At 41.1% G+C, this 72089-nt stretch overlaps 1 protein-coding gene across 1 annotated transcript; it reads right to left on the reverse strand.

Moving 5' to 3' along the window:
- Positions 1–234: 234 nt before the first annotated feature.
- Positions 235–40181, reverse strand: COL1A2 (collagen type I alpha 2 chain; the record flags this gene model as incomplete). Its single annotated transcript, XM_082329581.1, has 52 exons — positions 235–1036; positions 1629–1871; positions 2994–3184; positions 3611–3857; positions 4283–4390; positions 4524–4577; positions 5251–5358; positions 5711–5764; positions 5950–6057; positions 6163–6216; positions 7959–8066; positions 8496–8603; positions 10026–10187; positions 11102–11155; positions 11249–11302; positions 12291–12398; positions 12501–12554; positions 12664–12717; positions 13293–13346; positions 13915–13968; positions 15338–15445; positions 16220–16318; positions 17955–17999; positions 18844–18897; positions 18997–19050; positions 19176–19229; positions 19920–19973; positions 20762–20860; positions 21255–21308; positions 22183–22281; positions 22387–22440; positions 23317–23424; positions 23525–23578; positions 24117–24215; positions 24322–24366; positions 24448–24546; positions 26072–26125; positions 28641–28685; positions 28797–28850; positions 29098–29142; positions 30826–30879; positions 31158–31211; positions 31741–31794; positions 32185–32238; positions 32567–32620; positions 32725–32769; positions 35053–35109; positions 36490–36573; positions 38325–38360; positions 39048–39065; positions 39685–39695; positions 40178–40181. The coding sequence occupies 52 exons, from the start codon at positions 40179–40181 to the stop codon at positions 890–892; spliced, it is 4026 nt and encodes a 1341-aa protein (XP_082185707.1). The 3' UTR covers positions 235–889.
- Between the last annotated feature and the right edge of the window lie 31908 nt (positions 40182–72089).

The raw sequence follows: 72089 nt of genomic DNA on the forward strand, positions 1-72089 counted from the left end.
CTAAGCAAATATTTTACAGCAATGGGCTAAGATAGTTGCAGTAATGCGAACGTATTGTAAATTCTGGGTATGAGTCTGCCAATGCACCTAAGCAAGTAACTTAACTCATTAGTTTCTTTTGGAACACTGGACATGCTTTATTTCATTTTTTCACAATTTATTTAAACATCTCACATATACAAAATACATTTTCTTTCTTTTTTTGAGAAATGATGATTTTTTTTTTTTTTTACCCATTGTAGAAGATGAAAATGAGATTTGAAAGCAGGAACACCTGATTTTGGAGGAAAAGGACAAAGATGAGGAAAAATGATCCACATGCTTAAGCTGCGGGTGAGACGGGACATTCTAAGTTTTGAGAGAGACTTCAAAGAAACAGAGAAGTGACACTTTAAATGCTACTAGCACCATCAGAGTTCAAGTATTGGAAAGATACTGTGTAATAATGCAATTAGCACCACTGTATTTTGAGTGGAACTGAAAAGTACCTCAGATCGTATGGAGAAGTACCTACATAAGATGTGGATCACACTTGATTTAGTGTATGAGGTAGTTTAAACCTTTGGAAGTCGTGGTTTTAAACTTCCTCTGTGGAAGATATTCAAAGGCCACAAGTGGTGCAAACTTTCATGATTTTTTATTTTGTTTTTTTTTCTTTACAAAGGTTGACATTTCCCAAAACAAGGTGTTAAATCTTGAGAGACTTCCAAGTCCTTTTGGGGCTGTATTAAATTTCATTGCACAATGCTCCAATCAATTCTTCTCCTTCTCTTTCGCCCAGAGTTTAAGCAAGTAGATGAACAGAAGAAATGGAAGGAGTCAGCTTTCATTACAATAAGAAATGACAAGAGAATAATTTGGGAGAGGCTTTAAGTTAATTTTAGTTCATTCATTTGAAACAGACTGGGCCAATGTCCAAACCGAATTCTTGGTCAGCGCCGCCAATATCCAAAGGTGCAATGTCAAGGATGGGCAAGCGAGATGGCTTATTTGTTCTGTATTCAATGATCGTTTTGCCCCATTCATTGTTCTTTCTCTGCAAGAGAAGATTCATTACAATTGTTATTGTATTGTTCATAGTATTGAGAATTGTTTCACCTGAATGGATAATTTCTGAAAGAATTTCATATTAATTTTGCTGCCACTGTTTGCAAATCAGATACCCGTATCCAACTATTTAGATCTCTGATACAGAGAAAATATTTACTTTAATCTTCTGAAGTCATATGTGTGATGCTTTACATGAAGTACCATATTGTTCACACTGATGTTAAATCCTCAGAGAACCCTGCCTGAGTTTTTCAGGACTTAAAGATCCTGCCCCTCCTACAGCTTGTGCACAATTTTCTCATCAATCTTCAGCTTACACAGAATTTGGGTCTGGTCCCTCTGAAAAGCTTTTTGTTTTTTGCCACACTGCACAGTACAAAGTAGGCTTTGTTTGTACCCAAGTCCTTCCCGCTTGTTAAAGATCTGGCATAGTTGGTTTTGTAGGCTATTTACCTTCACTGCGTACAATTTTGCTGGTCTGACTGATAATCTAATTCTGAATCAAAGCACAACTCTGTCCCTAATCAACGTACTTAAGCATGGGCAATCACAGCGCCCATGGTTTCTGTGTTACTTACAGAGCAGCCATCCTCAAGAACACTGAAAGTGAATCTGCTGTTGCCTTCAGCTCGTAGCTCAACATCGTTGGATCCCTGCAGTATAACAGCCTTTTTAAGGTTGCCGGTTTCCTCATCCATGTAGGCAATGCTGTTCTTGCAATGGTAGGTGATGTTCTGGGAGGCATGGTTGGCCAGCAGACGCATGAAGGCAAGTTGGGTGGCCATATCCTTTGAGGTCACTCCTTCATCATTGTATTCAAACTGAAAAACAGAAAGGAGCCCAGTCAATTGTATTGCTGGGGAAAGTTGGATGTTTGTAATGGAAGTATGTGATATTTGCTCTAGGAACATTAAAAAAAAATCACATAAGTCTGCAATCACTTGTCTATTGCAACTAAAGAGCATCAAATAAAACTAGAAGGAGGTAGGTTGAAAACCAGACATGAGTGGATGTAGTTAAATTGTAGAACTCTGTTCCAAGATAGGGTGTTAACTGTTTATGTGGATTCAAAGACAAGATCAGACAAGTTCAAGGGAGAGAAATCTATGGTTTCCATAGGTACACAGAAACAATGCCTGTCTCAAGAAAACCCTGAATTTTTTTTTTTTTAGTCTAATAGAATAGTGTCTGTGGATATTACAAATGTTTACTTCATTCTTGTATTCTTTTACCGCATCTACTTTTAGCCACTGTAAGAAACAGAGGACCCTAGACTACCCTGGACCCTTGTTCTGACCCAGCGTGATCAATCTGATGTTCTTATATTACAGATCTTGGACACTGTGATTTCATTGTAAGATAAATTCAATTTCATTTAAGAATTATGTAATTAGATCTCCTTAGCTGTACAAAAGTCATTTATTTGCAATTGGCTGGTACAGTGCCTAACGTGCAAGTACATCTATTTCTTGGTTTTACTTACACTGGCAATTCTGAATGTTACGGTAGCATACACTCAGGATCTGTGATGTATAATATAAGTATCTTTCCAGGAACAATGTCATATGTAAAAAATCTCAATTAAAAGAATAAGCAAAGATTTTTATTTTTTTTTTTTAACTTTTTCAGACAGTTTCTGAACTGTCTTTATACTAATGTACCATATTTCAGTCCAGGCTTCCCTTAGCAATAGCCATTAGTCATGCTGAATTGATCATTTGCAGACACCAAGAAAAATTAGAACAATACTGAGAAATCCTTTTAGCAAATTGTGATCCAAACCAGAACTGGAGCTCTGTTCCCTTGAGAGAAAAGGTAGTTCCCTTTTTCATATTTCTCCTCTAAGAGAGTTTAATTTATGTGTTTGCTTGCTGAGAGTCAGGGAATTGGGAATTCTTCAGATAGCACTGTAGGAAACAATCATCCTCCCATACATCACTTACCTGGCTGCCACCATTGATAGTTTCACCAAACCATACGTGCTTCTTGTCCTTGGGATTCTTGTTGACATACCAGTTCTTAGCAGGAATATTGTCAGGGTTGGCATGGATGCAAGTCTCACCAGTGGCAAAGTCACAGTACGCTCTAATGGCATCTGCAGAGCAGCCTTGGTTGGGATCAATCCAGTAGAAGCCTGCCATTGAGGAAAGAAATGTGAAAAATAATAGTTCACTGAGCCTAACATTTGCATTCAGTTTATATTCACTTGTTTGATGTAGGAACTCAGAGAGAGGTCATAAATATCACAACTAGGTACAATATTAAGGTGATAACTGGCATAAATATGTATTTTAGATTGTTAATGTATAAGAAACTGTATTTGAAAGCTAGGGTTAAATATTTTTGTATTATTTTGACAAAACATTGCAATAATCACACAACAATAGCTATAAAGAGCTTTTCAGAATGTCCATGTATCTCTTTCCAGTGGAGGCAGACAGAACTTCACTGGTCATGTAGTATCTTCACTGGGTGGCCAAGGATACCATTAATCAAAGAAAGCTAATAAGCTGGAAGTACTCCCTGAGTCAGAAAGGGCAAATATCTGGCACTAACATACCGCTGCTCCATTCTGGGTGGCTTAGTCTTAGGTCACGGCAGGTGCGAGCTGGGTTCTTTTTGGAGCCTTCTGGGGTCAGCAGGGTCTCAATTTGGTTGTTCAATGTTTTCAGAGTGGCATCAACTTCATAATCCTTGGGTCTGAGAGAAGGCTGATCAGCCCGGTAGTATTCTGCATCATAGCCAACTTCGTATCCACCACCATTGGGACCAGGGGGACCAGGGGGACCAGGAGGACCAGGAGGACCCTACAGTTTTTCGAAAGCAAAAGACAAGAAGCGTTTTATTAGACATATGGCTCTCTCAATTAAATGCTTCCACACACGCATAGTCCTGCTTAACTCCTAGCACCCTCAGCTCTAATCTGAGGCAGCACATATGGACCTGCCCTGTGGTGAGTACTATGGGCTCAAGCAGTAGGAGATGCACAGTGTAGGACTACCACATCTTTTGTGTATTTGCTGTCTGGCCATAAGGAATGAACAAGGACTTCAGGTTTAGGCCTACTAGGAAAATGTTTAATGTTGAATAACAACAGACCTCTGGAAGTCTTTTTTTTTTTTATTTTAATAAATAAAACCACATCTTTTCCTAAACTGCTAGGCTTTTGAAGTGATTTTCTTGTAACTGTGACATAAATATCTTACATCAACAAAAACTAAGTTATACTTACAGCAGGGCCTTGGCTACCATGAGAGCCACGCACACCAGCAGGGCCAATAGGTCCAGGGAGACCATTGCGACCATCTTTACCAGGAGGACCAGAAGGACCAGGTGGACCCTAAAAGGAAACTCGAACAGTTTAATGACAGTAGAAAACACTACAAATACAGATTCATATAAATGGGAGTGTGCATATATATTGCACAAAAGGAATGGGAGAGTTATTTGAGTATGTTCTTAAATTCACATACCCGTGGGCCAGCAGGGCCGTTGTTACCAGGAGGACCTTGATCACCATGTTGGCCCTATTGGGAAAGATACATGCATAGTCATTAGAAAAATGCAGTGGCACATATTTGTATTAGCATGATTCCAGAAGGAGCTATAGTCAGCATGTGTATTTGAGCTCAGAGAATGGGAATCTAGGGCTAATTGCATTTATTAGTGGAGCTGGGGTACGAAATGCCTGTTTTGGGGAGGGAAGAGAGAGAGCATAAAGAGGTATTTAAGGGGATAACATATAAAAGTCTCTATATTGTTTCTTCAGATTTTCAAAGGCTTTAAAATAAAAATCGGAATTCCTAAAGGGGATACCAGAATTTAAAGGGAAGAAAATCTACAAATTACTTCTGCTTCTCTGTGATCCAAAAGGCTTTACAATTTCTGGCCAAAATAAGAAACAATATTAAAACAAAGGCAGAACTTTTTGAATTCTGTGCTAGCCAAATGCAGTTGAGTTTCAGGGCAACTAATGGTACTCACAGTTCTAAAGCCAACTGTGAATGACAATAGCAAAAATGGCTATTTTATGTGAAGAGGGTTGAGTGTTAAAGAGAATCTTACGGCCTTTGAAAGATGATGCAGAATGGAGTAAGTGGTATCAACCTGCTGGGTTGTGCATATGTAATTCTACACCAGGGTGACCTTATTTCCTTTTTTTGCTCTTTATATTCAAAATACTGAAAATCATTTACTTACAGCAAGACCAGGAAGACCCTGCAATCCATTGTGTCCCTTCAAGCCAGGCAGACCTCTATGCCCCTTATCACCAGGTTCACCTTTCTCACCACGGGGACCTTGTGGGCCCTAGGAAGGAATATAGGTGTCAGAGGAATAAAATAGAAGGCTTCAAGTATATACTACTGTCAAAGCAAGAATTAAGCATGAGCATTCTACATTATTCCATAGATTGCCCCTGATACATATACATATGTACACCCTTTTAACACACCCAGGAAGAGTGTCAATCCCAAAAGCTTCAAAATGATAGGTCCCATAAGAGAAAATGCTGATTGAGATTCCATGTCTATAAATATTTACAGCTCCTTAAGCACTACTTTTTGGGCCCATATCTTGAGAACAGTCATGAGTCCTTATTAATAAAGCACGTTTTCTCTTCTTGCATCAATGTGGTAATGTATTTAGAAATCAGACTTACAGCAAGACCTCTTGGACCAAAAGCACCAGCAGGACCGACAACGCCAGCAGGACCCTGAAACAGGAATAGAAAATGCATGTCACTGCTGTATATTATACCTAATAAAGGTTCCATGCTCAACACATCTCTGCAGAAAGTAATTATCCACATACTGTAGGGGTTTGATATATAATGTATATATATGATGGACAAATGGTAGTCCCATGTTAATCAAAAAAATTAAGGTCTCATCAACTTACAGGATCACCACGGTTTCCAGGCTTTCCAGAAGGACCAACTTGGCCATGAGGACCAGGGGCACCCACAGCACCACTGGGACCAGGGTTACCAGGAGCACCACGCTCACCCTGGGAACAAAGGAATGCAAAGGGAGAGACAGTTTGTTACTACCGACTTACACATATTGCAGTATTTCTTCCATGATTATGAAATAAAAGAAAACAACAAGTTACCTTGAAACCAGGAGCACCATCACGGCCTGGAGGACCATCGTTTCCAGGATTGCCCTGTTAAAATACCATGAAAAAGCATTAAATTCCATCAACCTTAATCTCTCACAGAACTGTGTGTCAGTCTAATTGCTCCCAATGAGAGTAAGAAGACATTGAGATGGGATAGCATAAATCTTGATGATTTCAAGCAAACAAACTCTTCCTTATAGATGCCACTCTCAAATCCCTTAAATATATTAATGTTCTCAGAAAAATAAGATGGTCTTCAAATATTTTAGGTTTTACAAGTTCAGTATAGAAGAAAATTACTAGGTTTTGCTGTACTTCTCTAAATGAAAAGGTCAAGACAATAGTGGTCTTCATCTAGCTTGCACTCTTGTAAAACTGAGACCTACTTTTTAGATGAAAAATGCCAGTGGTGAGAAAAGGACTTCAGCAGTAATCACAGCTAAATTACTTTGTTGTGGTACTTCACAAGCTTAAATGGCTTCCTTTGTGAATGTTAATTTCACTTCAACTGTGTACAGTTCAACGCTGTGTACACTAGCAAACCTTTTCCTTCAGAAAATTCCCATGGAACAGAAAATTTATTTCTTTTTAATACTTACGAAATAAAATTACTATTCTCTGATCTCTTTGAAATCCTGTGTGTCTCAGGACTCGCAGGAGTCCCATATTAACAATGCTTCAGGTTACCAAATAAGCTTCCCTGATAAGGCCCAGAGAAAGCTTTATATAGTTACCCTTACAGGAGACCAGATAGCATGTTAATACTCTACTTTTTAACTGTTCTTATAGTGTAATTAAGTCATGTATAGCCACTGTATGGATACTCTTCTTCAAGGTGAACTACTAACTTGGATGGTTAAATTAGATGGATAAGTTTATTTACTGCTCTATGAAGAACTGGGAGCAGGGCCTTACCCTCCAAGTAATCACCCATAAGGCAGGGCATTAGAAGGAGCAATTTGTTCCACTCCAGTGTTCCCACATTCCCCCTTCTGCACAGGACTCAGGTCCTCCATTGTGTCTTAACCCGCACTGATCTCTGCAATTCAGCAGTACTTGCCACACAAGCTAGAGTTTGTTCCATCATGTTTTTAGCCTACAAACATACTTTACATTTTATGGTGAGGGAATGAACATTGGGAAATATTATGTAGCTCAGCCACAATGTTAAAGTGTATCTGTTTTGTTAGGACTCCAAAATAGTGCTGAGTGTTGCACAAGTCCAATAACTAAATTCTAACATTTTGTGTAATGTGCTTCATATGCCATCTGAGTGGGCCTTAAGTCAAAAAACACCTTGTCTTTAATACCACGGATCACTAGATCCCTCAAGGAAAAGTGACTGCAATTTTTTACTTCCCTGAAAGATATGTATATTACATCTAACATGGTGCTTAAAAAAATCTGCTGATAACAAGCTTTCCTGATATATTCTTCTCTATAGCCAAAACTTTATTCCCTGGGATGTACTATTTTTCCCAGCTCCGACAATGAAGTAATCTTTTTCCCACTCCATCTTTCTTGGCAATTAAGTAAAAAGTCAAAAGATTCTGATAGTGACTCCAGGATGTATTTCAGACACAACTTGTGCCTTGAAGAATCTGTCACCTAGTTGAGGGTGCGAATCCATGTCTATTTGAATCCTGCTATAGTTTTCCCTGAAGACACCAGAAGGCACAAGTTTGCTAGCAGAACAACCTCCAGTTGCATCCGTCTTTTCTGTGTATTTGTCTTTGGTTCAGCACAAAAGAAAAGCAATCCTGAAGAGGAAATAAGACATAGCTTACATCACGACCAGCTTCACCAGGAGCACCATTTGGACCAGGAGAACCCACAGGACCAGAGGGACCACGGGCACCAGGAGGACCAGAAACACCCAGGGGACCAGGTTCACCCTAATACAGGAACAGTGGTAACAAAATGTGACATTATAATACAACACAAACCAGCCTTACAGAACTTTTGGCCTATATCTAAGAGAAACATTTCTCTGCAATCAGTTCTGGAAGTGAAACAGATCCAGGACACAAGAAACATATCTAACTACACCAAATATTAGCTTCATTCTAAATTTTCTACCTCTTCTATCAGAAACCTCTGATGCCATTCAAAAATATGCTCACCTGCAGACACAAGTCTTGTTTGTCTGCAGCAAGCAATAATTTCTTCCGCTGCTCTGACTGTGTTATGTTCATATTCTCTGTTTGCAGCAGCAATGGAAACAGCAGGATCTACATCTCCTTTACCCTGGTTTCCCTTAAGAGGAGACCTCAACTTTTTTCTTTACACCTATCTGTTCAAAGCAGTTAAAGTCATATACTCACTGTTGCTCCAGAGATGCCTGGAAGACCACGTTCTCCCCGAGAGCCAGGCAGACCAAGGATACCAGGAGCACCAAGAATACCCTGAGGACCTGGGGTACCAGGAGGACCCTATGACATGAAAAGAGTATTATTTATATTAACAGAGAAACATCGATTTTTATGGCCCTCCACATTTCTCATTTGTTTTGCTCTACAACAGCACCAACTGCTTTCCAAGGATCTCAATGTGTGTCAGTGCTAGTTCCTGCATGGAGGAAGCTGTAACCAAGCCATGAGACTTTAAACTCCAAAGCTAAAGGTCTGTAATAATTAATAATGTAATGCCTGTTATACTTCCCTCACAACTGTTTTCCAGTGAAAATGCTGTTTCTGGACAACACTATACACATGCTTTTTCTCTTCCCATTCACTAACAGTGGGTGATGCATGAAAACTGGGGTATCTCTCAGTATGGAGAAGATGACTATGTGAGGGGATTCCATAGGGAAGAGACTGATCATCTGAGACTGATCCTGAGACAGCCTTAGAAGATCTCTAGGTGGTATCTGACATCTCTAAACAACCCTTAGAGCTCTCTACTGACCATCTGAAAGGTAAAGGTTGTTTAGTGACTCTTCCATTTTCTTAAAATTTGAGCATATGTGGCGCTAAACTTGGCATAAGTAATCATCCTGACCGACTACCCTAAATTATTATCCTAACTTACCGTCAGGCCTACTGGTTCAATTATGTTTTTCAGAATTGAAATTAAATTAGAATATAAAAATTAGAACATATATTGCTTTATACTGGACATTAAAGGGCAAATTTTCAATTGTCACTTTCAAAATCTTAACATACATGTCTGACAATGACACTGAAGATTTCATTCTTAGCTGTAACTTCTGTAGGTCACAGAAGAAATGTCTATAAATTTTTATTGGGAAACAACAGAGTGGTAATTCACACAAGTGCATACTTCCATAAGACAGAAATGTGTCTGACTTTAAAAACGCCAGTAATTCTGGATGTGCAAGCTTAAAGACACTCAAAATTAATTTATTCATTTGCATAATTCTAAGCCACCCTGGGGTCAGACAACTATAACCTTGTAATACTCCCAAATTTCCGATGCAGAAACGTATTGAGATTGTTCTAAATGGATGTTCGCATGTTCCTCCTTTTTCAATCCATGATGCTCAATTTCAGAGCAGGAGACTCTGCTTCCCTTTTGCAGACTAAGTAGCAATGTCTTCTGCAGTTAGCTGTGTTGCTTTCACTTGGGCTACTTGCAGAGAAAGATGCAACTCATCATAAGAAAAAAAGAGAGAGAAACCTGACCCAGAGATCAGGTTCACTTTTTATGGCATGTTTGTCAAACACGTCTATAAACAATTATTTCTTGAGTCTCAGTGGAGCTTCTACTTAAAAGCTTTGCTAAATTTGTGGATAAAGAGAAAAGCCCTTCACAAATACCAGAAGTATCTTAGAAGCCATAACATTTACATGAAGAGAAACATTTTTAACGAGATGTGACAGTCAATAACTTACAGCAGCGCCAGCCTCTCCAGATGGACCTTTCTCACCAGCAAAACCAGGTGGGCCAGCAATACCTTGTTCACCAGTACGGCCAACTGGACCAACATCACCACGTAGACCTCTAGCACCATCTTTGCCAGCTGGGCCAGGAGGACCAGGGGGACCAGTGATGCCCTAGGATTGAGTACAAATATGGTATCATTACAGTATAGACCCATTAACTGGGAAGAACAGAGACAAGTTTCATTTTATGTCCATGTACAAAAATTGTGCTTTGCAATAAACAGGTTATCAGCTGTTCTGAAGCAGCAGCTTCTATTGCTTTTGTTAGCAGTGGATAGCTGGAATCAGTAGAATTATTGAACTGAGAAATTTTATTTTTTTTTTACTCAGTGCAGGTGAAAGTGGCAAACTTTGGCAGGAAAATATTGATTTGGCTCTGGAGACATTAATTGCAACTACAAAATCTATGAGAAAAAAACCTCTTCCAATTCAACAGGATTATTTGCTTTGGATACTGGAATTTACAATATATTTAAGTGTAGGGTATCTAAGGAAAGAAGTGCCTTTTGGTAAAGGTTGGAAACACCTTTGAAAAGAAAACTACAAATGTCAATTTTAAATGAGAATTTTTGGCTGAAAAATAAAGAAGCAGGGATTCACATTCTTGAACACAATGAGAGGTTGCCCTACTTGAGACAGGGGCTGGAGCTGCAGATACTTTGGAAAGTGTGGACAGAAGATAACCTTAACATTCTTTTTCAAATAGGACATGACCTTCTTATTCCACTCAAAATCAATGGCCATGCAGTTGCTCATGGTGAACAAAAGCAAAAGAAACACAGACTTTTACAAATGGTTAGGCACCTCAAGATGCAGAGGGATGCTTGATGGATTGTAAAAAAAAAAAAACCAAAACCTAAATGCGTAACTCCCACGATGGAAGTTTAAACAGTTAAGAGACTCTTTCTTATCTCATCCAGTCCTATAAGGATCTGAGGTGATTCCAGTGACAAAAATGAGGATTATCCCTAACCAGTGCAACTTCTGACTTATCTCCCATTAGAACTTCTTCATTAGTTACTTACAGCAGGGCCAGGAGGACCAACTCTTCCAGCAGCACCAGGGAAACCAGTCATGCCCTAAAAATAAAAGTGAAAAAGAAGATTTGGTTTAAAGGAAACAATGACTTCATGAAAAGCAATAACGTCAGTGCCAAAAGCCTGAAGACTTACAGGAGGACCAGCATCACCACGAGGGCCAGCAGGACCAGCAGCACCAGCGGGACCCTATGTATGAAGGATTGAAAAAGACAGATGAATCAAGCAAAGACTGTTAATGTTCCTTATTTAGAATAAGGGCTCAGTCTCACTCTCATGAAAGTTAAGGGCAATTTTGCTTTTTACTTTAACAGGAGGAGGACTGGGCCCAAAATCACAATTCCTGTCCTGATCCTAGGGTAGTAAATACTCACAGACATTTTAAATCAGTATCGTAAGGACTGCGAAGAGTTGCATAAGGCATTTATGATGCAAATGAATTTGCCTTGCAAATGTTATGTGCATCTAAGTAAATCTGGAAGTCCAAATATGAAAGACATAGTAAGGCAATGAACAGCAAGTCCTCTGTGCTGTATGACTAATACAGCCACGTAGTGCAAGGGCCTGGTATTGCTCTGTTAGAAGCATACAGTAAGAACCCCAAGCCATGTTATCTTGCAACACTTTACAATATTTGAAATACCGAGGCCCGACTTTCTGCATCATTTCAACCAGTTCCCCAATAATGGGCTGCATGCATGTGAAGTAGTATATACCTTTGGGCTATAAAGGTGTTAGCACATGAAAGGCCTGTGTGCAAGTGGGTGCACAGACAAATTTGCACATATGCTTCCAGATGACTGGGTCTGAAAGTCAGACTGTGACAGCACATCCTGTCTTTGAAAGGAAGATACCATCATCCTCAGCTCAGAACTTACCCACAATCACCCCCTGAATGGTCCAAGATAGACTGATTTTGCTGATCTTCAGGGCAAGTTGAAAACTATTTTTTTTTCTCTTCATTTCAGTTCCAGACTCACGATCTGAGCCCACATAAATAGATTGACAAAGTTTATATAATGTGTGAAAATCAGTATGGTGACTTTCCTCACAGCCTAGTTTGAAGTCTTGTTTCTTTTTTTAATTACCTTTTCCAAATTCAAGGCCTTCAGGCTAGCATATTGCTTGCATAGCACAGTTAAGAACCATGCATTTTACAAAGACACAGCTCACTTACTGGTGGTCCAGAAGCACCAATTGGGCCAATAGCACCTGTTGGTCCACTTTCACCCTTGGGTCCTTTAGGCCCACGCTCGCCTTTAGCACCAGGCTGACCAGCTGCACCCTATGGGCAGAAAAACACACAGAACAAGGAGTTGGAAAAGCATGCAAAGGAAACAGAGGAATGGCATGGCATCAATAAGAGGAAAGCGCAAACAATACTCACAGGAGGTCCAGCAAATCCACTAGGACCTACGGGACCAGGCTCACCACGTTCACCCTAAAGAGAGGACAAAAAAGAGAGGATTGGTTGGAATGGGCCTTAAAATGGGTATTTTTCTGAACATCATGTCTTTGACACAGGAATAGTTGTAGGAATTGCTACTTACAGGGATACCACGGGCACCAGCAGGACCAGCAGGACCAGCAGGACCTCCTTCACCCTAAAACAGATTGCAGGAAACATTACGACACTGTGGGGGAAGGCCTCACTGCAGTCAGAACAGGGGTGATCTTGTGGTACAGACACATATAGCGAGTCACCCCGTGTCTCCAATGGAGAGGGTGTTACTGAAAATGCTTCGGTTTTGACCTGCCCTGTATCAGTAATTTCTAACAATACTCAGACAGGATAAAGAATCATTCTGAGCTAATGTGTGGTTGTTCATCACATCAAAACCTCTTCTCACAGTGCGAGGAGGATTGTGGCGATTAGCCTCAACTGGGAAGAATTCAGGCAAAGCCTAAATCAGAATCTTCTCCCCATATAACCCACTGCCATGTAGATGTGCATCCCTTCCCTGCCCTTTTAGGAAAAGGTTTGGGGTGTTATGGCAAACTTCACTGAATAGTTCTACAGTTCCAATACCGCTTGCCTCCCAAATCTGAAAAATTTGCAGAACTCGTGCACACTAGAAAAATGGAAGTGGTTTTTATGGAACTCCTCATCTTAAATATTCATGCATTGGTAAACTGCATAAACAAACGAGACACTCTTTCATTCAAAGAGCAGACTTACCCGATCACCAGCACCACCAGCAGGGCCAGGAGCACCAATAGCACCAGGGAGACCCTATAGGTAAAGAGACAGGACACCATTTCTAACAAAATGTAAGCAGGAGTGACTACTTTTAATATTTTTTCTCCTTCCTCCTGCAGACAGGTGTGTGACTTTCTTCCAGCTGTTTTCAATATAAAGGACACGTGATTTTATAAAACAAAATCTATTCTGTTATTTTCCTTCTTAAGTATGAATCCTAGGACAGGCAGCCAAAATTTCAAATTAATGATAATTTTGTGTGGCTTTGCAGGCTGCCTTTAGAATTAGCTGTCTGGGCGGAGCCCATAAATTTAAAACACGATGATGTCACACTGAACAACTGTCTATGAAATACAAGGTTCTTTGCCCATGTCATTTCTCTGCTTGTGTGCATGAAAAGTTACCATTTTTCTCTCTCTCCCCCCAAAATTCACACACCCCTGGACAAGCGGCAACAAAATCATATTGATTTGTATCAAAAGTGAGCAGGTATAAGAGGAAATGCAATACAGTGGGAAATGTAAGTCCTGAACATCTTTTTCAGTCACTTAAGTTCTGAGGTGTAGCAAGGTAAACTCAAATAGAACCAAAAGATACTTACACGAGCACCATCTCTTCCTGTTGCACCAGTATCACCTCTCAGACCTGGGGCACCCTAGAATACACACAGGGGAAAAAAAGCATTATATTGGTAATGAACACAATAGTTTGTATGAAAGAAGTCTTGAACTGGTTGCTGAGTATCCATGTATTACTTGCATATCATATGAGATGCTTATCATGCTAGTTTGTTTGGGGAATGGACTTTGATTATTATTTCATTCTTATTGCTGAGTATGTACTGATTTGCAAAGTGAGAATTTGCAGACAAAGGGGACTGACAGGCTTTTCAGAATTATGAGCCTGCCTCTTTCATGGGAAACCTATTTAGTTTCCCCCAGGCGGCAAAAATTTTGAATGGAATTAAAAATTCAAAACCAAATTGATGTATATTCCAAATGATGAATGTAAATCCCTGCTCAAAATACCTTTTCTTTTGGTCAAGAAATAACCATATGTAAAAATTCTTTTGGATATTCATGTTATACTTCCTATTTGAAGCAGGAAAAGAACTGTTAAAAACAATTACGTCATATGAGTGGTCACATAAAATGCCATATGTTTTGTATAACAAAAAGTTATATCCAGGACATCACTAGTGTCAAGAAATCAGACCAGCACTCTGTTCTATCTATTTCTTTTTAATACATCCTACTCTTCTGCCTTAATCTGCATGTCAGTACGTAGTGTTTGATAAAAAGTTGCAGGCAATTTTTGTCTTAATTTCCTTGCAACTCCATTTATGCTAAATGACTATGGATTTTTTTAGTCAAAACAAAGCAAGCTGTTCTAGAAATCTCAGTTTAGAGTTTAAATAATGAACAGAAGAGAATATGGAATGAGATGTACATAACAAGATAAAAATCAGTTTTATAGGCAATTATATGGATAAAGCAGAGGTAGCAACAGGACTTGCAGCCAGACTTCACAGCTTTATATAAGGGCTTACATTGGCTAAAATGTTTTCTGATTTTATAGACAACTATAAAATCACAAAATTTTTCTAACTGATTTACTTATATCATAGTCACTGCACCTACAGCAGTCAAGGATTTGATCAGAGACTCAGTCCTTTGTGATCAGTAGACCCATTCCTACTATAAAGCCTGTACTCAAAGACAGCTTCAGTATTTCTTCCGTAAAGATAAGCTCATTGTTAACCAACCCTGTGAAGCACCAACTGACACTTAAACGAATACCAAATGCTGAGCAAAGATCAAAATACAACCTTAGAAAAGACTGTCAGTCTGTTAGACCAACAAAACCTCTACTTAAGGACTACTAATGAGTCATCATGTAGTACAGTCTCACAGTAAATTAAAGTTGCAGTGGGGTAACCTGCAGGTTTTTTTAAGTTAATTAAACTCAAGCATCTCCCAGACCTGTGCATGCCGTAACAAAGCAGGTTAGACCATCCACCTTACCTTTTCACCCTTGCCTCCTGGAACACCAGCAACACCTCTCTCTCCTGGGATTCCACCAGGGCCAGCAGGACCAGGACCACCAGCAGCACCAACATTGCCAGGCTCACCCTAGCAGCAACAGCATACCATGTAAGACAGGTCAAATCATTCACATAATTTGGAACAAAATTTTGTCATTACTACTTTGCCCATCGTTCTGCTTGCTTGGAAATAGTGTGAGTAATACTATTTCATCTTAAGCTATTGTACTTATTTTACTTTTTTAGCGAGTGAAGATGCCAGATGTGAACACTCTCTCTGATTCTGTGGGCTCCCAAGGTTTTAGGAGGGCTATGTGGTTTAGGAGGGGTTGAGGAGGGTTATGTGGGCTCCCATATTCCAAACTAAACTTTTGTGGAAAGACTACCCACAAAATTATTGAAAACTAAGACCCACACTCAATTAGCATCAAGCCAACGTTATTTTGGTAGAAGGCGGCTCATTATTGTGCTAAAGTTTTGGCGAAAATATTGCTTACTAGACACAAGAACTTCCTGTGTAGAAGTAGAGGTGGGAATAAACAGAAGTCAGCATGAATTTTGGCCAAAATCTCGGACCCTATCTTAAAACAGAATAATAGTATACGCAGCTGACAAGCTGTATTCAAACTGATTCCAAACTGGAGTTCCCCTCCCATTGTCTATAGCACTAAACATAAAAACCTTTAATATTGCTCTGGACTAGCGGGGATGGAACTTTACCATTTGAAGAAATGACTCAGTGCCCATGGTGTATAGGTAACTACCTGTTACCAGTAATCACTTAGGCTCTTAGAAAAGAAGGTTTTGGATTGCCTTCATCAGGAATTCAACAGTGAGGCAATGGCAGCTGGAAAAGGCCTACCTTGTTACCATCAGGGCCTGGTGGGCCAGATGGACCACGGCTTCCAATGGGACCAGCAGGACCAACAGCACCGCTTTCACCAGGAGGACCGCGTTCACCCTGCAGGAGGCAGTCTGATTTGAGTTTTTCCTTGAATTGTTCTGTAGCTGAGAGGTTTAAAAGCACTGACTAGTAGCAATGACAATGCTACGCATTTTTAGCTGAACAAACCATTAAGAACTATATTAGAATTGTGCAGATATTAACAAAACTGGTCATAAGAATTGGATGTAGCTTTTGACACAAATATAGCAAAGTGAAGTACTGAAGTCTTGCATCATGATAACAGCTGACAATTAAAGTACAAGTATTTCTTGAACATGGATTTTGGCTAATGTGCTCATTCTGGTAACAGTATCTTGCATTCTATTGTCAAATGATCTTCTGATACCAATTTGTGGGCAGACAATGGATTCTAGTGAAATTAGAGCCACAGTAATTGACAAACAATTATTTTTACAGTGCCAAATGCCTGGTAAATATTGGAGAATAAAGGTGACAGCTAAAGCCTACTAATGCAACCTGTACGTTATAACAGGTATAAGGATAAATTCTGAAACAGAGGTCATCTGGAGACATGGAAGTAGCCAGAAACTGGGCTTAAATGCACAATAGATCTATCAAAGGTAGAAATATCAGTTTTACTAAAGGCATCTCAAATTATCCCAGTGTGATCAAGTTGGACATTAGTGAATAATCTGGTAAGGCATAATGGAGATTTTTAGTTAATCTGGGAGTTCGAATGAGAACTATAATGTCGTCAGAAAGGACTCAAGGAGAGGTATCACACTGCTGAAAAGCACCAATGATGCACCAACTTATATTGTAGTGATGTTCCCCAATTAATATATCTTTTCATTATTTTTACATATATTTTGTTAATGACAGAGAGGCAGAAAAGGAAGATAGATATTTATGAAATATGCAGATATCACAAAGGTGGAAGCTCTTGTCAACAGGAAGAAGGGTTGGCATATTACAGAGGAAGAAGTGAATAACCTGCTGGCTGGCTGTCACAGTAGGATTGGGACAAAATTCAAGAATGCAAAGTACCAGGCCATTTATTTAGGTACCAAAAATGAGTATTTGTGCTGTAAATGGGGAGTTCACCTGGTGAAAATGACAGAAGGGGAAAGGTGATAAACTATAGCCAACAATACGATGCAGACATGAAAAAGGCAAATGTGATCTGGCACAAGCGGTGAGGTATTTTTAGGGAGTGTTAATTTTGTTGTACAAAGCATCAGTAAGACCTACTTTGGAATACTGAATGAAACACACTCTGCCTGGGTACGAGATGCTTAAGGCAAGCTAGAGTAGAGACAGGTAACTGCTACTACAATGATAAAGGGAACTTGGCTTGCATAGATTAGCAAAATGAAAGTTTAAAGAGGACATGGTTACAAATACAGCCTCAGGGGACTAAATATAGGGAGGAAAAGTGCTATTTAAACTGATGGACGTGACTGATAAGAGTGAATGGAATATTTGTCATGAATACATTTAGTCTGGAAGTCACAACAAAAGAGGAAGCAGTAGAAGTAGTTTAAATATCAACCTGTTGTATATCAATATGTTGTATTCGGTAACTGAGAAGAGCCATTTGTCCTGAGAAACTTGGAAATGCATATAGTTACTATAATAATTGAACACATTATTAAGAAAGTCTGTACTAGATTTCAAATGGGTTACTCACTCTTGGGCCAGCAGGACCAGGGACACCAAAGTCACCATGAAGACCCTAGAAGAGAGTAGATGTATGGGTAAAGCTTATTTCTAAAGCACACTTGTTAGCTTAAATTGTGCTTTTGTTTCTTAGCGGTAAATAGAAATGCTTCTCAAATTGCAGCAGCTTATTGAAAATCTTCAGACTAAACCCAGCCTTTTAGATACACAGAAATAAACCCTTTTCATGTAGTTGCACAGTATCTCAAAGCACACATGAAATAATAATTTCTCATCTGAAGAAAGAGTTAGCTATTAAATTCCAAGCTCATTTTTCAGGTACATGCAATGTAAACTCTTTTACAGGGACACAGAGGGATGTAACTATAAACTTTAAAGGTGGTTATGACACATAGGACACGCAATTTGCAGATTACATCACATTCCTTAACTGCACAGAACCTAGAGCCTGAATTACCACTGAGCTACCTCAGTTGTATGCCATTGTAAATTCACTAAAATCAACTGAGGTGCAAAAGCATACAATTGGTGTAATACAGGTTTGATTGAACCTTGAAGATTTCAAAAGAAATTTGAAGTAAAATATTTTTCATGTACTGTCTTGTCTTTTGGGGAGGGGGCATATTTTATTGCTGCTTAAGGCCCAAAAAGCAAAGGATTGGCTTTGCTCCGTTTCATACAAAAACTTTGTAAAAAGAAGTATGTTGCAAATTCCAATGGACCTTCTTCATTTGTGGCTAGCTTTAACAAAAGGGACTATTAAACTTTGCATATAACACGGATTGCTTTGTTTTAGCAAATGTATCCAACAGGCTCTTGCTTCACCACATGTGCAATTGTAAACATAATGCTTATGCAATGCCTGCCCTGACTTGTGAAGTACTGTATCTGTCACTCACCCTTTCGCCTGGTTTACCAGCTTCACCAGCTGGACCTGAGGGACCTGGCAGACCCTAAGTGTAAAAAAACAAGAATACAAATAAAGTTAAGGCAGAAGCACTTCATGCTTTGTAAACCATAGATAAGATTGAGCAGAGCACATAGTTACTTACCTGGAAGCCAGGAGGGCCAGCAGGACCTTGTTCACCCTTTCCACCTTGGTTGCCCTAGGTAGAATGAAAAACAAGTGATTAACTTGGAAGCAGAAATACAGGAAAATGGACTTTAAAATGTGAAGTCCCATGATGAAAAGTAAATCACAAGTTGGATCTGTGTGGAGGCTGTTACTTACAGTGACTCCAGGAGGACCTTGAGCACCGTTGTTTCCCTCTGGACCAGGAGCACCCTAAATGTGTTCAAGTAGAAAGATGTTATCAAAGTTTTGATTTGTTTGAATAATATTTCTCTAAAGTACTTCCATGCCAAAAGTCAAAGGTCTCTGGTTGCATAGTTTTAACTCACACTGACACACTTAAGGTAAAGTTTGAGGTTTATTTGACTTAACCATTTGCTTCTAAGAGCTTCACTATCAAAAGGTACTAAAGATGCTTGCAATTTTAAATTCTGGTGATTGTTTTAGTTACTGCAGCTCATTCATCCTTAAGGAAACTTCTTTTGGAATTACAGGTATAGGAACTTGGCTGATAGACTGCATTTTTCCCATAAGAGACCAATTATTTGATCCCATAAACAGAAGATTTAGTAAGTTTCAACTATCAGTAAGAAGTTGGAAATATACAGGATAAATTAGAAACCATACAATGTACTGAAAAATTTGCACCAGAAGTGCTATTTTCTCCTCTTCACAGGATACTAATACCCCATAATTAATTACTCAATTAGTACCCAAGAAGAGTAATTTTCATTTATGCCTTAATAGTCCCCACTGACATAAGGCTAGATGAATGCATTTCAAAGTGCTTTTCTGTTTCATCATCTATTCATGCTTGCACAGGACAATGCAATCTTATTACAGAGGTTTTGAAAATCTACTTTTTTCTCTCTGAAGGCTGATAAAAAAAACATATCCACATACCCGTGGGCCAGCAAGACCAACATTGCCTTTTTCACCAGGTTTGCCAGGTTCACCCTGAAGTTGAAAGAAAAAGATACAAAAGTTAACCAAGACTTCGTATCAGATTCAGTTTAGACTACTGTACAGAGACTGATATTCTCCTCGCCAGAATATTTATTGTAATATTTCTTTAACCCTAATTAAAAAGCACACAAGCTCTGTCTGGCTTGTTGAACCAGTTAGAAAGAATAGCTACACAAATAAATGTCTTTTTTTTTCAAAATTCCATTCCTTTATTTATTGAGATCATAAACCATGACACTTTGCATAGTATCGTATGCACGCTATATATATGTGTGTGTTTGTGTGTATGTATAGCAACACCACAGATCCAGGAGATGATTATTGTTATCTGTGGCCTCTGTGTGACATGTCAAGAGCCCCACTGAAATCACTGGTAGCTTTTCTTCTAAAGTGAGTGAGCTTTGGATTGTGCTCCATAAATAACAGTACTCTGGAACTGCAACTTAGGCTTGGTGACCAACTTTTACAGAACTGTTACTGAAGTGTATACACAGAAATAATATAATGGACATATAGAAATTATAATATAGATATGTATTATTCTAATCACTTCAATGCCCAAATATTCCTGAAACAATTAAATTGTTTTTCATTTGTTTAATCATATTTTAGATAACTGGAAAATAATTTACAACAGAATTCTTGAATGTAAGTGGATGCCATCCACTAAGCAGTACAGGATGACCCAGGGAGATGTGTTTGATTGTGTAGATTGTTAGATCTACAGCTTAGTCTGGAAATACCTTCTCAGTCATGCAAAGTGTCTGTGCTGTACTTACAGTGGGACCTTTTGGTCCAGGGAATCCAATGTTGCCAGGCTCACCTCTGTTACCAGCTGGACCGATTGGCCCAACCCTACCATCTGCTCCAGGGAAACCCTAGAAAAAGAAATCATATTATTAAATGGCTGGGGTAATTTAACTGGTCCTTAGAGTTCAGTTTTAGAGGAAATGTGTACTGATAGGAAGCAAATGCCATTAAACTTTCAAATACAGTTTATACATTGCATGCTCATGCATTGCTCCATTTTTCTCCTTTTTGTAGAACTGTGTATTTCTTCTTCCCTTTCCAGGACATAGGCCTGATCTGAGATCCACAGAAATGAATGGGAAGTTTCTCACTGATCTTTTGACTAACACGGTAGTAAAATCTTGCTGGTTTTACACATAGTTGTGTTAGAGCTCAGTGCTGAGATGTCTGCTTTTTAAAATTTCAGTTTACATCTATGTTTCTCATGCACTGGGGAAACAGAATGAAAAGCAGGATACTTACAACAGGACCTTCCTTGCCAGCAGGGCCTGGGCTTCCAGGCTGACCTGGGAGACCCTGAGAAAGGAAAGATTTCATGTTTTTTGAAGGACCAACTCACCCAACAATTAATGAAATTTTTTTCTATATGCGCACGCACACACACACACAGATGCTAAGTTATCAATATACATTGTGGAAGCAGGACTGTATGTCCTATCAAGTTTAAATCTAAAACACACTGAGGTTTAATTTGGTGATGTGTACTCCCATGCCAGTTGAAAATCAGTATAGGTAAGCACCTGTTTCACTTGGATGAACTCCCTTAGGCTCTACTTTAGCAGAGAATGTGCTTAAATGTTTGCAGATGCCTAATAGTTCACACATGCATTGAAAACTCTTTCACTTCATGGCATGGGGTGAGAAGAGAAAGAGTAGATTAGAGAGGAAAAAAGACAATGACATGGACATAATCTGGCTGGAGCCAGCACCACTGAAGTGGATGGCTGTTTTCAGTGAAATAATTTGCAAAATAAAATTAAAATAATTAAGATCAGCCTTCTCACATCATTTTAGTAGGGTTTGCTTTTCTTTTAGTTAGTTACAGAGAGCACACACATTTCAGCTGTGATCTTAATGATCACATTCTGTAAATAATCACAAGTGGAACCCCCTCTCAGAAGTCAATGTAGTATCCAGTACGAGGGGGCACTGCTTCACAACAAGACAATCAGATGCTACAACATACAAAAGAAATTCATTTCAATAAACATTTCGATGCTTCTTAATCATTTCCTCATGGATTTTTTTTCTATGGAGTGGTGGAAGTGCCCTAATTGTGGTTGGCACAGGCTGAATTTTTGCAGTTGGATTTCTGACTAATTTTGTCTCTAAATTCTAAGTAATTTTCTTTTTGCATAGTTCAAACTTACACCACAGAGTTCAAACTTACTCTTGGACCCATAAGACCAGGCTCACCAGGACGGCCACCATCACCACTAGGACCCTTAGCACCAACAGGACCACTAGCACCACGGTTACCAGCAGGTCCCTACCAAAATAAATAAATAAAATTAGGCAGAGGTAGCAAAAAGCATCACATATCTGTATATAAAAGAAGATGGTTTAGAAATAGTGAGCCAGAAAAAAGTCTTACCATGACACCAGCTCTGCCATCAGCTCCAGGGAGACCACGAGATCCAGGCACACCCTGCAAGTGAACAGAAATCAAATCAAGAAAGGCAAAGAAATAATTCTGTTCCTGTAAGGTGGACAGCGCTTGATACATTTCAGCCTTCCAAGCAGGTCTGCTAAATTTGAGGTAAGTACAGCTCTAAGCACACACACCTCAGTGTAAATGTATATTGTGAAAGAAATCTCTCTCACTTCCTTTAGATTTCTTTAAGTTCTAATCTGCTTGTATCAGAGCATTTTCAGTGTTCATTGTAATCTAATAGTGTCTCTAGCCAGCATCTAGGATCCCACAACCTGGCCCACACTGTTTCACCTTCGCTTCTCTGTAGAGAGTTACTGGCTTCTCTATGACTCTGAACACCCTACCCAAGGTGCAAAACTGAATCCTTATCTCTACCAAAAAAGTCTGGTGGAAACACTGCCATTTTTCCTATTATTTTCCTGTGAATTCTTTTCCTTCATGAAGCCACATGCCTCCTGAAGTTCACGGAGTGGTTTCCTCACCCAGTGAAAAGCGTACTAGGCACCCTTGAAGACACAGAATTGAAACCTTTTGCCTCACATTATGTGTGAGCCAATTACCTGTTTTAAGCAGTTAAATCCCATCACAAAGCTTTAAGAGTAATCAAAGATAATTCACTAAATATTACACAATGGATAAATCAAAGCAACCTCTAATTACTTCAGGGATAAGATAGTAAACAGAACTAATACAAAGCAAAAATAGGTTTGGTCCCAACTAATCAAAAGGCTCAGAATTGCAAATGATCTTTGCTTAGCAGCATTAATGTAAATTTAATTACTCATAATTGCTTAATTTGCCTTTGTGAGTCTAGCTTTATTTCCTCTTTCCTTTTTGCTTCTACTTCTGGAACATGAAAAGAAAACCTACTCTTAGACCAGCAGGGCCCGGGGGACCAGCAGAGCCAGGTTCACCAGTGCTGCCTCTTTTGCCTTCCTCACCACTAGGACCAGGAGGGCCAGCGGGTCCAGCAGCACCCTATTTCAGTCAAACAGAGAAAAAGAAGAAATTAGATGCTGTGTTGCAGATACTATTAGGCTTTTTCATTGAAAAAACCTTCATATGTTGCCATACTTACAGGCTCACCCTTGTTACCACTTTCTCCCTTGGCACCAGCAGGGCCTGGTTCACCCTAGAGTCCAAAACAAAGAGATCATAGAATTAAGCATCATTCCAAAAATCTCTCTTCTACCTGGACAGCTTTTTCATGAATCAAAAAAATCTTTAATCTTCCAATGCCATGCCTGCCTCTATTGTGATAAATGGTCAATGAACATAACTGTATTTTTGGCTTAACAGGCATGAAAACAAACATGTTTAAGATGCTTAGAAATGACAATAATTGAACTATGAAATAAGGGCTGGTTCCTCTACTGAGGATACCCATCGAGGGCCTGATTGTGAGATTGCTGCCACATCTTTCTTGATAAAATCAACATGAACAGAGCTTAACAGTCCTTGTACTCAAAGGGAGTGCAAAGTGAACCTCTTCAGTCTCAGCATCTGAAGCAGGCAGTGAGACACAGAAATGAACTACAATGTTTAATTATAGTGGAGCAAGAAAAAATGTCTCCATTAAATACAAAAAGATATCCAGAGGAAAACTTTTACAACTGTGGACACCGTGTCCAATTTTCAAATGAAGACATGCAATATACAAGGTCACTTACAACAAGTCCTCTAGCACCACTAGGACCAGCAGGGCCAGGAGGACCAGGAATACCACGGGGACCAGGCAGACCAGGAGCACCAGCAACACCAGGAAGACCCTGTCCAACAGAGGGAAAAAAGGTATTATGAGCCCATTATCTTTTCTGTTGCATTAACTGAATTGTTTTTTTTACAGCAAACAAGTGTGAGTATGGCTGTACTTACAGCTGCACCTTTAGCACCTGGAAGACCGTTAGCACCAGGGTTGCCCTATTAAGAAAGAGAACAATACCGGTTAATTCAGAGTCTCAAGTACACCCATCCGACACTAAAGTCTGGCAAGTTACTCACTGGAGGGCCAACAGGACCACTAGAACCAGGAAGTCCAATCTCTCCTCTTGGACCAGCAGGACCAGTAGGACCAACATTACCAGCAGGTCCAATTTCACCCTGTTTGAGAGAAGGATAGAGCCCTCTATCAGTGTACAGTGTTAGGGCAATAGTGGAGCAATCCTATATTAGCCTGACATTAAGAAGACAATCATCTGATATATATATATTCCCACTTCAGAGGCCAGGAAATCAAGGAGCTGAGAGCTTTTATTGGATTTTAAAGGCACTGAAGCTGGGATGCCTAGCTAGGCTCCACTGAAGCTGATGGCTAACACGGGAACAACAGATGCTCGGCATATCTGAGAAGCTACATTATTGCCGAGGTTTACACAGAAGGTTGATCTAGAAAATTAGAATTATGATTCCAGTCTTATCTGCAGCTGTGTGCCTCCAGCATTGGCCTGAGATGCCTCACAGTGTATGAGACCTAACTGACCATTATCTTGCACCTTAAGATGCCATTTGCACTAATGCAAAATGCAAAATGATGCCTGATCAGAGTGCTGTAGGATAGTGTTCACACTGGAGTAAATAACAGGAAAAAAGGTTCTTGGTTTTACTCTCAGAAGCCTGCATTCACTAAGTCTACTACAAAAACCTGAGTATAATGACAACTTCTCTTCAGCAATTCTCTAAGTAGTCAGAGTTCACCCTGGACACGTAGGCACTCTTCCCTTGAAATTACATGCTGTAACCACACTCACATCTACATCAGAGAAGACTTCATGGTTTCCAAAAGTCTTGCCTTTTGACAAGAATAACCAGAATAGGATCTCAATTTTTCCTCATCTTCTCTGCAGTTAATATTGAGAGGTCTAGCAAACAATACTATTTTCTTCTAAAGGTGGATCAAGATAAGAGTTTTGTCTGTTGTGACATGGAGTTTGTGTACTTGTGTTAAGGGTGAAAAACTGTATCACACTACATATAAGTTTATGCAGCTCTGACCTTCTTGGCAAATGGTCAGTGATATTTGTAAATGCAGTATACGGGATACTCTTGCCCAAAATCCTCTGTCCTTCCATGGACAATTCAAAATAGTGAGACTCTTACCCAGGTAAAAATGCTGGGATCTGAGCAATAAACTGATTCATCTAAGTTATGGTCTGCAAAAGCAAAATGATACTGCCCTAAACCTGAAAAGTTTAAATGCAATTTCTCCATTGTAATTTCAAGAACTTAGGATGGAAGGAGCCCAGTACTCAACTGCAGCTTCTTGGTCCTCCACTACTTGTGTAAAAAGTGATGTAAACTGCTTCTTTGCTTATTTATCATGATCCATGTCACCCTTCAAAGATGTATACAACTGCACCACATAGGAACAGTTAAAAAAAAAAAGAGGTTATGTGTCTTCCTGAACCTGCCTAGCATCAGTCTTCAGCTGTGAAATAACTGCTGTATTTTAAATTAGCATTCATATATGATGTTCCTTAAATACTGTAGAGATTCATCCTCATCCTGATCTGTAACTGATAAGAAAGCACTCTCACTTTAGAGAGGGTGTCTTTTTGCTGCCTAGCAATACTAGTTACTACATTTCATCTTCATTATCAAATGTACCAGTAGAAGCAGATGTTCGTACCTTAGCACCAGGAGCACCTGGGAAGCCTGGAGGACCAGCAGCACCAATAGGGCCCTAGGCAACAAAAGGGAAGCAGTTATGTAAAGGTATTCAGTGATGACAGAAACATCTTGCTTGCTGAAGTAAACAGTATAAAAAAATGCACATGTACTTAGATGCTTCCGCACATTACCACCTCAGAATATCAGTTGCCTTTTGCAACGCCAAACTGACAGATTTGGTTCACTGCAAACAGTTAAGAGAGAGGTCAATGCTGAAAAACATTTGCAGTGCAGCTAAAAAAGTGTGAATTAAGCAACAATTGGTAAAACCTTGCCTTGAGGCCAAACAACTGAGAAAGAATAAACAAGGATGGGCAGAGGCAAGCATCTGCAAAGCAAGATGTCTTGCTGTACAGTCCCACAATGAATAAAGGGGAGTGCTGCATCCTGCAAATGCAAGTCATAGGTGGCTGTTTCCAATACATTTACTGTGCAGGGGTAACTGTGTACGCTGTCACACCAGTAGTCCTTCTGGACTACTGGTCACACACAAGAGCCCTGTGTTGATGAAAGCATTTGTCCCTCTTCACACGTGGGAAGAGGGCTGGTAAGATCTCTGCACCACTTTACAAGCTCATGCTTGGCACAACTTATATTGAAGTCAGTAAGAATGTACTAGAAATTGGATCAGGCTTAACAGCAGCTGAGGGCAGGAGCTGATTCTAACACGGGAATGGATTAGAAATCTTGATTCATACCCAGAGTATACATTTTGAGGCAGTGAACACGTGCAGCCCCACTGCCCTTTCATTAAACTTTTTTTTTTAATGTCAAAGGCAATGGCATGTCATCCTGAAGAGGGCTTTCTACGGATTCTACTATGTCTAGCTATGGTTGTGAGATTTGTAATTATGGGACAAGCTTCCTAATGTACAGTACCTAGACACCACAGGAGAAGATATATTGGTGGATTCATAGCCTTTGTTATCATTCAATGCATACAAATACAAAGAGATAGTTTTTCTTCAGTTATTAATGAAATATGCAATGCATTCATAGCTATTGGGGATTGATATCTACTTTTTTGTGAGCTGACATCTTTCAATTATAAATACTTATTATAAAACTGCCTCACAAATCCAAGGGAATAAAATGGGTCAGCTGGTATAGCAAAGAGGAACTGGCTTCCAGCACTCTATAACCTACTGTGTTTGCTATAAACTGGGTACCTGGAATTGTTCCTGGTTTTGCATAAGCAAAGAAAAAAAGACCAAATGCCGTTTAAGATAGGTATGAAAATATAGACGTTCAGAATTTCCATTGCAGTGACTCTTTTTATGTTTTAAATTCCCAGTGGCAAGGAGAAGAAAACATTATTTCTGTTTCAGTTTAAAAAAAAAGGTGTTAATAAGTGCTATGCAGAACGTTTACAGCATCATAACCTAAGCATGTGTAAAATAACTTTAGCGTGGCATAGACACTGGGACGCAACGCAACTCTCTGCTGCTGCCCATTCAGAGTAATACCTCTGCAATCAGCAGGTCCAGAATATTTTTCCTATAGTAATTCAATTGCCTTCAAGATAGTTAAAATGTTTTGGTTCTACTACAAAGTATAACATCAGATCTGACATATAAGGTCTCTATTTGCCCACAATTTAAATGCCCAATCACATATATTTTTTAAATACCCCGTAAGGTAGAACTGAAGTGAAATTCACACCTATGCTAAGATTCTACTCTGTTAAAGCATGACGGATGTTTGCAGTGACAAGGAGTATTAAAATCAACTTTAGCAAAGTTAACAGAACGAAGCACAGCTTCATCATGGACTCAAATTTTGAAGGCAGGAAGGGAAAACTGTTCTGGGCTATTCCTGATTTTTTTTTACAGCTTCAAAACTATATCCTTGTACACATGTTTATTTCACTGAAATAACTGAGGTTTACTGAAGTCAGTTGTATGCTATGGCAACACTAACTCCTTTTAAATGAACAACTCTGCATTGGATTAGCACTTATTAGAATAGTTATTGTTTACCAGTCAGATCAGGACAGTTGGATCTTACTGGCCTTTCACACTAGCTCACATAACTCAGGTATCACTGGTGAATGAAAAAGGTTAGCTTCTCTTAGTCAGACAGGACAATGTTGCAGGTGCAAAGCTGTGTCTGGGAGCACGTGTAATAGTTTCAGGATATATATAATTATAGTCACCTGCAGCACGTGCATGGTATCTGTCTGTTAAAAGGTATAAAGTCTCTTTAATTTTGGAATGAGAACTGTTCTGTTAGACTGTTGGAAATGAGAATTCTGTTCATCGGGTGTTTCCCTAAGAACTCACCAGTGCAAATGAGAGAATATTTGGTTCCTTTGATACAGGTGTGTTTAATATAAATCCTGAGGCTCTCAGGATATTGTCTGCAAAGGGTTTATGTTTTATTAATTCTTTTTGTGATAGTCTGATGAGCAACAAAGAATTGTGATAAAAACATCCACACAATCAACTTCTCAGAAATCCTCTATAAACAGAAAGAGGGACAGAAGGCCTAACGGAACCAGAGTGTCAAAGATCAAGATTGAAACTTACAGCAGGTCCGGTGGGGCCAGCGCTGCCATCACTTCCACGAGCACCCTGTGAGGATAAAACATGATAAATACAGTTTGAAAAGAGATTCAAAAATCAGAGAAAGCCACAGTAAGTAGCTGGCCGTGATAACAAACAGACAGATGGGAAGCCACTTACAGCTGGTCCAGGGGCACCTACTCTTCCTCTCTCACCAGGGAGACCACGAGCACCCTGAAAGAAAAATTAAATTAGCTCATTTATACTTATTCACTGAACAAAGATATACAGATTCTTTTTATTCTGCTAAGTCTTTATATGAAGTGTGTTGCAGCCAGGCAATTCTGTTCTAAACATTCACATACTGTTACATTACAATATCTAGCTAGCTGGAGTGTCACTGATGACAAAAACTGACCAAAATGCTGGCTGAACCATATCTATCACATTATAATTTTCCACAGCAGCAGTAAATACTTACAGGTTGTCCTGGGGTACCATTTTCACCGGGGGCACCAGGTTCTCCCTACAAAAAATAAAGTTTGCAGGCTTGAATTACTTAAAGGATGCTTTGCACAGGTAAGAACAACACCATCTAGAGAGAGATTCAACTGCTGGATCCTACTCTCTTTGTCTTCTCTAGCATTGCACCACAGTATACAATAATAGCATATCAAGTCCTGAGTGTGCAGAGATTGTGACTGTCCCTGCACATACTGGAACATGGCCAGCTGGAATCCTCTTAGAAGAGGAGGGCCAGAGCAAGTCACTTCACTTACCCATCTCAGCTTTCTTTATCCCCTTTCTTTATTCTGTTATCTACTCAGTAGCACACATCTAAGAGAGAGGGCCTGGCTAGTCAACTACCAATTCAGATCAATCAGCTGCTCTTTTTTAGCTACAGTAGAAACAGAATGATGCTTTCTTTTGCCTTAGGTTAAGTAACAAAGTTCCTGTCAAATGTCTGGAAATAAGGATCTGCCTCAGGTTATTTTTAACTTAAGACCAATAATACTGAGGTATGAGCAACAGCCATTAAAACATGACTCCTCCCCCTTTAGTATTAAGAGTTCTCAACAAGCCTGCAGTTGGTCTAGGCTGGTCTATAGTGACAAGATTTGTCCTAAAGCACTTGTATCCTGAATATATCTGAATACACCTAGTCTTAAATGCTGCAAACAGCACAAGTTTTTGCCTTCATCACTGCTTTCAGCACTGTTATATCATGAGTGACCTTGATTTATCATGCTTGCGTCTTCCAGTCAGATTAGCACTCTTACTAATAACTGTTCTTTCCTTTACTTAATTGTTTTATCTGCTTTTAATCTCTAACAACTGGACAGACTGAGTGTTTGCTATCTCTTTACCAAACTTTTTCTGAAGGTTAACAACTTGAAGTGATATTGGAGAATGCTGTTACAATTAGTAACTCTATAAGCAAGCAGTGCTAAGCTCTTAGAAACAAGCAAGAGGAAGAATTAGTATTTGAGCTTTTCATTGTTATATTAAAAGGTCCTGACTACAAATCTCCTGTGAGTAAGTCGGCAGCATTAAAAATTCCTACAACCCAATATTGCAGTAGCGGTTTTTTAAGAACACTGCTATTAGGCACTGAGGCAGAATGGGAGAAGAAGAAACTAAGAGAGGAGGAGTTTGCTAGAGATGTTTCTAGACCATGTTTAAAAATAATTTTTAAGGACAATGTTCAAATGTGCACTAATCTGACGAAGGTAAAAAGGAAAAAGACTGTGAAGATCAAATAGCCTTAATTCAGAAGAGCACTGCATCTGTCTGAATTTTTAGCAGAAAGCCTTACCCTAGAGCATGTGTCTCACACAGCAGAATTTTGTAGAAAAATGAGATGTTTTCATTTTAGTGTGCTTTAAAAAAAAAACCACCAAAATGCAAAATACAGTCCACAGAAAAGCAGAGATAGCAAAAAAGTGCTGCTGGATAGTCAATCATCAGGATCCCAGTTCTGCAGCTCTTACTCACAGAAAGTACTAACTTGACTGAGGGCTCAAGAATAAGGCCCCAGGAATGATTTCTTATGTTAAGGTACATGTATTTGTCCTACATGGATCCACTGATTTCTAGATTATTGCAGCTGGGCAATGTTTAATGACAACATGGAAGACTGATTGGAGGGGACTTCATATGTCTTTTGCTAGAAAGAGCTACATCCTACATTTTCAGATTTCATCTTTACCTTGGTGCCAGGAGTACCGGGTTGTCCCTTTTGACCATCCAGACCATTGTGTCCCTATATTGAGTAGAAAACGAAATATTAATACATATGTTCCCACAAATGGCTATACACAAACTCTTAAGTCTTGTACGGTAAATCCTTCTTTCCATACAAAATGATTTCCTACTATAATCTTATTATTTAAAAAAAAAATCACTCTTTCATATCAGGAGATATTAAAAACTTCAAAGAAATTAATGCACTCTTAACTTTGAGAGGATTTCCAGAGGTTTTCAGTACGCTGAGGTGTTGTCAGTCTTAACTATTCAGGGAAAAAGTATATATATACTCACTCTAATTCCCTTAAAGCCAGGCAGACCAGGAGTTCCAGGGAAACCACGAGCACCCTAAAAACACACAGTGCATGAATGATTGTCTCACATATTATATACTGCAGTTAAAAAGAAAGAAAAAGTATAAGCCTTTCAATAAAATTAATGAGTAGATTTGGGCCGTGATCATTTAAGTGAGGAACATAGTCCATTCCTTAACCTCCCAGGACCAGACTTGTTCCAAGACTAACAGTAATCAACCTGATTTTCCAGTTCTGAATCTCAGAAATTTCATGCATTAACATGTGATAGCACAGCCGTTTTAGCTTTCTATGCGAAGGTGCCTGCTCACCTGCTCTTGTGTAACTCCTCACTATGTCACTTCTGTTACTAATTAGACTAGCTTTACTGGGGGCGGGGCGGGGCGGGGGGGAACACAAAACAAAACCATAACTGTATGATATCCCTGAAGGTAAGAACTGAGATTGGATTAATGCATATAGGGAATATTACTAGACTGTTAATGTCGTGCAATTCAGAAAAGTTGTTAGGTTTCATTGATAAGAGAACTGTTTTGTATTGTATGCAGTAGATTGCTACATACCTGCGGGCCAGCAACACCCCTCTCACCAGGTCTTCCAGGTTTGCCAGGGTGACCCTAAAAAAATGCAGTAAAATGCACTTAAGGAGGAAGCTCATTTTATAAAATAACCACATAAATCATTAAAAAAAGAAAAGACTTTGGCAAGGTTTCTCTTTTTCAGTAAATACAGAGAGCTTGTTAGCTTTCACGTTTCCCTCTTCCTGTATTAAGGAAGCTAAATAATGTATTTGGAGAGGTTTTGAAGTTATCCATTTTTCTGTATATTTCCAACACACAGCATCTCTTGTACTATAAAATAATTATTTCAGGGGTTTATTTATTCTATCCAATATTATAGAACAATGTAAAAATTATGGCCAATAGAATACTTAGCTTAATAATAACCTAATGTTAGAGTTGAATCACAGCCCCAAAAGAGATGAGAAACACTTAATAACCACTTACGTCTTCGCCAGCCTTTCCTGGAGGACCAGGGGGACCACGAGGACCATGGGGACCCTGTTAAAAATAGATTGAGGATTACTTAAAGCATCATTCTTCAGGTAAGTCTTTTCACTGGTTTCTGACTTGAGTTGGGGCATAGCTGGAGCCTGAACTGAAGCAAGGTCCTTCCATCCTAACTGACTTTGCACTTTATGATTCCAATCTGAAGGATTCTGAATCCGAGTGTTCAGCTCTGTTTCTGTGACAAGATCAAGCAGCAGTATCCAACTCAAACATCCAAGGACATGCATACGGATGGCAGAAATGGGCCTAAGCATTACAAGCCTACTTCGGTGTCCTGCTTCTAATGCTAACAGTATCTGTATGTGAAACCTGTACTTACTGTTTGACCAGGTTCACCAGGCTCACCAGGGACACCTTGAAAACCAGGAGGACCCTAGAAGAGGAGGGAGATTTTGTTAGCATTTGAACAAGCTATTTTATTATTCTATAGGTATGTCAATGTTAATTAGTCAGTAGAAGAGATGAGACTGTACTTACAGGGGGTCCAGATGCTCCAGGTGGGCCTCTAGGTCCCATTAAACCCTATGGGAGAAAAATAACAAAATCTTTTTAAAAAAATCACCATTATATAAACTAATTTATAACACCAATTCCTGGTATTCCTAAAATATTGGTCAGCATTACAGTGTTCAGTGTGCAATGTCCAAAACAGGTTAGAGGAAGTTAAGAGATCTGCATGAATTTGCACAGGCAGTTCAAGTGCAAACAGATCTTCTAATGGTAATGAACGAGCAGAACCCAGTGCGATGATTAGAAACGTACCATTATAGCTGGGAACCTTGTGATTACGCTTCTTAACCTACTCTGGCTTGTAAGCAAGTGCACTGGTTCATTCTGCTATGTACCCTCTCCCTTCCTGTGCATGAACTTCCAGATTTTAAAGATGAGGGTCATAACAACACATTAAGAAAGCTGCATTTTCGGGCCTCTCAATTTTATCATGATTTTCAAGAAGAGATATTGGAGAAAAAGATCATTAAAATGGTAGAGAGGTAAAAGGGAAAATAAAGGTATATAAATGGCAGTATTACGATGAACTGGGAGGTTCACACATAATTTTGGAAAGAAATCAGACAACTCTTATACATATTGTGTATACATCTATTTCAAATAATGATCAATTTCTATTTAAGTATGTAATTGTTTTCTGGTTTTGAATAAATTCTCTTCATTTTACCTCCCAAATAAGTCACTAACATACTGTCCTTGATCGAATTTAGAATTTACATACATCTTGAAAAACAAGGGTCAAAAATCACTTTTAAAAAGGAAATTTCCATAGATTACTGCACTTTCTTAACAGTTGCCTTGAGCTTTACTAAGCAAGCAAACTACTCTGAACTGAAATTTAATTTAGGCTTCTATTGTCCAAATGAATGTTTTATGAGATGTTTCAACAGAAATTATTATGTTTTTAATTGGTTTTAAAACTTTCTTGGGAACTTCTAGATTTTCTCATTATAAGATTAAAATCATGTGCCAACTTTTCAAAGGCTTATGTAGCTTTCCTGTAAGACAGAATACTTTATATTAAGGGGAATAAATGCGTATCAAATGCAGGTATTTACTTATGGAAGCTAAAGCAATCTTGTGGCTATAAAAATATGCAGTAATTATAGGAACAATAACTGTTTCTGGACAGTCTGAATCATATGTGCTGCATAAGCCCTGTGAATCTCTTCACAAACTATATTCCATAATTGTTTTTCCCTCCTTTTCTATCTTCCCAATCTCTCACGTTTTCTTTATGAAACTTAAAAATTCCTCACAGTAGGTAGATTCTACTGCTGTTGCTGTAAGATGAACCCTAATTGACTCAAAAATTGGAACTTAGAAATTGAGACACCCCAAATAAATCCTCATCTACATTTTCTGATTTATTGTCAGACACTGAGGGCAGAACTTGATTAAAGATACTATTTTCCTCAATTTAGTACCTAAATGGATGCCAAAATATTTTCAAAAATTCATTCAGTATTACACTATTTTCAGGAATGGAAACAAGCACTTCACCCAGAATAATCCTGGGCAGCCTTCATCCTGCTGCTCACCCATCAGATGCATCGTCTGTGATGTCAGTGTGTTGTGAATTTGACCCACATTCTATGTACACTGAAAATACCTGCTAACATCAGGAAGGGTCAGAAGTTCATGTGGAGAGGCAACAGACTCCTTAAGTGTCCATTTGGACATAGTATACAGTAACCAATAAAGATTCCTCCTCAGAACAGCTTTGTAGTAGCAAGTACTAACATTCAATTGTTGAGAACCAAATGTGGTGGCCAATTTCCTACCAAACCTGTGCAATCCAAGGATATCAAAAGGGTTGTACAGCCATGGGAGAAAAATGGTCACCAACTGGAGCTGAGATACTGAGTTACTTTCTAGACCTACGCCTGCTTCAGAGAGCAGCTTTACAATCAATCTCATTCCTAAAATACAACCTTCTGTCTCAATATGGGTAAAGTAATACTATATCAAAGTACATGTGTTATCTGACATCAGATTATGAGATTCACTGATTCATAAAAGTGTGGTCAACAGACAGAATTAAAGCACAAGATCCAGTAGTGCTATATTCAAGTTAAATATACAGTCCCAAGACCGTATTTCAAGTCCCAAGACTATATTTCAAACACTTCTCATTGTCCTACATCAGAGGATCAGTTTACAATCTCACTCAATGTATGATCAAAACACTGATTTTAAAACTATGCTTTGCATTAATACAGCTGGATTAGACTCAAAGGAAAATACTAAGCACGTTAACTATGCAAGTTACCAAGTGCAAAATCATATACCTACCATAGGTCCTGGGCCAAAATCAGCTGCTTTAGATGGATCATATTGAGCAGCGAAGTTCTGCAGGTGATAAAAAGTTTAAAATTAAAATACTAAAAATTTTACTTTAAAAAGTATTGATAATTATCAGTCTTCATCTGTCATCTGACTTGCTATACTTGCTATATGGTATGTTAAAGCAGCATACATAAAACTCAGTAAACATGGCCCTATTATAAATACATTTCTAGTCACTTGTTTCCAGAAAGACTTGATTTTACTAGGAAGGCCCTTTCACACAATGGCCTCAAGTATCTACGCAGTAGTGACAGACAGGCATTGCAATAATGTGAACTGAAAATTAAGAATGTAAACTCAGCACTCATTTAAAATTGAAAACTTTCTTGAAACCCTCAAATTGTTCTGCCTAATTTCTGATGAAGGAAGTCATACATATTTTTTCACTGCATTGCTTAAGTAAAATTCATGTACCAGCCCTGACTGACTATCAGATGAGGTGGGCCCTTCAGCTTCAAAAACATCCGAGGACTATGCAGCCTCAGAAACACTGCACTGGATTTTTGATCTTTTATCAATATAAGTTTTGTAGGCATGTATACATCTAGTTTTGTATTTCCCTCTTCACTAAAATGGAAAAAAGTTCTATACAACACAATCAAAAATCCTTTTCTTGCTTGTTTTGTTTTATTAGCTTATTAAAATAATAGAAATTAATGAAAGCAGTTCACGGTTTGCTAATAGGAAAATAAATTATTGCTGTTCATATTGAAAGCAAAAGAGTATTCTACCATGCAGGAGGATTTACTAAACTTGATCAACACGACACTGTCTATGTCTTCACGCTCCCTGTGAAAGCTAATGTCAAGCAAAGAGTTAAAGCCAGCATTCTGCAGAGAATACGTGACGGACACTTCTGCAGAAAGTGTATGCCACACAGTCCACTTGGGTTCTGCAGCATGAACACAGATAGAAATGAAAAATTCTAAAGGAAGATATTCTAAAATTCTAAAGGACTTTTAAGTATGGACTTCTAGCTTAACGGTAGTCTTTTTCAGCTTATTCCAATACAGTTGCTGTCTCTTGAACCAAATCACAAAGTGCCGTTTCTTTTCCCCATCTGCTTAAAAGCACGGGTTTCATTTAGTTGATTCCTAATCCATACATATTATGGATGTATAAATTTAATGCTAATTAACAGGGTTGGTTTGCTCCTGTACATAAGTAAGTCCCTGTTGAATACAGAATCCAAATTCGCCACGGAAATTATACATCCCAAGGAGAGTTTCATTGGAACTGGGACCATCAATTTCTTGCCGATCACAAAAGAACGTTTCCTCTACTCTCCAATGCAACATCAGTGTGTTCCAGCAGATATGCTTTTAGCCTTAGTCACAAAGCACAGATTATTGGTTTCAGTAATAGAAAGTTTGGATGCCTTACTCCGCCAAGACCTGGAGGACCAGGGGGGCCTGGAGGACCTGGTAGACCATCTTCACCATTTCTGCCTGGTGGACCTGGTGGACCCTGGAGTCAAAAAGAGGATTATAAAGTGAACATTAGAAGTGGCTAATGAATTTATCGCTTCTGAGATTTCTTTAACAACCAGGGACCTACAGCACACACTACAGCAGTGCTATATATGCAGTTTCAATAAATGACTAACTTTAGAAAACAAGCATAGCCTGAATTTACATTGCCTTGCCACACCTCGTATCAGATATTTACTGTAGTTTCATATTTGAGAAGATTTATGGGGGCAACATTGGATCCACGCTACCAAAGTGTAATCTCCAAATTGGGAATTTTCATTTTAAGCGACCACATTTTGGACCCATGAACCCCAAGTGACCCATGTGGACCCACACAGCCTGTCAGACTGTTAGTGAAGCCTAAAATTTGACCAACTGAGGATTGGCAGAGGTCAGCCTTGCTGGTACGAACTAACATAGATGCACAGTAAGTCAAAGGCCAGTTTTTAATCGGTCTAGACTATTTGCCGGTATAATTGCAAATTCAATGACAATAAAGCAGTGCTCTTCTAGAGATTTTTGATACCGTCACTCTGCTACCACTGTCATAACTTCTTTTACAACAGCTTGAAATTACACGTGTTCAGTCCAGCAACATTTGCCCTTATATTCTTTCATCCTCAATGCACAAAGATGGTCAAGTTTTGCCATCGTGGCAACTGAGGTGAGGTAGTTAATTTGGTCTGTATTTTGGACCCAGTTCAGTGCTAGATGAAATCCATAATAAAAGTCTTATGGATTTCTAAAGGAGCAGGACTTCCTTAAAATAAATAAATATGATAATAATATAATAAGTTTTAATAATAAAATAAATAAAAGTCTTATGGATTTCTAAAGGAGCAGGCTTCCTGCCTTCAGTACAAAGCATGTATCTCATTTTATTAAACAAATTTAGTTAGCGGTAGCCTAAAGCAAATATCCAGTTGACCATACAGATATACTCTTCCTAATAGTTTCCATTATGTTTGTCAGCATATTATGATCTAAGAAATCTTCAAGAGCTACCTATCAGTACTATGGCATTTTCATTCTCAGAAGATACAAAAAAGATGCATGATAACTACACACTGCCCAGATAAGGACAAGAATTTCAGGATACCACTTTACAAAAAGCAGCAACAATGCAGAAGCAAATCAGAAAATCAGATATCAGTAATATGAGTGAATATTACAATTAAATTGTTCAACTGTCCTTATTTATAGTTACTTTTACAGTAGCCTTTAACAGTACAATATCTGCTTTGACTAACAGAAACTAGATGACAAATGCCTAGCTTGCCAAGAACAGAGCTTTTTCAAGCCATCTTTGGAGGCACAGATAATGAACGATCCTCAAAGCTAGCTTTGTCTATTCGGGTTTGATGTAGGCAGCTTATCCATATACCATACTGTTCAAAGACTACATCTTTATGTGCCAACTTTCCCTTCTGCATTTTCATGCACTATTTCCACTGTGGGCAGCTGGAAAAAAGTTTTTCAAACCATCACTTGGAGTGCGAGGCTGCCGTCTGAACTCAACCACATCTGCTCAGGCACAATGACCATAATTAGGTTGGTGAGGTATTGCCGGGGCAGAATGTGGTACACAGATAACTTCGTTTCTTTTTAATGAAATTGTACATGCAAGCTTCTACAGGTACATTCATTTAATCTCACATCAATGCCTAAACTTATTTTTTCCTACTGGTCTTCCAACAACTGTTGTTCAAAGATCACAAACAAATGAATGTCAATCTAATTCCTTACCCTTTCTCCCTGTGGCCCTTTGTCTCCTCTAGGGCCCTGCTGGAAGAAAATAAAACTTGATGAGTTACCGTGGAAAATTTCCAGGATAATACAGGGAAACAGATACATTAAAAATAATTAGTGTACATGAAGAAGGGAAGGAAGACTCCACATACAGGTCCGATAGCTATTTTCCACAGACAGCATATTCTTTTTCCACAATAAGCTACTGGAAATAGGTTAGTCACTGTCATTACTACATCAGTGAAAAGTATCACTGCACAGTCCACAGAAGTACTTGCAAAGTTGGTTTTAGTCTCTACTGAATACCTGACTCTAATTTAATAGTAGTGACTTTTAGAAATAAAATAGAATCTACTTAGCCTTTTAGACCTGTATGGATATTGCTGTACTGTTCAATTCATGCAAATCTTTCCAAAGGAACTCTGGTTGAACACGAATGCTACTTTGATGCAGTTTAATTCTTGTTAGTCTTAGTTCTGCTCTTGGGTAAAGCAGCTTAAATCCACTATTTGAATGTACCCTGCTGTTAAGATGTTGCACTTCTTGTTCCCCTCCATTTTACTTCCTACTCATCTCAGTGCTACTGCTGTTCCCAGGGAATACTGGAAATAATGAATGTAGTCAGTTTTCCTTTCAGCCAATATTCAACAAAATATTAATCTGCCTGAGTATCTGATATCATCATCTCCGCTTCCACACAAGAAAAACAAAAATGCTTACCTTCCGCCCTGCAGGCGCCTGGAAAAAATAAAGAAGAGAATTAAAAAAAAGATACAATTTCTCCCAATATTTTAAACTACAATAATGTACAAACTTAGACTCATCTTCTTACATAACTATAATTTTTCTCAGCACAGTATATTTAAGTATGCCCTATGGTTTTAAATTACTATGAAGGCTAGGAATTTATTATATAGCAAAGATACATGCAACTACATTAGAACATTCTGTTGAAGTCTGACAATTTTATACCTATTACAGCTTACAAAACTGGCATAAAAAAGTCACACCTGAGCTCCTTCATAATCCTTCTGTGCAATGAAATTTAGACTGGAAGACTGGCTTTAAAGTTCAGTCATCTCCAATCCAAACTGCCAGGTATAATGTCCAAACACCACTGCTCCGTCACTTTCTCCTCATGGTCTTTACACCTATGAAGGCAGTCTCTTAAAAAGGCCGTCCCACTTGAGAAATTGGGGTGGGTACCTTTCCAGGCAGTCCCTTCAGGATTTAATCTGTGTCTTTCCCTGACCATCTTGGGAATTAACGTTAGTAAATAATACCACCACAAAAAAGAAGTCTAGCCTATTAATTGAAGTTCATTGTTACATATTAGATAAAAAATAATTATACTGACCTCACTCACATCTGGTGAAAGAAGGGAAAGAAAAAAAGGAGATAATTAGAGCGTGGATTCAGTTATTTTACAAGTTTTACATTTCAATGCTTTTAAATGCAAATGCAATTTTATTAATTTTCTTAATGCAATAAACATTTTCCTAATGCAATTTCTTACTTTTAAGGTGATTATCTTAAACTGTAAAGTCTCACAGATGAGATTGCTATGTATTTCAAATTCAAAACAGACTTGCTAATGAAATTAAAACAAGTAATATGGTTGATAGAGTAAAAAGGCAGATATTGTCTATAAACCTGTTCGAAATATGCTTAAACATATCTCCATGGAAAAAAATGCACATATATATTTTCACGTATGTATGCATGCAACACACGAATAAACCCAGACAGGCTGACACATGTGAAGATATTAAATTGTAGGAGTAATCTTAAATTTTAATATAAATGGCCCCATCTCACTTTTTACGGGGAATGGTTCTACCCAAACATACCCATTTCCACAATTTCCTGTAAAATGTCATAGTGTGTAACAGAGAACAGTTTGAAGCTGTTACACGGCAAATAGCAAATAACTTTCTCTCTGTATGTTATTTACTATGAAGTACGCTCTTGTTAATTAGTTGGAGATACTAATTTTCAAAAATCTGTCTTCTGAATTTCAAGCAATTAAAAATCTATTTTGGCTGAAACTTACCACGGTAAAAACGTCTCACATCACACTTTATTGCCAGCAATTTACATTATTACTAACCAACAAGTTGTTGGGTGTTTTTCCACCAAGTGTCACTTTGGCAATCACACCGAGTTCAGATGGTTCATACAGTCCAGCAAAAAGGTACCGATACTTCAGGGCTGGACACTATAAAGCACTGAAAAACCACGGCAGAACACCGACTGCCTACACTACCTCAACATAAAATTAACGACAGTACTGCCCCCAGGTGATGGTGACGCTGGCGACTACGCGGTGTCACCTCGGGAAAGGCGGGGGCGGCCGGTAGGGCGGGATGCCCACTCGAACCGCTCCGTCTCCTCAGCCTTTGCCAAGGCGCTGCTACCGCTGCCTGTCACCGGGGACACACACACACACACGTCCCCGGGGGGCGGCCGCGGTGCGCCGGGACAGGCCTCAGCCCGGCCGCCCCGCCCGAACGGCCCCGCCGCGGGCCCTCGGGCCTCCCCCGGGCCGCGGGCACCGGGCCGCCCCCCGCCACGGCCTCCTCACCGCCCGCCAACACCCCACGCCTCGCGGCTGGCAGCGGCCGGCGGCGGCGAGGCGGGGCGCAGCCGCTGGCGAGCGGGGCGCGGGGGGGACCTTCCCGGGGGCTCCCAGCGCCGGGAGCGGGCAGCGGGCGGCTGCTCCCTCCATCCTCCGCCTAGGAGCGCGGCCAAACCCCAGGTCAAAGCCGGTCCTGCAGAGGAACGGCGGCGAGGGGTACGGGGGACTTCGCGGGATGCGGCCCAGCAGGGAGAAGGCTCCGTTTCTCTCCACCGCAGCGTGCGTGGGGGAGCTGCGCTTCTCCGTCAGCCAGGGGGGAGACCGACTCCTCTTCCCAGCAAGCGGCGCAGAGCCGCGCTGCACCCTCGGGGAGCCCCATTCCCTCTTCGCACTAGAGCTAAGCGATATTCCTTCCCTGCCTCCCTCCTCCTGCCTCGTACGGCCTTTCCCTCTCCGGAGGCCCCCGGGAGGGCGGGCTCAGTGTGCGGGGAGCCGCCCGGGGAGCCGCCAGCACCTTCCCCCGGCCGCGCTGGGTCGGAGGGCGCCCAGCGGCAGGGCGCGCGGCAGCGGCCCCGCTGCGCCTCCAGGGGGCGCCGCCGTGCGCGACGGGGGCGGTGGGGGTCCGGCAGCGAGCTGCCCGCCGCCCGCCTGCCCTCCCTCGGCGCGGGGGCGAGCCGCCGCGCTGCCGCTCCTGCCGGCGCCCCCGCTTCGGAGAGCGCGCCTGAAGTCCCACAAAAGCGCAGTCTGGGTGCAGCCTGGATTCTTCTGCTCGCCGTAACCACTCTCCTCCTAGCCTTCAAGCATCTGCGCTTGAATTAGGGCTTTGCATTCTCCTTTGGATACGAGCCCGTCTTTCTTTTTCCTTTGGGGAGGGGGGAGATCTCGTTGGCCTTTTGCCATCCTTTTCTATTTCTGAGGGAAAAAACAGAAGCTAGATTCTGATCTGGGACGGAGGTGGCAGTTTTATGAGATGGTCTCTCTAGCTTGGGAAGCTGCAGCTCCCCGCAGACTACCATCCGTGGGGAAGACGTCTGGATAGAGCGCAGAGAGTCGGACAGCCACCCCCTGACACCACCCATGCCACAAACAAGCTAAAAGCACTTACGTTGGCCTGTTGCTAGGTATGAAGTTACTGCAAGCAGCAACAAAATCCGTGTATCCACAAAGCTGAGCATGTCTAGTTGCAAGACATGCAGACTCCTTGTGGTGCAGAGTCCCTGGTCGGTGGTTAGCTATTACCTATGGGACGCAGGCATACAGTCTTGAGGAGTAACTCCAACCTTAGCAGAAACCTGCTGCCCGGGATGCTAAATTAATGAAGCCCCGGTCCGCCCTATTTATACCGCAGGAGGGTCCCGGGGCTGCGAGTCACCGGCGGCGGCGCAGCCAATGGGCGCGCGGCGGCCGCGGGGCCCGCGCGGCTCCCAGGCCGTCACGTGCCCCGTGTCTCCGGCCCGCCGCGGCAGCCTTGGCAGCGGGGCGGCGGGCGGGGGGCGCGGCGGGGGGGGCGAGGGAGGCGGCGACGACGGTAAATTGGTTCCATGCTTTGAGGACGTGGACACTTTGAGGCTTTCGGAAGGAAAATCTGACTCCTCGTCTCCGTTTTTTTTTTTTTTCTTTTTTTTTTTTTTGTTTCAGACGTCACCCGCCCCTCGCCCTGTTTTACCGGGCTGCGCGGCCGGGAGCCTCGCCGGGCGGCCGGCGGGCAGCGGCCGGGAGGGCGCTCCGAGGGCTTTCAAAGCAGGAGCTGTCCAGGGCCTGCGGAGCCTCCCGCCCCGCTCGGATCGCGGCGGGGAAGCGGCCGGGCAGCCGGGAGGGGGCTGGATCTCCCCGCCGTCCCACCGCAACCGAGGGCAGAAGGCAACGCTGCCCCTCACCAGAGGTCCCGAGGCGCCCGGCCCCTCCAGCACGGGGGGCGGGCAGCCCGTCACCCCGGTCCCTCGCCCCTCGCCTTTCCCCGCCGCCAGCCGGCGTGGCTGCTCGGCTCCCCGCGGCGAGCAGGGGGCAGCGACAGCCGCATCAGCCCGCTCGCAGCCGACCGCGGCAGAGCCCCTCCGCGTCCCGGCGCTTTGCTCTCCCCGGGGAGGTCTCCCCGGCCGGGGCGCGGGCAGAGCCCCGAGTTTCTCCTCTCGGCTTCGCGGCCGCTGGGGCAGGGGGCGGCCCGGCAGCCGGCCGGCCCGAGCGCACCCCGCCTCCCGGCCCGTTGAACAGAGCCCCCGCGGCGGCTCTGCGGCGCAGGAAGGAGGATGGGCGCTCCGCGCAGCTCCCCTTCCCGCCGGCCACCCGCCCACCCAGCTGAGGGGAAAGCTGGCGGGGCTGCTTGCCACGTCTGACCGGCAGCCGGCTTCTCCCTTCGCGGGGTGGGGTGGGGTGGGGGGGCACCGACCGCCCCACGGCGCTCAGGGAGGCCGAGAGGAGGTCCCCGCGCCGTGCCTCGGAGGGCCGGCAGGGACAGGCCGCCCCTCGCGGCGGGCAGCGGGGCCCCATCTCCCCTCCCCGGGCGCCTCTGCCCCAGGCACTGGGGTCGGGGGGCTGCAGTCACTGGGGGCCGCCCACCTCGGCCCCGCCGGCCTCTGGCCCGCGGCGGCTGAGGGGAGCTGACGTGGTCCCGCCGGCCGGGCCAAGCGGCTGCCGCGGCCAGCCCCGCTCCCCGCCCAGGGGCTCCTCCAAGGCAGACAGCCGGCCCCCTCCCGGGCCCCTCCGCTCGCTGAAGGGAGTCCCGGGCAGAGGTAACGGCGAAGGCAAATGCGAGCCCCGCCTCAGAGCTGCCCCCCCCGGGGGGCGGAATGGGCGAGGAGGACGCCGCGGGACGCGGTGCTCGCTCCCCTGCCCTCCCCCAGCCCCGGGTGTGGGTCGCCAAGCAGCCGGATCCTCCGCCGCCGCGCCAGCGAGCCGCAACGAGCCTCCGCGCTGGCGGGGCGAGCGGGAGGGCTGCGGGCAGCGGGGCGGCGGGGGCAGCCGCCTCCTGCCCGCCCCTGAGCGGAGCGGGTCGTCTCTCCCTCAGCCTGTCTTTGGGGAGATGCGGGGGGTGTATCCAGCCCTTACTTGTAAGCTGCCCCCCGGGGGGACGTGTACAGAAAGCACGGGAAAGATGGGACACGGGTGTCCCGTCTGAGGGGGCACCCCACAGAGGTGGCGTCCCGGGGGCGCTGCCAGCGCCGGGCGCCGCCGAAAGCAGCAGCGCCGTGGGGAGGCGGCCCGCCGTCCCCGGGCGGAGCGGCCCGCCGCCGGGTGCGGGGCATCCCCCAGCCGTCAGGAGCGCCGGTGGAACGGGTAACCTGCGTGGCAACGCGGGGAATCACACGGCGTGTGGAATTAAACCCGTAGTTTGGCTAAAAAAATACCATCAGCATTAGACAAAGGTGATCTAACAAAATATGTCTGACCACAGAATAGGAGCCCAACAGATGATGACATATTGAAGCATTGTAATAAAAGTATATGGCATAAACAGTACCTAAGTACTCTTTGAGGTTGTATCTTTCACGTGAATGGTGTCAATTTAAATCAAGTAGGATTTAAAATTAACCTGGGCAGCAAAATTAACTACTTTAACGTTTATACCAGCATAAACCTACAGGAGCCCAGTGACCTTCAAACAAGTTGAAATAATGATTGAAATTAGACCCAAAGCACTGAGTCTCAAGTCCGATTTCCTGACACCTCCACTTCCAGTGAGTAGTGTTGGTTTGTTTTTAAACTTGTCCCTTGAAATCAATCATTTGACTCTATAGCTAAAGCTTTTCTTCATTTTGTCAAATGAATTTTGACTGCTGCATCAGGAAAACGTTGCCTGCGTGTAATAGTAATTAGACTCTTTTGAGGCAAAATCTGGTGTAATTGCAGATATATATATATAATGTCAGACAAATATTGTTTGCCTACTTTTATGCACATTTTCAAGACATGATAGCCCTTTTCTACTAATGGAATACTCTGATGGTGCAAGAATGTGGACACAGGTATCCTGACCAAACCAAACTAAACCAAACCACACCAAACCACTGTTCCCCTCCATCCTACCCATGAAGTTTCACACAGGAAAGACAAGCCTCCACCCCAAAAAAGTGACACCCCCCCTCAAAGACATGGATTTTCAACTGCCACTTCTACCATTTAAAGCAAATGGCTGAGGGAGAGACATAGCCAGAAGCCCAGCAACATACAAAAGCTGTTGAGATGAGGTGAACTACAGCTCCTAGGCTTTGAAAAAGATACACTCTTGGTGTGCTCCAGGCGTTTCAGGATTGGTATACATGGGTAAGGTTGCCCTTCCCTAGAAAAAATAGGAGATACAGAATAGTAATTCATTGGTACAGCTCTTTTCCTATGTCTACAGGTCTCTTTTCAACAAACCACTATGCTGAAAAACCTGTAACTGAAGTTCTCTAGGAGTGGTATCTTTGACAACAGTCTCAGATGTATACTTGACCTTTGGAACCTATGAAGCCCTTGGCCATTTTCTTCACTAATATTCATCCATAGCCTTTTTCCATATTTTGAGGAAAGATAAGGAATCCCTCTCTCTCTCTACCATCAGCACTAATTCAAGCAACACCAAATGATTTTAGGGTGACAAAGGCCTATTAAGTTCATCTTCCTGCAAAGTATCTTTATCACACAGATACTGTCACAGCTTCTGTTGTGAAGGCAGGCTACATTGCTCATCTACTCTACCTAAGCATGCAAAAGTAATGTTAGAAAGTTGGGAAAAAATCAACATATTTCCAAAAAAGGGAGGGCTCAGTGAATTTGGATCTATAGTGTGAACTTGGAAATATGTTTTCCTTAAAATACAATTATTGCAAATGGTTGCTATTACGTAAATATCTTTACTAGTACAGGGACTCCTAAATTAACAGAAGTAACATGACTGCTTTTGGAGCCATTAGCATACCAGAAGTGATTTGATCAGCCAGGTTTAACAACGAAATGTCTAAGAACTCATTTTCCGTTTGGATCTTATCTATTTAAAGGAACTATTTCACACTGAAGCCAGTAATGCCTATGGTACAGTTTAAACTGAAATGGAGGATAATAAAAAATAACCTCTGGAAAAGTTGCTGTTAGGGCAAATTTTGAAAGAGATGAGTTTCCAGGTAATGTCAAAGCAGATTTATTTCCCATCATTTTGAACAATTCATTAGAATGCAGACCTAAAATTCTGAAAAATATAACTGTTTCTAATACATACACCAGGAAGCATTTGCCCTTCAAAACTTATCAGCGAGCCATTGAGCCATTATCCAGCCAAACAGTTTAATACTGTCGAGCCAGTACCATATTACAAGAAAACACAGAGCAATGCCAGAGTTTGGAGAAAGATCTGCACCTTTTTAGGCTGTCCCCAAACCTCGTACCCTAAAGCAGATAACTGTTTTTGGTGTGCTTTCAGATCCCAGTTCTCCTCAGGCTGATACGAATGGGAGAGCCACAGTATTTGTGGTTGGTGCAAATAATTATTGATTTCTTTACGTCTATTCCAACACAAAGCTTCACAAATTTGTTCAGATAATGGATACGTGACCAACTATATAGCAGTAAAGGATGAGCAACAAAACTGCATAAGGGAAGTAGTTTCCCAGTGGGACTCGTTGGAATACTGGGGACGGTTAAGTGACAAAATCTGGATGTAGCACAGTGCTTTAGTCTTTCTTTTGTAGGATACCTAGAGATATGATGGTCTATATGATTTAATGCAGCACTAAGCTGAACCCTGGGTAGATTCTACTTGTGTAGACATATCAGCTTCATTAGAGCTAGCTTTAATAAAACTTCATGATTTCGCACTTCACATCTTAGCTTGGTTATAGTCAGTATCTTGCTCTGAATGACAAGGAGACTAGTACTTTGTCAGTGGAGAACTCAATACAGAAACAGTACGGCGTATCCCCCTCACCGCAATTCATTGTTTCATGTTTGCTGTTCTCTTCCTGACTGCTTAGTTACAAAATCAAACAAAAACTTGTGCTATACTCTTACAGAAAAGTCCTGAGGAGAGACGAGAGAGTGCAAGGAACTTCCACCAGTCCTCTTCACCCTGTGTTGAAGGGCCAGGTATGCCAAGCTGCTGTGGTCAGAACACTGTTCCCATGTAGGACTAAAGGTATACAGAGATCTAAGAGCATGGCACAGGGACATAGAGTCATGGCTGGTCCATGGATCATCATTTAGAGGGAGTCTGTAGAGTGCCCGTAAACGGTATGGAAGCAGGAACGTTGTTCTTTGTGCAAACAGCTCATAGCCATTGACTTCTCATGCTTCTTTGATATTTTAAGACAGTTCTTTCAGAATCACTTAAAGTGGCTTTTGAGAAGTGGTCCAGCAAATTGACTTTTAACAAGAAGCAAACAGGTTCTATGTGAACAGCTATGGCAGCTGCTTCCTTTAGTTCCTGTTCCCCAGGGGCTGTGTACACTGGAAATAAATCATAGTTCGTTATTCTCAGCAGGAGCAATGGTCTTGGATTCTCAAAAAGGAACAACTGATAGGCAGAGAGCAGCTCAGCAGCCCATGGGGGAGTGCTGTTGAAGGGATCAGTAGACAGATTTAATGGAAAATTTTCCTCGATTATACTTAAGTAAAGACAAAAAAGCAGACCGCTCAAGGCTGCTTCACTGAAACTCAGATGCCTAGTTACCCTTCTCGAATGTGGCAAACTTCTGCAGTGGCAGTCACTGAGCTTTCTGGGTGGTGTTTACTTATTTAAAGTAAATACTGTTTTTAATCTTTTTTTTTTCCCTTTTTCTGTTTTGTTCCTCAAAGGTTACATATTTAGGAATTGAGGAGGTCAAAACAAAGATTTAGTCCATGTATTGATAGAAGGCTCAGTTGGTTGTTACTGGAGCCAAACCAATTTATCAAGCTTAAGTAAATTCAGGACACATGGGCTACCTTTAAGATCATTATCAACTCAGTCTGTTGCTCTATGACACTGGAAGTCATCCAATAAAACAATGCAATTATTGATATGCTACCTTACTCTACATCTGAAAGCTAATTTTAAAACTAATTTTTTAAGACCATTTGGAATTCACCTCCATTCCATTTAATAAAGCTGTAAGTCTGCACAGCTGTTATAGACACTGGCTCTGGGTCTATTCTCACTCAGATAATAGAATGGAAACTCCCATTGACTTCAGTAGTAGCAGAGCCAGGCCAGTATTCACTATAGTTGGAAATCTCACAAGCTCGGAAAATCTCACAAGTATTTAAGGCATATCACAGAATTTTGCACTTTTTTCTTCTGCTTTAACCATCTCTTTTTTTTGGCCCATTCTATTTGCCAACCTTAGAATTTTGGCTTAAGGCACACAAGATTCTCATCAAAAACAGAAGGCAAGGTAAAATTAAGGCAGGCGGTCCTTTTAAAATGATCATCAGTCTCAGTAAATTCTAGTAAAAGCAAATTAAAGTAATGCTGGTGAGAATACTTTCTCTGTATGAACACAAATATTAATGGGTGTGTGTAGACAGAGTCTAAATAAGCTGGTAAGTCTCTGCTGTGGCAGTGTGTTCTGGTACACCAAGCTTGTACCACTGTTAATCAGCATATTGCTGAAATGGAGGTCACATAACAGTATTAAAAAGGTTCCATTGCATCTTTATGGCATAGCACTGTGAAATGACAGCTACAGAGCCTCAGCTCCTGGGGACTTTCAGAATTTTCTTTATATCATAGACAGAGAAAAGAAAAATGAAAATGCAATGAACATCACTTGTAGCGGATCTGTATAGATCCATTCCTTCACATTCTTAACAGGCTTGGGAGTGATAAGGTCAAGGACTCAGAAGTACATGAATAAAATAAGCACTGGAAAATGTAAGAGAGAGAGACAGTGGAGTAATTGAAAATAAGCAAACATGATCATGGGTTGTAGTTAGTTTGTGTGAAAATGTATTTGCACAGAATGTTGCGGAGGGTATCATATAAAGCTCTAGTTATTACTTGATACAATTATTATAGCAATCAAAATCGCACAGGCAACATTACAGGAGAATGCCAAATCATGGGTACCTTGCCTTGAAATTAACTACTGAAATGTTTGCTGCACAGTTAGAATAAAAAAAAAAAAACCCAAATCACCAAAAGAACCCACAACTGGAACTGTTTATAGCAGGTGGAAAAATAATCAGTCTTTTTGTTATCTTCAATTTCAATGAATGTAACAATAAATGGTAGTTTTCCATATTAAGTGATAATTTCCAGCTACAACAAAGAGTACATAACTGATGATTTAATGGAAAGAAATCTGTCTCAAATGAAGGAAGCACTTTCAACCTGATCCTTCATTATATGGATACCATTTGGTATGCATGCTGAGAGTCGAAAATAAGCAGCAGTGCAAGTAAAGGCTTGTTTCAGACACTGCACATGACTGAAGCTAGCTTCTGAAGCAGCTAAATTCCCACAGGCAGTGGGTGTAGTTTTCAAATGCATCTAAATCCTGCTTTGAAAAATGAGGCAGCATGCAGATATCAGTAGGATTCAGAAACAACATTGCCCTGTCAGTCCAAGCTTTTCCATGACTTTAAAACTTTTCACCCCTTGTTATGCCACAGAGAAGAAAATCCTTCTACACAGGCCTTAAAAGCTTTCATCTCCTACAGCAGCCACGGACAGACGTCTGTTCTTCTTCATGTGCAGTTAGAATCCCTCATTCTGGAGGGAGGATGCAGAGGGAGTCATCTGCGTGCTGATTACTTTCGGATGTCCTTCCCACAACTTTCTACTCCCCATTCACTGGAAAGACAAACAAGATCTCCTGCTGCAGACTAGGAAAAAATCTTAGAGCATCTGAGTACGAGGACTCATGGCATATACTCATGTCACACAGAGGCAAATGTGAAATCTTTGCAGATGCAATCACTCATGTAAGGCTTGACTGAGTGCTTGCTGTGTCCCAGAATTGTACACCACAGTGTTCCCATTTTTAAGTGGCAGAATCAATGAATGGCATGCAGTATGGTGCTGTTTCTCCCTACAAGCATTTTTAAAGCTGGTTGTGCTTTGTTAAAAGCATTTAATAATGATTAATAGGTCATTGTTCATTGTAATATTGTGTAGTTTTGTAAAAAAACCCAGGTGATTCCATGAGTGGTGTAACCAATAATCCTTAGAGGATAGATGTGGCATACATCCTAAAAACCTCAGCTCCTCCTTTCTCCCAGATTACCCTCTCACATTCTCTATACCTGCTCCCTCTCAGTAGGCTCAGCTCCCTCCTGTGCAACTATCAGCTGGGCAAAAAGCAGCCCACGCTGGGGCTAGCCCCAAACAGGCCAGCATATTTGTGCTGAGTGGCCTGCTGGTAAGCCAAACTGGATGGGCCCTGACTCCCACTGCAGCCTTTCCTTCTTGGAGTTGCTGATTTTAGTTTTTTCCCTCTACCTGCCTGCCAGTTTCATGAAGCTTGCAGAATCTTACTATCTTTGTGCTTCTTCCATCAGTACCACTGAAGTGGGTTACAAGGTTAGGAGTTACAGGGGGATGCAACGGGCAGGCAAACAGAGAGAATGCAAGTGTTCCCTTATTGAGGTCTGTCATGCCTTCAGACCAAAAACATGTTTGCTGAAAGTTGTTGACACTCTTCAGCACAAAATAACTTCTTAGTATTAACTTTCCATGTTATTAAGTACTGCCAATGGATAAAGAGTGGTAGCTCTCCATTCCCTCTCCTGCACTGTTTTCCACTCTTTGAAAATGGTTGCTAATCCTTGACTTGCTATATTCCTACATAGGCTTGTGAGATGATAAGCACCCTTGCTGTAACGGTGTACTCTACTTTTTTTTTCACAGGATGCTATTTTCACCTATGAAATTTTAATAAGATATTTGAAACATTAAGCAATAAATCAGTGGACTCATTGAAGCTCTGCAAAGGGCAAACTGAGAGTAAGAGTTGAGGCTTGCAGTTGCTGAACCATAAGAAGCTAAAGGCAATGAGAATATTTTCATAAAATACTACCTCTTCTAGGTTTTTTTTTTCCTAAATGTCTGCTATTGGTCACTGTCAGAGACAAAACACCGTGTTAGATATATCTTTGATCTGACCTGATAGAGCAACTCTTGGGTTCCAAAGCACTTGTGAAAGAAAAAAACATACAGTACTGGAAGAAAGCTGGGTTCTTTAAACAGACAGGTCATAGAATTGTAGAATCATAGAATCATTTAGGTTGGAAAAGGCCTTTAAGATCATCAGGTCCAACAGTTAACCTAGCACTGCGCAGCCCACCAGTAAACCATGTCCCTAAGCACCACATCTACACGTCTTTTAGATACCTCCAGGGGTGGAGACTCAACCCCTTCCCTGGGCAGCCTGTTCCAATGCCTGACCACCCTTCCAGTGAAGAAAGGTTGATCGTATCCATTTATTTTCTATAAGTGGTGTCAGTACTGAGCCTGTGTATTTAGAAGAATTTTTATTATTTCCTATATAGTTTGCAGATTCAAAAAGTTTACTTTTTTTCTTCTCGATCTTCCTTGGGAAAAGTCTGTAGTTTAGAATATGCCTGAAACTGCCACTGAAAAATTTAGTGGAAAACTAATGTACCTGACAGGTACACCCATGGGACTCTGAGAAAGGTAGGAACATGTCTATAGAATCTATATTACTGAGCAGGTGGTACATGAGAATAGTTAAACTGTCTGAGCTTGACCTGATTTTGCTAAACGGACAAAATACTTTCATTTGTAAGTTGCTTTTTATTTTGTGACATGAAACAGGATGCTCGGTGGGGAGTATGGATAAGATTTGGACAGAAGACCTTCAGATGAAAAATGCATGTACAAATGTCTTCTGTCTTACAAATGATAATATATTTCTATAGTTACTCCTTTTTATCATGTAAGAAATTACAGAAAGAATGGTTAAGAACTGGGATGTCTTGGTGAAATTTCTGTGTGCATGTAGGCCTCAGTCCTAAAACACTGGAGAATCTCAATGGTTTCACCTCAGGAAGCCCAACAGGTTTTGTCTCAGGAGCAGTGCTGGGAACCCAGCGTGGTCCTCAGTGGAACTGATGCTATGCTGCCCTGTAGGAAAGGTGGTGGTGTAGGTAGGGCTGTACCACAAGTGAGCAGGCTGCCCTGCTCTGAGGTGGCCGCAGGTAGTGCACAGATGGGCATGCATTAAAAGGGAATGCTATGGTGCAAGGCTCAAGTGCATGAGCTGTGTGGATTCCCTATGCAGCCCCTCCAGAGTGCAATGCCCTCTCAGGATAATTTGGGGCTGCAGCCTCAGTAGCCTGGATAGCCTCAGGAGGTGTGATTTAGCAGCTGCTCAGCCTCTCCTGCAGTGGTCACAGGACTGGGACCATAGGCTGCAATCACATCAGAGATTATCCAAATTGAAAACAAAAATGTTTTCTTAAATTATTTGTACTGGAAAAGTCTGAATGGAAAAGGAACAAGCCAACAAAGAGTTAAAGTGCTTCCAAAACAAACCAGGCTGGCTAATTAAGTGAGTAATTACAATTTCACAGGTCTTTGGCTTTTGGAAGGCTACTCTGAAAGGTTTCAAACCACAGAGGATGGTCTCTGTGTTATGAAATTGCTATAGACAAGAAGTGGGGGGCGGTCATGCCTACTACAGTCCCCTCAAACGCATGAGAGCAAAGCAAGCTAGATACAAGCCTGATTCAAGCTGCCTGCCATTTGACTAAACTGAAAATGAAAAGATCACCCTTTATGAGAGAACACATCGCTATATCCCCTCTTCTGCTATATCCTAGCAGATTTGGACTGTGGATTATGCAGCCACCTGAAGCCGAACTCTCTCTTAGCCATCAAATCACATACTACTTTCATGAAATGAAGTAAATATTTTTGCTGCAAATGAAATGTGCCTCCCTCCATATCCCTGTCATGAAACTGAAATACATTCAAACGAAGGCAGCTTTCAGCTTTTCTGAGAGCTGCTGTGCATTACTGGTGATACAGCCTACCTGTGTGTGTGTCCTCCAGAACTGGTTTATAAACTTCATCTCAGTTTAAATGCTCTTAGTAATTATTGCTTGAAGCTATTTGCATTAAAATAGAGAATGTGAAAGAGTTACATGAGCCCTGGTTTGTTATTTTCTGTACTAAATACTCATGCTTTTATCTCTAATTTTAAATGTTGAGAGAGTTTGTGCTCTCATTGGTGCTCAAACTCTAGTTCTGCATTGGCAGCATCAGCTGTGTCCATGTACCCAAGACCTTTGCAATCTCTGTGCATGTACAGACAGGTCAGCATAGTCAGTCTTGCAAGCTCTAATATTCTAAAATTCTAAACTTCTACATTCTAATACTCTAATATTCTAAAGCCTTGTACTCTAAGAATTTAATGCTTTTAGCTTACATAGATGCATCGTTCAAAATTCAGGCCTTATCATGTTTCTGCATCATCAGCTCAGGACGAGATTTACTTGTTCATCACATGCAAACTCCAGCCTCACTGTACATATACTTGATCATCAGAGGAGTCTGAGTGGTAACAAAGGGAAAAACAAACTGCACCAGAGAATGTGTATCTTAGCTTGTATAGGAGTTATCTTTTATTCTTTGCTTTGGGTTAATTTAATTTTCCTTAGCTGCTTCCAAATCCATAACTTACCCTGCAACTTAGTGTTGCCACATTCCAGATGAATTCTGACTGGAGTTGCCCAGCTGAACTTTTATTGCTTTTTTTCCAGACTCTCATATTTCTCAGTTCTTTCCAAGTTGCTGCCACTATTGCAGGGAAGAGCTCTACTAAAGGGGAATACACGAGCTTGCTGTCTCTCTTTGTTCATGCACAAAGACAAGTTTGGGATAAGGGGAATGGCATTCTCTTTATGCAGTGTCAACTGCAAAGACTGTTTGAACAGCTCAGTTTTGTCATACAACTCATAGTATCTTAGGATTTCCATAAACAGCAATAGGGAAGCAGTGGGCTTGCTTCTATTTTACATCATCAGGAAAACTGCATGGAAATTGAACCATTCTTCCTGATTAGCAAGGATTAATTTCCTCATAGGTTAACTTGACTCATGAGAAATTCTCATGATCCACCAATTTGACTTAAATAATCAGATAACCTGAAGAATAGTGTAGAGTTTCCTTTCATCCCCATTTGAGGAAATACAGAATTTCAGAGTTCAACAGAAATAGAAGACAACTCACAATTAGAAAAAAACCTCCAATTTATTTAGCTAAAAGAAATACGATTATGTTATCCTAGGAGGTGATTTTTGATTAATGTTTGCTGATCATATCTAGAACAACAATATTTGTCATCCACTATAGGACAGATGTTGAATTATAGAAAGACTTTGTGTAATACATAGGTAACAAATCCATCACATATCAGGTATCTGATCTGCTGATGCATTCATGGGAATTAGGGCCACAAAAGATGAGTTTGGGTCTTCTTTCCCTTGTGAGCCTCTGTCTCTGCAGCCTTGGTGCATTGGATCGACTTCTTCCAACAACAACTAGGGAAGTGAGGAGAAAAAAGAATTGGGTTTGAGGGCAATGCTTCAGGCTTTTAGAAGGAAACCTTGCTCAGTAACTAGCATGGAAGAGCTGACATCATAATTTGAGCAGCTAGATTTTCTCATTCTAACCCAAAATACAGGGGTAATCCTGGGAAGTATTAAGATTTTAGGGTTTCATTTGGTAAAGAAGAAAACCTGTTGTAAATTCATTTCTACACTGTTACACTTCAGCCCTGAAAATTTAATTTTGCTCTCTCTCTTCCAACTAAGGTTTTTGTCAAGAATAGTATCTCAAGAATAGGGGATAATGTATACTTTGACCTCAAACATTCCAGGTTCTGATGAGTTCTGTATCAAAAACTTCAAAGCAAACTTCTTATCATTGAAAAGTTGCCAAAAATTAGAGCACCTTTCAAGGGATATCCCATATTCAGTGGGTACAATTCTGTCTTGTAATTGCTGGCCTTTGTTCCTGGTCCGACTGATGGAGATATCTTAAAGATGGTGAGGTGGGAAACCCTTTCTTCCAGGACTGGCAATGAAGATGCCAGACAGGGATTAGCCTGCCTATGAAAACTATCAGGACACTAAAAGGAGGTAGCAAGTATCTGTAGTAAAACCAGGACTATGTGAGAAGAAACAACTATCTCCAACTACATCCTAGTCTAAAATTTCCTTCTCTAGACTGATGTCTGAAAATTATTTTTACTTAATAATCCTTACCCCTAATATCTTCATTGTTTCCCCACAATTAGCCTCTTTTCCTACACCTACAATCCTCTTTCTACCAATATTATTTTCTCAGTTCTGTTTTCTCTAAAAAAACCCCCCAAACCTCTAGCTTCTAGGTTATTTGTTTGTATACAGAACTGCATTTGACAGTTGGGAAGTTGTTCATTAAAAATAAAACCGTACCAATTTTTACATGGATTTCAGGTTCTCAGTTCTTATTCCACCAAAGTAACAATTGCTCCTAAACTACGGTCAGAGAAGGAGCAGGGGCTCACCTGTTAGAGATCCAGAACTGAATAATGATCACATTTACACCTGGGGGAATCTATCACAGCACACCAGAGAATTTCACTGGTGCAAGAGTCACACTACTAAAACTGACAGCACTTTGGCTCTCATTCTCAACATCCTTGCCGAAATTAGACTGAGAAAAGTGAAGAATACCTTTACATTCACTCCCTGCAGTATCAGTTTCATAAGTTTCTTCTCTTGTTTTTTAACTTATTTTGCTGTTTTATCTCCCATGCCTCATCTTACCAGTTAAATCAAATTTCATTCAGAAATTTAACTAATGAGTTAAGTGATAAACATGTTGCATACACCAATATTGAGTTTTCAGGTCATTAACATAGTCAACGGACTCAAACAGATGAGTTAGAGTCTCTATTTGCCAATTTAACAGAGTTTAGAATCTCATAATTTCAAGGGGCCATTAAGCTTCCAGATAATTTCTTAATTTCCTGCAAGAAATAGAACATTTGCATGCAAGTTATGTAAAAAGGCAGCATGATGGTATTTGCCATAAGACCAGCAGTGAAGCATTTATCATCACCTGAAGCCACTGATTTACTAGTTAACCTCTGGCAATTTACCTCCTGGATCCTTGTTTCTCCCCCTGCATAATGCATATAAGAGCCTTCATTTACATGACTTACAGATGTGTGATGCATGAGAATAGTTTCATGCTGGCACAGGTCTTTGAAGATATGAAGTTCAACAATGGTGCTAAATATTCTTCTTTTAGTCAGCCCTGCCTTAATTTCAACTGACACAGAAATGTTAATGTTTTGGCACAAGCACACCCTGTGGCTGAGCTCTAAAGCCAGTCTGAACCTTCAGTGTTGCGTCTATTCACTCAGCTTTAGCTACATCTGGGCATTACATCTCTCCAAGTAATTATTACTTCAAGAGCTATCTTTCAGTCATCACCTGTATCCTTCTGTTAGACTGTTTACCATTGCTGTGTATCACCCCTGAATATAATTTTTATACTTCCACCAAACAGAATGTTAGGCCTCATTTATCACTGAGTTGGCATAACTATGAGTAAGGTTGGGAAACGGCATTCTCACTGCCTGAATACAATTGTGGATATAATTCAGCTTTTCAGTCTTCTTGTGTCTGGCCATTAAAATACCACTTGGAAGATGCCGTCTTGATGACCAGCTCTATGATAGTCAGTTCTAAAGAAATTTTGGAGGGAAATTTGTGGCTAATTATGTTTCTGAGGGCCTGAGACACTAGCTTTGAACCACAGCAAGGTGGCTGTGCTCTAGCTATTCCTTTTTATTTCTTACATATATGAATGAGTTTGCCCGAAATGGATTATATTGTCTTTTGCAGAGACTTTAACCATCAAGTTAGGCTGTAAAAGAAGGAGAGCAAACAGGAAGCCTTTGTCTTCAAGCCCTAATTTGAACAATATGTGTGTTTACAGAGAGCCAGCTAACAACTGTTTCGCTCTATGATCGTGCTGATCAGAGATCTGCAGAAGTCTCTTGGGTAGGCAGAATGTAAACACATCTTGCATTTCAATGCAGGGATAGAAGGCAAAGTGCAGGAAAAAGATGCAGAGAGGGACCTAGAGGGGTTGTGACTGAGGTCAGGAGATGGCTTAAGGCAACCTTTCTGTCTTCCAAGTATACCTGTATGTATGTATATGTGATATAATCCATTCTTAAGGCTCAGTCCTACTCACATTACCACCTTTCAAAGAAAGCAGCATGTTAGAATTGTCCACAGTTCCTGGACTTACCCCATAATAAATAAATGTTCCAGGACTTGTCCCATAATTAGCTGACCTCGGTTCTTGTGTGCTTTCTGCACTGCACATGAGCATATAATAAGCTGGGTGCTGTGTGGTGGGGAAAGCAGCTAGGCTCACTCAGGTAGAGCTCAGGTAGCATGGAAAAGAGACAGAGGGAGGGTGAGGAGCTTTGTGAAATTGTTGCTGTTCATCTGGCACCAGACATCTGCCTCTGTCCTGCTGGGCCAGGAGCTGCAGCTGTGTGCCAGCTGTGAGAAAAGTAGGAACGGTGTGCTGTGTGGGAAAGACTGCGGCAGGGCGTGAGAGGAGCTGTATTAGCAGACAGAGCTGGCTTTGCAGGGAGTGGGTGTTTTTCACAACATTGTTGTGAAATGGGCATCACTTTCCACTTGATTTCTGGGTTGCTGTCTGCGAGCTACTTAACGCAACTGGGTCTAAACAGCTAATAACAGAGAACTGCAGGTCCTGGATGTGAAGTGGGTTGACTTGCTCCAGCCTCTACAGAAGAGTCTTCACTTTCTTTTCTGTAAGCTCTTGTATTTCACTGCTATGAGGTATTAGAACAGTTTCTTTACCATACTGTGTGCCCTTTGATGGCAGATGAAGCATACACCATTCCTTGGAATAAAATACTCTGTAGTCATGCTAGTTGGCAAAAGAAACACAGAGCCCTATCAGTCTTCACAAGTCTTTGTATACAATGCAATCACAAAGACAGATGTGAACTACTTCATACAGGTGGTTTGACAAAAGATCTGGCACCAGCTGAGCTGCGATCAGGTTCTCCGAGCATGATGAAGAAATCTGTGACAAACATGAGAAAATGAGATTACCTTATCTCTGTTCCCTTAAGGAATAAGTTAAATTGTATTAGCTTGCGTTTTACATGAACTGAGTGTGTGCACATAGACAATAACACAAAGCGTTCATATGTAAACGTATCTTAAACCACTAATTTGATTGTGTGTATGCGTCTATACGTGTTTCCATCTAAAACTGTGTAACTGTGGAAGTTCATTGTGCTCTTTATGAGAGGGAGGACCTAAATTTGTACTTCTTAGAACTCTTTGGTAAGTAAACACACGTTAATGAGATTATGGTTTTGCTGTAGTATCAATACCAGAACAACGCTCCCTGTTACACCATAAGTTCTCTGTTGGTATTTAGATGGAATGGTCAGCCTTTTTTTTGAACTGGTTGAAGGCTACTTTTTGGTGGATTTGTCCCAAGATCTGTTTTAAAAAAGGAAAAAAAAGCTGGAATGAAAAAGTGGGAGTTCTTCATAGCCAGTTCTGCATCAGCCTGTGTCCCTCTGAGAGTGTAATTAGGAAATCTAGGAAAGAGCCCATGTTCCCTCCTCATGTGTCATGCAACAGCCATCACCCAAAGTGGTGACTTTGTTTGGACTGAGCTCCCTGTGCTCAAGGAACTGAGGAGTTGCCTTTTTTCCCCCAGCAGATTAGGTAGAGTGAAACTTTTGACAAGTTGCCTGGTCTTTTAAAGATTGTAAAGCGGCAGAGAAATCATGAGTCAGAATAGACCTAAGGAATGTTTTCCAACCCAAATAGTTTATTTAAGTAAAGCGCAGTCTGAAGAATGGGGGCAGGGAGGGAGACGGGGCTTCAGCTCAGACATTCTTACGATTTCAACTGAAGTATTTCAGGTCCTGGGGAGGAGTTATTTTTCTTAACCCTCTCATTAAAAGTTAAGTATCTGAATAGCTACGGTCAATGCCACAGACAATCAATGCATCTTTTTCTGACTACAACAACAAGGTCTATATTTTCGTGGAGAGTCAGAGAAGGAGAATAAAGAGACAATCAGAATAACTGACATCAGTTTTCTGAAAGGGAACAGAAAAGCTTCCCTCATTTATGCTAGTTTTAATCTGGTGTAACTAGTAAATGAAATGAAATTTCTCTAGAGTGCCACTAGTTTGAAAATAAAAATTATCTATATCTTTAGATATTCCTTTACGTTTGCTGATGTTTATATTAGTAGATTAGTACTGTAATTGACTACTCCATGAATTCCGCCCTAAAATCTCAGCACATAAATCACAGCAAATGGGTAACATCTGATGACGTGCACTACTGCCAACTACCTATATATTTACAGCAGCATATACACAGTGGTATATTGGCATGGGGAGTTTTTTGCTTTCTGTTCCTTTCTCCCTCCTATCCTCCACCATTAAAAAAAAAGAACCCACCCAAAACAGCCTTGTCTGGCTTTTGTTTCCACTGTGCTCTAGGGAGCTGCTGCAAAACTATTTTGTGGTTTGCCTTGATGCAGTGCAGCTGTTGGGAAGTACAGTATCTCTCCAGCCCTCTGAATGCTCTTTATAGCTGCAGCCGTTTCCCCCTCCTTCCTCTTACTAAAACTGCTTGCAACTCCTTGACTTCAGTATTCAGGCAGAGCAAGTTCATTCTGAGTATTCTTATTCTGAAGTGTAGTAAGAGAGGAGGGGGAAAGAAGCCACTATGAACCTCTTGGTGTTATGAAAAAGTAAGAGACAGTCATCACTGATGGCAAATTAGTTGTATTTAAACCACTCTTTTCTTCCATGCAGCCCTTCAGAAGAAGAGAAGGGGTGTTCGTCTCAGATGAAGTCTGAGCAGAAACGGTCAGCAGTATGCTTGGGCTTACCTGAAAAGTACGGGGCTTAAAACAACAAAAAGAGATGAGTTACCTGCTTTGTTAGAACCCACTTTTGACAATAAAACCTTTCCGCTTTCCTGCTCCTCTAATTCTCATCAGTGCTGTGCAGTGTTTCACAGGCAGTTAGCTCGCAGCATATAAACATGGACCCCAAAGTTGAAAGCTCAGAGAAGGGCACACCCTTTGGTCAGCATAATAACCATTTACCTTTCAGCAAAATCCACATGACTCATAGTTTTTTAACCAGACACATTAAAGAACTAAATATATCTGTTACTCTGAGATATGTATGAAAGGCAGCTGGGAAGGACTGGTTCAACTGTAGCCTCTATCTGGCTGTGGCATCTAGCAGTCCTGTCTTATTTAAACACAATGTTCAGTGAAACTCTCATTTTAGCCTTCAGTGGCAATTTACTCAGAGTAATTGCATCGTGTGCACTGCACTTCTTGGACATTTAATCACATGACTCCAGGACCTGCAACTAAAGTAAAATACAAAATGATTTTAAAATTAGGATTAAATTATGAAATTGTAAAGTGCCTTGGTGTATGTTTACTGACAGCAATCAGTCTGACTGAAACTCATTGGCAGTTCATCTTACTTTGGTTCCTATAGCTTGGGGTAGGGTCACTCCTCGAGAGGTTGTGTTTCAAGACTTTAACCCTTTTAACTTCCCTGCCTTGCTGTTCTCGGAAAGATCGAACCTCTCTGTGCCAGTCGGGCATAGCCCAAATGACCTTGGTTGATAACAAACTCTTCTTAAAAAAAGTATATATGCCATTTTTGACGACCTCATTCGTTGTGTGCATGTGAAAAAAAACCCCATATATGTTTTATAGTAAAATATCACAAATGCTTAGTTCTCCAGAAAATTGGGTTCAGCACTTTGATAAGGCTGGACATAGCTTTGTTTCATGAAGACTGGCTTTTAATACACTTGAGGGTTTTTTTGCTGACAGGCGAATTGTTGGAAATTGCTTGGGAAAACTGCTTGAATGGGCCTTCTTTTTTAATTGCATTGCATATCAGATAATGCTGTTTCCTTTTCACTCCTTATTAGTCTGGAGTAAATACAGTTAGACTGTAACTACCACCAAACAGGCTGAAAAACTTACTAAGAGTGCTTCAGTTTCTAAAGGAGAGCATGGTCAGAAACACCTCTCTCTGGCCCATGCACCTGGTGGTACAGATGCTGAAGAGAAATAAGCCTTGAAAAGATTGTTCTGATTCCTATCAGCATGATCTCAGAGTGCTTTGGCAGGCAGTGCCTCAGAAAAGGGACTTGGAAGTATAAAGATGGGGGAGAAAAGAAGACGAGGAAATACTTTCGTAAGAAAGCCTACCAATCCTAAAAGGACTGTGGCAAAGTTTCCTTGAAATTCCTCCATCTGAGAACCGGAGCCCTGGTTTGGAGAACTTAACTGCTGAGCCACGTTTGCTTGTGTCTTAAGGAGAGGGCTGGAGAGCGATAGCGTGATTTGTTCCAGCTAGTTAGCCATGTGGCAGTGCTGCTGTTGCTGCAATAGGATTCCTTCATCATTACGTTTCTTCTCTTGGGCTCCACGGGCAGTTCAGCTCTATGCTTAAAATTATGAGGTTTCAGAAAAAAGGAGAAAAGCCTCTTTCTGCCCTCCCCCACCATAGACTGAGCGTGAAATATTTGCAGTAGCCACACAGTTCCCATTGAGCAGGCGGGAGACTGTTGCATTAAATTAAGCACAAAGCAGTCTCTGCCTATCCCCACAATGGGCTGTAAGCGCTATGATGCTGTGTATGCAATACCTAGAAGGCACATAGCCAGCTCTGTGAGTGTATGTGACCTGGGAAGTGAAGTTCCCTCGGGGCCTGGGGAGAGTTGGGTTCTGGGGAAGATTCACAGTTCACAACACGATGAGTGGGGGATTCCTGCTCTGGCTAATAGGAGAAAAGCAGGAGAAAAGCTTGCCTGATTTTTTTTTTCTCTCCCATGTGGTAGTAGGATTCATGGACTGAAATCACATCCTGGACTTAACCTCCTATGGCTGTCTCCTTGGGACTGAGTAGTTGACTTGTCCTTTTCTGACATGGGAATTGCTGATGGATGTGCAGATTGACCCTAGCCATTCCTGCTGATTCCTGGGGCAGTGGTGATGCCTGAAAAGGGCCAGCCTATGGTTTATCATGTGTCATACATGCGTACAAGCAAGGCCGTGTTTTAATCTGTGTGCGTGAAAGACGAACTAAACACAAACAATAAATCTGTGAAAAATGTATTGTTTCTCTATATGCTATAGTTTGGTAAAAACCTTTAAATGAACACATACTGAACTAGCTGTATCATAAATGTGCAGGAGCTGATTGCTCATATAACGGTGACATACTGCTAGAGCAATCATCTCTTCCTGAGATTTTTTTTCAAAAGGGAGGAATAAAATTTTTTTCTCTCTGCAGATCCTTTTGACTGGCAGGACTGAATTAAAAACCAGTCTATTATTCCTCTCGTTCTGGTAAATATTTAAAATTTAGTTCATTAACGACTCATGGTTATGTGTTTGTTTTGTACTTAGCTGCTTCCAGACAACTGTAAGAAAGATTCTGAGAAAACACAAAAATACAGTACAGAAAGTCTTGACAGATGACCAAATTAAAAATCTTAAGTTATGAAACCAACTAAGATCTAAAGTTTATTCACTTAATTTAAAAACAAAAAAGATTTTTTGTGATTTTTCCAAAATGTCTTGTTTGATTTACAGATACCAGGAATAATTGACACAATATGTTACCACTTTCACCTGTAGATGCCCATATAAGCTATCTGGGTAAGTCATATGAGCTTTGCTGCTTTTAGTGAGCTAGTCTTTACAGAGTTTCTCTGTTATGAGGATGGGTGAAACAGTTCAAATAAATGACAATCTTGGGCTGAAAAATGAGCACCTTACTGTTTCTGTAGTACCTATATATTCTTCTCTTTATGTGATCCTGTTCCTTTTCGTGTGGTATCTGCATCTGTGTATTTACAGTGTGAAGAATGGTAGGCTTAGTGGATTGTAAAGACAAACTATTGAAGGACCCAGTGCTGTTCCTGCTTATGGTACAGTTGCATCAGGTGGACTGAGCTGGTCTGACATCCCAACAGCTGCCCAAAAAGGTGGTTCCATTCCCATGTGGTCCTGGCTGTGCAGACCTTCTTTTGCCAGGTTGATCTCTCATCTAACTCTTTGGTGAACCAGCTCTGTTCATTAAACCACCTGAAAACCGCTGATTTTTATTTTTGTATTATTTGTTTTCTGGCACTTCAGTAGGCTGCATTGCCTCACAAAGTAGTCAGACAAACTTTGGACTTCAAAACTGCCCCTTTCAAGCTGTAAGCTCTCAGCTTCAATCAGTTCACCATGTAAATGTTCATCCTTTTCACATTGTCTAATCTGCATTCACAAAAATTGGACTAATAAATTATTAAATCATAGTCTGGGATTTCTTACAGGAATCACTACTTACGAACTTTCCCCATTTCATTTTACATATCCAAAATCTACTACTGAATGTGTCACCTTCCTATCCCTTTGCTACTTCTGTTATATTAAAATTAACCAAAGCTAACCTATATCAAGGTCGTCTCTTTTCAGAAAAATGATGTTATTGAGAACTTTTCCTTTCCATTTTTTCCAAACATAGTATCTCTCCCCCATTCTTTCTAGGTCATCTGACAATTCCTCTTACTCAGTGTTCACTAGTTTTCATTCCTTCTTTTGACTTCTTCCTAGACCCATTGAAAGACAGTTGCAAACAAAGAAACAAAAACCGAAGAGAAGATCTTGAATCAGCCAAGGAAATACATTGTGCTGGGTTGGACTTAAAATGAAACTTGTCAAGAGTTCCCTAAGCAGGTTGCCATAGGTCTGATTTTTACTGTTTGCACCTTCAGCTTAGTTGATGGTGAATGTAAAAATGGAAGCACAGAAGTAAGCCAAAACACCCTTTCGTGCCTGGGCTCTTACTGTTCAGGGACTAGGCAGTCCCTGAACTCATTTGCTGCAGCTGGCTTATCCATTATTTGCTGCAAAATGACATGACTGCCAAATAGCAAAATAACCAGTGCTGGAACAGAGAATTACCAGTTGTATTGCAGGTATGAATCCTCATCGATCGTTTTCTCAGTAGTCCATCTATCCTACTTTTCAGCCTGTTATTCTTCAGTGATTGTACTATAAGATATATATGATGCTGAATTACGCAGGGATGCTGGCAAATAGATCTAGAAAGCCTTCAGACTATGCTGATTAAATAGAACTCTGTGCATCTACAGTATAGCTCAACTTTTGTTTCAAAAATTCCCTGAACTTCTTACGCAGTTGGGTATCTATGTGAATTGCATCATCATAGCATATATACTCTACTAGACAGGACTATACTTGGTATAGTTGCAGGTATCCATCCTGCTGAGGATGTAAGGCAAGCACTAAGTCTGAGCCTCACGCTGCCCAGCTTTAGAAATCTGCAATATAGATATCTACATTAGAAGTAGTCCTACAAGCTCCCTGTAGACAGAGAAAACATATTATCTAAGGATGTTAACTCATCTGACCTACTTTAGACTCTTACTTTTGGATGAGATGAAAAGCATGAAAGTATGCATTTTTGTTCTTGACTGTGAAGCAAACATGGTAGAGGGGTCACTGTGGGAGTGGTAAGCTCAGCTACATCATGTCTTCATTTGCTCAGATAAATCCCACCGTATTTGGGTTTAGAAAATGCTTCTTTCACACATTGGTCTAAATTAGCTGCAAAAGCTGGCAGAATTCCAGCAGAAAAAATTCCTGTCATATTTTTATTATATAGTCCCCACTCTGCTTTGATTAGTCATTTAGGTAAATATAAGAAGAGGAAGGATTGTCCTATAGTTAGGGAACGAGTGAGATGTGGGTCATATTCCTGAATTGCTACAAACTTCTTGACTAGGTGGACAGCCCCAAACACCTGAGCTCCTGTGACCTACACTTATTTCATTTGCATTACTAGTTCTAACTTCTCCCAGAAGCTACAGCTCTTCTGTGTAAGAGCCACGTGCCGCTGGACTGAGTTGCAGTGTGCTTTCACTTCACCCCATACTGTCTGTCCCAAATAATAAAGGAAGGGCTTAGTTTCAGTTTAGGTGTGGAGAGCTTAGCCATATGGGTATGGGCTCTGTTGTGCCTCTTGCCCACAGACCCAGACAGTAGACCTTGCTCATTATATCCACTAGTATAGATGTTACTACAGACAACTAGTAGGAAACATAGGACATCATAGGAATATGACCCAAATCTTAGAATCATAGAATCATTTAGGTCGGAAAAGACCCTTAAGATCATCGAGTCCAACCATTAACCTAGCACTGCCAAGTCCACCACTAAACCATGTCCCTAAGCACGACATCTACCCATCTTTTAAATACCTCCAGGGATGGGGACTCAACCACTTCCCTGGGCAGCCTGTTCCAATGCCTGATGACCCTTTTGGTGAAGAAGTTTTTCCTAATATCTAGTCTAAACCCTCCCTGGCACAACTTGAGGCCATTTCCTCTCATCCTATCGCTTGTTACTTGGGAGAAGAGACCAACACCCACCTCGCTACAACCTCCTTTCAGGTAGTTGTAGAGAGCGATAAGGTCTCCCCTCAGCCTCCTCTTCTCCAGACTAAACAACCCCAGTTCCCTCAGCCGCTCCTCATAAGACTTGTTCTCTAGACCCTTCACCAGCTTCGTTGCCCTTCTTTGGACACGCTCCAGCACCTCAATGTCCTTCTTGTAGTGGGGGGCCCAAAACTGAACACAGTACTCGAAGTGCGGCCTCACCAGTGCCAAGTACAAGAAGATGATCTTGCCTCTCTTCTAAAAGTAAGTATATCCCATTCTGCTTTAATTAGGAGCCTGTGTGAAACTGGGAATTCCAGGCCAAAGCTGTTCCCTATATGACGGCACTTTAGGAATCTTCAGTATCATTTCATCATTCTTGCATGCAAAATATATGAGCAATTGCTGAAGCAGATATCAGAACTCAGAATTTGGCTAGTGATCCTGTATCATGGCTTGAGTTCTGTACTCTTGCATTTTTAAGTGAAGACTGTGACTGCTGTACATTGAACTGAGCTAATACTAGTTCAGGTTGTGGAGACAAGGTGATCTTAATGTAACCTCTTTAATTTGGGCGCATCTGGCACTTAGGCACGGGTATGCATGTGTGTGAAACCCTACAAGAATGTGGGTACTGAGTCTCTTTCTTACATTAGCTGAGTGTGTAAGAGGTCCAATAGCTGTATCTCTGAATTACTTTTCTTTGGAGAACACCTGGCAACATAAGGATGCTCATGTGCTTATTCACCTGGGCAAGTTTTTTCTGGGTCTCTAGGATATGAGCACTTAGTTTAAATTTTAAGAGTTTTGGTGGAGCTCACATTTCATCTCTCTGTGCCTCAGTTCCTCAAGCATCAATTGCAAACAGCAGCAGGTCCTTGTCCTATAACCATACTGTGAGAATAAATTCAATTAAATTGTTGTGAAGCACTGAAAGGCTTTGAAAATTTAAGAACATTTTTGCTACTAGAAATTGCTTTATGGAAGTTAGTTAGAAGGCTACGTTTTGCATATTTCAGGCTATATAAAACACGGAAACATGCAACAGTTAGGCTATATATTTAGGCTATAAAAGAATACTTGTTTTGGCCTTCTTTCCATAAATTTTTACTGTTTGAAAAATCCTTCTCTGAGAAAGTCCTAGGTTCCTCAAAAAAAGTTTTAAAATAAAAAAATGCATAGTTTAACTCTGAATAAGATTATGTGAAATGGAGGCAATGCATCACTAAACCTCAAGGAATGGGGGTGAAAAAGCTGCAAAAATACTTCAGTCTTGGGAGATAAAATGCTGAAGCAACCTAAGAGATGATTTTCTCCACTTTTCAGTTTATTCATGCTGTAGCATAAGAAGTTATCTACTTAACAGGGAAAGTGTACTTTGTTCTGGTACAGTAAATTGTTTGCTAGGGAATTTGCTGCTTATCAAGTTATTTTTATATGAAATGTTTTTCTCACATACATACCACGCACATATATGTATGTGCAAACACACATGCATACACACACATACACATCACATGGTGTCCTCAGCTTATCTACTTATAAATATATGAATAATCCTCTTAAATGCAAAAATTAAAGCAATCTGATAGGAACATGAACTGTTTTCCAAATATAATAATGTTTAAGCTCTCTTTTTTGGCATTACAAAGTTCACATACAGTTATAGGACTGAAGCCTATGGATAAGTTATGGACTCTGCTTTTCCTGTGCAGAAGAGTTGATCAGACACAGAGGGAGTGAAAGGGAGGAAAACTCTACAAATACATGTCTCTAGAAATGTAACACCACATTATTAGCTGATTTAGCTGCAGGTCTCTCAGCGGAGCTGCATCCCTTTACCCCAGTCAAGTCCCAGACCCAGACTCACTTCCACTGCTGCTCTTTGAATCCATGCCAGAGCGAGGTATAACTTAAACCAGAAACAGATGTGGATGACTGTAGCTGAGCTGCAGAATATATATAGGCTCCATACGTGTTAATTTTCCATGCATTTGTAACAGTGTTGCTGAAATAACTTTAAAATCTTGTAGCTAATGGACCCTGAATGGTGAGAAAGGCTTCTCCTTTGTTTGCTGCAAATTATCTTTCATTTCTGCCTTCCCTGTTTAGATCGCACTACATTTATTTTGAATTGTTTTCAGCCTTTTCTGCTAAGCATCATGGGAGCCCACGCTTAAGTGATTGCAAATGTTTCTGTGGTAATCATTTCCATTAGAGACGCCAGCTGGATCGTCCCCTGTTAACTAGCTAAAACTTCTGTCCTTTGCTTTTCAAAAAATAAAAACACAGTGAGATAAATATTTTTCATTTGTATAAATACAGTCCTGAAAAGGTAGGGTGCAGGTATATAGGAATATATAAAGTGAGCATTCCTTGAAGCAGAGACACGCCATAGTAAAAATTCTTTTTCAGTGCACTGTGGTTTTGGAAGGCAGACCAAAAGAAAAATGAGAGGTTTCCAGAAAAAACAGAGTAATGGGCCAAACTAAGCAAAATACTTAAAGTGAGCAAAGCAAAGCAAGAGTCCGCGAACAGTTTGTAGCAAGAGACTCTATTTTCTTTTCCAGCCTCCTACCCCAGGAGCTTTGTCTTAACATCAAACAAAAAAACACAATAAGAATAAACAGATTGCTGGGGATGCATTGGTTGTGCAAAAAATAGGTTACTCCAAAGCTAAAGTAATGGCTGCCTTCGGATGTGTTTTAATTCTTTTTTACGGACTAACTTAAAATCAAGACTATATCACTGTACATTGTCTTGCCTTAACTCTGTGACCTGTTTAGGTGTTTAGCCTGTTGGTTAAAGTACTATCAGATTTCCTGTGTTTTTTCAAGAGAAAGAATATTTCGTTAATAAGAAGGGGTGCAGTTGCATTTACCCCTTGAATTGCAGGAGCGAGAAGAATGTTTAGGAAGATTCAGAGGTCCTCATTTTTTTTTCGCTATGATGTTTGTGCAGTCTGAAATGAAGGTGGAGAAACAGACTCCAGCTTTCCCACTGCAAGAATTTCCATGGCTGCATTTCCCGCTGAGTAAGTCCTCACAGTCCACAGTGGCTTTTGCAGCTTTAATACTAAAATCTTGAGCAGCATATCTGTCAACTTGTTCATTATTCCATTTCTCCTCACCATTGCAGAACAGTTTTGCAGTGGATGTCAAACGGACTAAGCTTATGACCAAGATTTCCAGCCTCTGAAGTTACCAACTGATCTTTTAAGTTGAAATTCACTTCCTGGGCAGGGTACCAGCACAGGGCCCATCTGCCACGTATGTCCCATCGCTGTGTGGATCATAGGAATGTGAAGAAGTCGTGTTGGCTCCCTGTGCTTGTGGGAGTGTAACAGTGTCACTGGCAGTTTGCAGACTGGTTTTGCATCAGAAAAGAGCATTCATCTCTCCATGTTTATTGCAAAAGAAAAAGGGAATGCCTCTGAGTTTCAAAAATCACCTGAAGAATGTACCATTCTGCAGAGGTGATATGTAGAGCGTGTGTTGTGGGAAGGCTGAGGTATTTCTGTATTCCTGATTCTCGTTGGACTGTACAAAGCAATAGCTAATAAGACAGAGAGACTGGGTATCTTCCCAACAAAAATGCCCTAGTGCACTTCAATAGTAAGAGTGTCTAATTCATCAAAATGATGAAAATTATATCAGACAATGGACCTTAGTAGATAAACTGAGGAGAAGCACTCTATACTGTTATGCACCTGGAGATGTCTAGAACATGACTTTTAAATGGAAAAAGTATGTAATAGTAGCATTCTCCACGCTATTCTCCTCAGTTTGGAGGATACCACCCATAAAGAAGGTATTTGTCTGCACTCTGAGGCCACTAATAGGCCTTACTGGTGACCAGCCTCACCCTGGGGCATCCACCCTGACCTGTGGGTCCAGGAGCCCCATTTCAGCTCTGCCTGGGGCCATCAGTCTTTCTCTGAGTTATCTTGTAGGTGTACTGCCTCCAGCCCTGTTTCTGGCCCTGCCTCCTGGATGGACTTGAGCCCTGTGCAGCAGGTAGCTTGTGTCTTGCACGGACTTTGGACCCACAATGTTGCCTTGTCTCCAGCCTGTCTCCTATTGCTAATGATGGGACTCCCCAGAAGGACCCTGGACCTTGTTCCATGCCTGCTGTGTCTCCAGCTCTTGACAGACCCCGTTACCAGCACCTGGATCTACCTGCTGTGTTGCGGTCATCCACTCCCACCTTTCTGGAAACTGTTACTAGACAAGTTTAAAAACATTTCTAACAAATATTTGAACGTGGAAGATAAAAAAGTAAAAAACCCAGGGTGGCAGGTTTGTGGGAGATTCCAGGCTTGAACCCAGAAGAGTTATCATATTGCGATATCTCAAAATATTTTACTTTAGTTGGCTAAGGGAGAGAGGAGGTTTCTGTAAACAGAAAAATTGCTCATAACTTATTTAGCGAAAGAAAAATTCGTTTGCTGAGGTACCATATCTCCAATGGGATCTAGAAATGAACACACACACTAAAGACTCCTGTGGTACCCTGCATTGGAAAGAAACCATCCTTTGTGTTCTGGTGAAATTCAGCACTGCGCAACTGTATCCTCATTAGTTAAATTGCACTGTATTTCTGCTCATTATGGAACCTGTGTCATCCTGTTACACGTATGCCTGTGTTTTGTGCAGTTAACTTCAATATCTTCAGTGCGATGTACAGAAAGTCCTAAAGAAGCCAAGTACTTCAGAAGAATGTCATAACACCTATTTATCATTCTGCTAATTACTAGACTATTTTGAAATCATTGGAAAAAATAAGAAAGGCAAGCAGTAATTTTTTTTTTTTTTTTACAGCGAAAATTGTTACTAATTTGTTTTCTCAGCGTGTGTTCTGGCTGGTCATCAGTTGTTCTAAAACTGACATGAAAAATAAGTTAAAGAAAATGGTGTTTGGGTGAGTTAATTTTCCTTACCAACCTGCAGCTGATCACTGAAGAGATCAGCATGTCTGGGTGACAAGAAGAAGAGTGCATGAAAAGTTGTGAAGTGTGTGCACTAGAATTGAAGTGACAAGCCCTCAGGCAGTGCAGTTCAATGCCAACAGCTACGTATAGCTGTATCGACTGAGCCCTTCACAACCTTCAAGGCACTCCACCTTCAGAGCAAAACTAAAGACTCTGAAATGAAGAATTGTCTGCATCGGTGAGGGCTCACTCCAGGCAAATCTCCATCCATACAGAAATAAAAATTCATGATACTTCACAGGACACTTGGGTCCCCAGTCACAAGCAGCTTCATGTTATGAATTAATGGCATTGTACAGCCTCCAGCTGAGAAAAGTAAATATAAGCATGGGACCCCCCTCACCTCCATTTCGTAGCCATAAAAGCAGCAGTCACATGTTAGAGCTGGAATTTGTGGAAGGCCTTTCTCATTAACCTAGAAATTGTAGCCAACTGAATGCCACAGCCTGAGAGATATACTTCAATGTATAAACAAAACCCTATGGAAAGAATGACTGTGTTGCAGTCTGCCTTAGTTTAGCTTCCTTTCTTGATGTGTTTTTTTTTTAAACAAAAAGATTTAATTTTCTTTTGCAAGTCCTCATGCTGCTATTATCTTCTCTATCTTAGAGGGAGAAAAGGAAAAATATTTAAGCTGCTTTTGTTATTGTTATTACTAGTTTGCACTAGAGGGAAAAAGACCAAGCTAGAAACCATAAGAAAACATTTTAGCCTGGCACCTTAAGGGTGAACTATGGTATCAGTGGTAGCCAAGTTCAGGCCTCCTTAGACAAACTCTGTCTGCAGTAAAGCAGAGCAAGTGCGACCACTCTGCTACCTTCCAAGGGCTCTGAGCATATTTTGTCCCCTGTCTAGGGCTTGCTTTTCTTGCAAATGTGAAAATCAGCGAGTCGCAGCCCTGCAGCTCCTGCTCCAGTAATGACCCTGGCACCAGCACTGCAAGAGGAGTGCAGGGACCTCTCCCCTCGGCCGACTGGGACTGTGCCCAGAGGAGGAGGCGCTGAGAGGACAACCAGGCTCTTGACCCTATGGCCAGGAGTTGGGCCAGACAGGTCTGAATTAATAGGGACTGAAGCATATTTTACACTTAAAAAGGCAGGTCTGTATTGATGGCTTTTATTTAGACAGAATAAGAGCTTTCAGGGGATTGGCCAAATGTGAATTTTTGCTGAAATCTGCCTATGAGTCTTTCTTTGCATGAAGAGGTTGCAATATAGTGGATTCCATCATAGACAGCTGTGTTTAGCTCAAATGGCAACCATGGAAGCTGAAGCTGTGCAAGGCTTTTCTCAGCTGCACGCTTCCAAAAGGTGGATGTTTATTGAAATGGTATTTCAGCTCTAGAAGGCTTTGACACCTGACTCCAGCCCTTTGTTTGGAAAATGCCTTCCCCTTCTGCAGGCAGAATGCGGCACAGGCCTGGCATATGGCAGAGGAATTAAACCCTATGGATCTCACAGGAGAGTTTGTGGGCTTTTGTTTTAGAATTCATTTACTGAAGTCACCAGGTGATAAACCCACTCTACAAGTCTTTATCCAAAAAGCAGTATGAATCATGTTAGGACTGTATCACACATTACCGAACCCAACCTATAGTCATTTAGGGTAGGATACAGCCCACTTTGTATATCCTCGAATCTCTAGAGATATTCTAAACCTTTATCAAGACAGAGATCCAGCATTTTCACCTCCAAATTAAGTATGG

This window comes from Platalea leucorodia (assembly GCF_965183815.1).
Source record: "Platalea leucorodia genome assembly, chromosome: 1".
NCBI lineage: Eukaryota > Metazoa > Chordata > Aves > Pelecaniformes > Threskiornithidae > Platalea > Platalea leucorodia.